Source organism: Mobula hypostoma, chromosome 20 (assembly GCF_963921235.1).
Source record: "Mobula hypostoma chromosome 20, sMobHyp1.1, whole genome shotgun sequence".
Taxonomy (NCBI): Eukaryota; Metazoa; Chordata; class Chondrichthyes; order Myliobatiformes; family Myliobatidae; genus Mobula; species Mobula hypostoma.
Genome location: NC_086116.1, coordinates 56,995,723 through 57,065,447, shown reverse-complemented (window position 1 = coordinate 57,065,447; position 69,725 = coordinate 56,995,723). Strand labels below are relative to the sequence as shown.

General features: G+C 44.4%; 1 protein-coding gene across 1 annotated transcript; it reads left to right on the top strand.

The window, feature by feature from the left end:
* Window positions 1-32,866: 32,866 nt before the first annotated feature.
* On the top strand, window positions 32,867-47,077 carry si:dkey-5i3.5 (uncharacterized protein LOC565091 homolog). The gene is made up of 3 exons (XM_063072972.1): window positions 32,867-32,910; window positions 38,895-39,363; window positions 44,666-47,077. Exons 2-3 carry the CDS (start codon window positions 38,907-38,909, stop codon window positions 45,022-45,024), a joined length of 816 nt encoding a protein of 271 aa, XP_062929042.1. The 5' UTR covers window positions 32,867-32,910; window positions 38,895-38,906; the 3' UTR covers window positions 45,025-47,077.
* Window positions 47,078-69,725: the final 22,648 nt, after the last annotated feature.

The following is a 69,725-nucleotide window of genomic DNA, read 5'->3' as shown; positions in this document are numbered from 1 at the left end:
CGCCCTCTAGGGTGCCCACTGGTCACGGGAGGGATCCTACACATCAGCAGAAACCTGGAAACAAACAATCTTGAAGTCAAGTCAAGTCACTTTTTATTGTCATTCCGACCATAACTGCTGGTACAGTACACAGTAAAAACGAGACAACGTTTTTCAAGACCATGGTGCTACATGAACAATACCAAAACTACACTGAACTACGTAAAACGACACAAAACTACACTAGACTACAGACCTACCCAGGACTGCATAAAGTGCACAAAACAGTGCAGGCTTTACAATAAATAATAAACAAGACAATAGGCACAGTAGAGGGCAGTAGGTTGGTGTCAGTCCGGGCTCTGGGTATTGAGGAGTCTGATGGCTTGGGGGAAGAAACTGTTACATAGTCTGGTCGAGAGAGCCCGAATACTTCAGTGCCTTTTGCCAGATGGCAGGAGGGATATGAGGGGTGCGTGGGGTCCTTCTTAATACTGCTTGCTTTACAGATGCAGCGTGTGGTGTAGGCAGGCAGCGAGGATGTTGAGATTCCTTGATGAAGTTGCCTAACCCCATGAATGGCCTTTGTGACCAGGCTCTTGAGCAGTCCAATGAAAAGGTTCTCAGTCAGCCCCCGCCCTCCACACAGACCAGACATCATCCAGAGGTAAGGATGTATTTAGTCGTGCACGGTCTCTCAGGGATGTCTGCGGGACTGTACCCCAATAATGGGTCCATAGTGACAAAGGAAAGGGAGGAATTGGGATAAATGGTGAAGGTCACGAAAGTACCAGGCAAAGTCTCTGATGATGCGTGAAAATGAGAATGAGTAAAGCAGGAGCAGAACGAATTTCAGCCTGCAGGCAGTGATTAATCTTTCACTGGTGCAGAACAATCACTGCTGTCCTTGGAGTTTTAAACATCAAACTCATCAACATATTAATGAGTTTCCCCACCAGTGGTTTGAATCATGGCAGGGGGTTGCCCATCCCCCTCCACCATCATTTACGCCCTCCCCCCATCTCTCCGCGTTGGAGCAGAGTGTGACCTCTCTCAAAGGCATCACATTGGACTAATCTTTCTGTGAACTAATGACAGGCAGTGACTCAGAAAATCATTACAACACAATGGAAAGACTGTGGATGGAGCAAAGATATGACATCCGCCTTTTCCACTTCCTCGTAGACAGTCCCTCGCAGTCAAGAATGAATTGCTTCCATTCTGGTTTTATTTTTTTATTAAATTGAGCTACAGTGTGGAATAGGTGGGAGGAAACTGGAGCACCCGGAGGAAACCCACGCGGTCACAGGGAGAACATACAGACAGTGGTGGGAACTTAACCCGGTCCAGCTCTGCTGTAAAGCATTGTGCTAACCACCACACTGTCATGTAGGGACAGAAAGTTAAAGAAAAGGTGCAGATGCTTGAAGACACAAAAAAACTGCAGATGAAGGGTCTCGACCCGAAAAGTCAACTGGCTAGTTCTCTCCACAGGTGCTGCCTGACTTACTGAGCAGATGCTTGAAATATGAAATAAAAATGGAAAATACTGGACGTATTCAGCATGTCAAAGAGCATCTGCAGAAAGCGAAACAGGTAACGTTACCACATCCTGATGAAGGGTCTCAACCCGAAACTTTGATTTATTATTCCTTTTCTGTAGATGCTGCCTGACCTTCTGCATTCTGTGTACGTTACTCTGTGTTAATGTTACCGGTAGTTCACCTTACCAGGACAGTGAGAAGCTCGGACGTTACCATGGAGAGGGTAGGAGGTGGCTAAAGAGCAGATTGTGAGGTGCCCCTTGCCTTGTGGCACTTTTGGGACCTGGATCCCAGCGAATTGCACAACTAGGGCTGTGGTTAGGGCTTTAAACTATACAGTAGGGTATCGGTTCAACAGATTGAAGAAATATGGATAAAGTAAGAAAGAAAAGTGTGGATAAAGATAAAGAAAAAGATAAAAAAGAAAAGTACGAGTGGAGTAAAGAAAAGTCAAGTGTAAAAGAGGAAAAGATTACAAGATTTTTAAAAGCACAATGAGTGTAAGGGCACTTTATCTGAATGCCCGTAGTATTTGAAATAAGGTCAGTGACCTTGTGGCACAAATCAGTACAAAGGGGTATGATTTAGTGGCCATTACAGAGACGTGGTTGCAGGGTGGAGAGGATTAGGAATTAAATATCGAAGGATATCAGGTGATATGGAAGGATAGGCAGGAAGGTAAGGGAGGTGGGGTAGCGCTCTTAACTAAAGAGGAGATCAGAGCGATAGTGAGAGACAATATCAGATCTAAGGAGCAGAATGTTGAATCCATCTGGGTTGAGATTAGGAATATTAAAGGGAAAAAATCACTGGTGGGAATTATTTGTTGGCCACTGAGTAGGAACATTACACAGGCACAGGCAATAAACAGAGAAATATCTGAGGCATGTAAGAATGGAACAGCAGTTATCATGGGGGACTTTAACTTGCACATAGATTGGGTGAATCAAGTTGGTCGAGGCAGTCTTGAGGAGGACTTCATAAATGCATCCATGATGGCTTTTTTGAACAGCATGTTACCGAACCTACAAGGGAACGTGCTATCTTAGATCTGGTCATATTCAGTGAGACAGGTAAAATCAGTGATCTTGTAGTTAGGGATCCTCTCTGAAAGAGTGATCACACTATGATTGAGTTTCTCATACAAATAGAGGGTGCAATAGTTCGATCTAAAACCAGTGTGTTAAGCCTAATAATGGAGACGACAATGGGCTCAGGGAGGATTTGGCTAGTGTAGACTGGGAACACGGATTATATGGTGAGACAGTTGAGGAACAGTAGAAGACTTTCAAAGAGATTTTTCGCGGTGCTCAACAAAAGTATATTCCAATTAAAAGCAAGGACAGTAAGGGTGGGTGGAGCCAGTCTTAGATAACTAAGGAAATAAAGGAGGCATTAAACTGAAAGCTCGTGCATAAAAAATTGCCAAGAGTAGTGGGAAACTGGAAGATTGGGAAAACTTTAAAAGCAACAAAGAACCACAAAGTGAGCAATAAAGAAAGAGGAGATAGATTATGAAAATAATCTCGCACACAATGTAAAAACAGATAGTAAAAGTTTTTATAATTATATAAAGCAGATAAGTGTGGCTAAAGTGAATGTAGGTCCCTTGGAGGACGAGAAGGGGGAATTGATATTGGGTAATGAGGAAATGGTAGAGGCTTTGAATGACTATTTGTGTCAGTCTTCATGGTGGAGGACGCATCTAACATGCCAAAGAGAGATGTTATGGATGCAATGGGAGGTGAGGACCTCAATGCAATAGCTATCACTTAAGAGGTAGTGCTGAGTAAACTTGTGGGCCTGAAGATAGACAAGTCCCCTGGTTCTGATGGAATGCGTTCCAGGGTACTGAAGGAAATGGCAGAAGTTATAGTAGAGACTTTGGTGATAATTTACTAAAATTCTCTGGACTCTGGGCAGGTCCCGGCAGATTGGAAGATGGCGAATGTCACACCACTGTTCAAAAAAGGATGTAGGCAAAAGGCAGGTAACTATAGGTCAGTTAGTTTAACATCTGTAGTTGGGAAAATGCTTGAAGCTATCATTAAGTAAGAAATAGCGAACAATATGGAAAGAAGTGGATCCATCAAATGCACCATGGATTCAGCAAAGGCAGGTCCTGTTTGACAAACTTACTGGAGTTCTTTGAGGATATAATGAGTGCAGTGGATAGAGGGAACAGATGGACGATATTTACTTGGATTTCCGGAAGGTGTTTGATAAGGTGCCACATAAAAGACATATCCCTAAGATAAGGATGCATAGAGTTGGGAGTGATGTATTAGCATTGATAGAGGATTGGTTAACTAATAAAAAGCAGAGAATTTGGATGTTTGGGTGTTAATCTGGTTGGCAATCTGTGGTGAGTGGTATGCCACACAGGTTAGTTAGAGCTGGGCCCACAACTGCTCACGATGTACATTAACAATCTGGAAGAGGGACCGAGTGTAGTGTATCTAAGTTTGCTGATGACACTAAATTGAGTGGAAAAACAAATTGTGTAGAAGATACGGAGAGTCTGCAGAGAGATGTAGATAGGTAAAGTGAGTGGGCAAGTGTCTGGCAGATGGAGTACAATGTTGATAAATGTGAGGTCACCCACTTTGGAAGGAAATATGGAAGAGCAGATTATTATTTAAATGGTAAAAAATTGCAGCATGCTGATGTGCAGAGGGACTTGGGAGTGCTTGTGCATGAATCACTGAAGGTTGGTTTGCAGGTGCAGCAGGCCATCAAGAAGGCAAAGGGAATGGTGGCCTTCATTGCTAGAGGGATTGAATTTAAGAGCAGGGAGATTATGCTGCGGTCGCACCTGGAGTACTGTGTGCAGTTCTGGTCTCCTTACCTGAGGAAGAATATACTGGCTTTGGAGGCAGTGCGGAGGAGGTTCACCAGGTTGATTCTAGAGATGAGGGGGTTAGACTATGAGGAGGGATCGACTTGCCTGGGACTGTACTCGCTGGAATTCAGAAGAATGAGAGTAGATCTTACAGAAGCATATAAAATTATGAAAGGGATAGATAAAATAAAGGCAGGAAAGTTGTTTTCACTGGTAGGAGACTCAAACTAAGGGGTCATAGCCTCAAGATTTAGAGTAGTAGATTTAGGACAGAGATGAGGAGGATCTGCTTTTCTCAGAGAGTGGTGAATCTGTGGAATTCTCTGCCCAATGAAGCAGTGGAGGCTACCTCAGTAAATATATTTAAGACAATGTTGGATAGAGTTTTGCATAGTAGGGGAAATAAGAGTTACGGGGAAAAGGCATGTAGGTGGAGATGAGTCCATGGCTAGATCTGCCACAATCTTATTGAATGGTGGAGCAGGTATGGGTCAGGTGGCCTACTCCTGCTCCTATTTTTTTATGTTATGTTCTTTGCTGGAGGTGCTCAGCAGGACAGGCTGCATCTGTCGGAGTAGAAACAGTGAATATTTCAGGTCAGAGACTCATCATCAGAATTGGGAAAGTGACAGAGGAGCCTGTAAACTTACAGGGCTGTACATAAGTCTTAGGTAACTGTGGGGGTAAGTAGTAAACATTCATGCATTCACTTTGTTTTTCTCTGCACAGATGCAGACTGACCTGGTGAGTATTTCTAGCATTTTTTAAAATTTTATTTCAGATTTCCAGCATCTGCAGTTCTCTTTCATTTTCACCTACACAGGGCTTCTGTGTCCTTCCAAGGAGGTCCACAGTAATATCCAACATGCTCCTTCTTCATTTGAGTAGTTATATGCCACAGATTCCAAAGAACCAGTGGGGATGTTGTACGTTTGCAATCCTTGAATCTTTACCTCTGTCTTACTGATGATCTCTTCCCAGAAAGCAGGTTGACTGCAGAAGGACTTAGATGGATGAAATAATAGTGTTGGGAAGTGTATAGTCATGCACTTTGGTAGAAGGAATAAAGGCTTTGACCATTTTCAAAATGGGGAGAAAATTCAGGTGTGCAATGGGACTTGGGAGTCCTTGTGCAGGATTCCCTAAAGGTTAACTTGGAGTTTGAGTGGTGGTAAAGAAGGCAAATGCAATGTTAGTAATTATCTTGAGAGGACTAGAACATCAGAGCAAGGATGTAATGTGGAAACTTTATAAGGCATTGCTCAGACCGCACTTGGCGTGTTGTGAGCGGTTCTGGCCCCCTTATTAAAGTAAAGATGCGCTGGCATTGGAGAGGGTTCAGAGGAGGTTCATGAGAATGACTCTGGGAATGAAAGGGTTAACACACGAGGAACATTTGATGGCTGTGGGCCTGCGCTCACTGGAGTTCAGAAGAATGGGGGGGGGGGATCTCATTGGTCTATTGAATATCAAAAGGCCTAGATGGAGTGGATGTGGAGATGATGTTTCCCATCATAGGGGGTGGGGTTGGTTGGTCTAGCACCAGAGAAGACATCCTCAGAATAGAGGGATGTCCATTTAGAACAGAGGTGAAGAGGAATATCCTTCTCCAGAGAGTAGTGTATTGCCCCAGATAGCTGTGGAGGCCAGGTGGTTACGGGGAGAAGGCAAGAGAATGGGGTTGAGAGAAATGATAATTCAGCCACAATGGAATAGCAGAGCAAACTCTGATGGGTTGAATGGCCTAATTCTGCTCCTAGAGTATTGTCTTATGCCAGAGCTTAGAATAGGGTGCCTTCTTTGGAAATCCAGTGCTGAGCATGCTGGTAATATCCTGCCCAATGCAGATGACTGAGTGTGACCAGACCTGGGGGGCAGCATTCGTATTTATCCACTTACCTTTCCAAGGAAAATGGAGAATTTATGGTGACCATGTATCATTCTAGTACCTTCAGGTGCTTGCTGTAGGTAGTCCAGGTGTCAGAGCACATTAACCAGTCTTTACATGATGGTTCGGGTCATCTCCACCAGACCACAGTTCTGTTTATGGCAGTTTGCGGTGTACTATCACTTCGCCACCAAGCTTTCATCAGAGAGCAGACATAGCTACGTGGCCTATGCAAGGGCCAGTTTGTGACTGCAGCCAGGGCTGGGCATGGGGCATCCGGGTTCAGGAGCTGATGATCAGGTGAGGAGCAAGGAAGGAGGCAGAGGGCATGGGGTCCCGTGTCTGCTTGGTCTAAAGCTGAAATGTGCTACGTAATAGCTTTGAGGAATGTATGAGTTCAAGATCATTCATGGGAGGAGTTGTCTCCTTACAATGAGTTACCTTCACCAACAGGAATGCATCAGTTCAAGATGATGCAAAGCTGTGGCCTAATGAAGATGGTTTGGGCCATCAAATAAAGACTGGCCTGACAGGTCCCTGGAAGGGTGTTCTGAAGGAACAGACGCAAAATGCTGGAGGAACTCAGCTGTTCAAGCAACATCTATAACGAGGAACGAACTGTCGATGTTTCAGGCCGAAACCCTTCATCAAGACCAGAAAGGAAGGGAAAGAAACAAGAATAAGAAGGTAGGAGGAGCGGAAGGGGTACAAACTGGCAAATGATAAGTGAAAGCAGGTGAGGGAAGGGGGGTGAAGGGAGAAGCTGGGAGGTAATAAGTGGAAGAGGTACAAATCTGATAGAAGAGTGGACCATAGAAGAAAGGGAAAGAGGAGGGGACCAGAGGAAGATGAGAAGGGGTAGGAAGGGAGCTGGAATAGGGAATGGAAAAAGAGAGGAGGAGGAGGGGGAGAAATTATTGGAAGTGTGGTATTCTGAAATCTTATACAAACAACTAAAAGTCATTGAAAGCATAATCTTTGTAAACTACTCCAAGGGTGAATGAACCAGCCTTTACTAGGGCAGTTAGAGATGATATTAAATGTTGAAATTGCCAGTAATGCCAGATCCCTAAATATAAACCAGAAAATATTTCCCACACTATCATTTCAGAACTATTACATCTCCTACTCACCACTTTGAGACACTCTGAATCTGCGAACTGCACTGCTTAAATGTACCTTTTATTTCTTTCAAACACAAAGAGGGAAGGAGACTAAATGGGGCTCTTACAAATAATACTGGCTTTACCAGAATAAATCAAAAAGGAAACTGCCTTTTCCTACAATATGAAAAGGACAAAGGATTAAGTTTCAAAGTTTTGCAGTTGATAAAAAGTCATTGAACTGAGATCTGAGTTTCAAATGGTGAGGCAACTTTTAGAGAACCATAGACATTATAAGGACATGGTTTGATTTGGATCATTTGAGGAAGCCTATTCTAAATTTAGAAAGTCAACAACCCTGCTCAGGGAGAGGGAAAGCAGCCAAAAATTCTTCAAGTACAAAAATTCACCACTGGATAACTCCTTCCATGAGTGTTTAATTAGTTCACCTAACCAAAACATAGTTACATATTTTTTAAAAAAGCATCATTCAATTCCTACTGGTTGGCTTGTTGATTTATGATACAAGAGCTGTAGACTTGTGTAAAGGTGACAGTAAAGTAAATATATCAGCTGTACAGCACAGACGCAAGACATTCCAGTCCAACATATTTCTGCAACACAATCCCTCCCCCACCCATCTTCCATCAGCATACCCTTCTGTTTCCTCCTTCTTGATATGTTTAACTGCCACTCAGCCACTTCCACGCATTTTTTTCGATTGCTCTCTGCTGGCCATTGACTATTTTCTGCTCCGTGTATATGGGAAAAAGGTTTCTATCAGATCATTCCTCGGCCTCCTCACTTTTTTTGTCGAGGTGGTGCCGAGTTGCAGTCTCCATCATAGCTCCGTGTATTACGTTCGTAAGGCTGGTTTTGGGCACCGAGGGAGTTATAGGTCAGGTTAGGGTTAAAGGACAGGGAAGAGGAGGAGCAAGAGACCAGGCTAACACTCCACTTTCCACATTCAAAGTCCAGTGATGTGGATGGATGCTGGGCTGTGCCCAGTCACTGAGCCACAGGATCGGATATCCATCTGAGCAGGAAGAACACGGACTGAACGGTCGGTGAGCTCAGAGTTCAGGATTCTGTCACTGGTTTGTCCTGGGGTCAATACCGAAGATCAGAGCCCAAAATTTGATCAGTAGCCCAGAAGTCAAAGGCCAATGGCCAAAGCCTGGAAACTGGCCTGGCCTGGAGTTGGAGGAGGAGGATGGGAGGGGGGGGAGAGGGGCTGTTGCTGTTGCTCTTTTCTTGCTTGTTGTGTTCTGGTTTTTTTGTGGGCTCTGCGTTATTCTGCTGAACACTGAGGGCATGCTATGTTGGCAGCGGAATGTATAATGACACTTGCGGGCTGGACCCCCAGCACATCTCTAGATTCTGTTAGTTGTCAACACAAACTATACATTTCTCTGTATGTTTCAATGTAAATGTGATAAGCAAATCTGAATCTGAGTGAAAAGAGGCTGGTTACAAGGTTATAGAAGCAAGGTTTTGGTCAATTGTGCCTGTTCCAATACCTAGTAAGAGCATGGCTAATCTTTTATTTCACCTCTACTAATACCTCATTCTCTTAACACCCAAAATTCACTTGGTCTGACACACTTCAAGTTCTCCACTGTAAAATACATGTATTCTATGATAACAACAAGATTTGGCTCCATGGTGAAACATCATGCCTTCCTCTAAGACAAGGCTTTATCAGAAGGAATACCGGATCGAGACAGGTCACCTGGTTGACAACTTCTCACCCTATGTCAGTAAAACTGAAGAGCTTGCTGTTGAGTTCAGGCAGGGAAGGTGGCGGAACATATGCCAGTCCATACAGGGGGATCGGCAGTGGAGAGAGTCGGCAGCTTTAAATCCCTGGGTGTTAATATTATTGGAGGGCCTGGGCCTGTCATAGAGATACGATCATAAGGAAGGTGTGACAGTGTCTTTACTTTCTCAGAAAGTTAAATAAGTTTGGCTTGTTGTGGACATTGTAACAAACAATGTCCACAGATGTACCGTTGAAAGTATCCTGACTGGTTGTATCATGGTCCAGTACAGCATTTTGAATGCGCAGGAATGTAAGAAGCGGCAGACCGTAAGGACTCCGCTCAATACATTCTTCGTGGGCAAATCCCTCCCCTCCATCAGTAGTACGAATGAGGGAAGGGGCGTTGCCTCAAGAGGGCAGTGCCTTCTACAGATCAAAGATCCTCACCATCCAGCCCAAGCCATCTTTTTGCAGCTCCCATCCAGCGGAACAAAGAGAAGCCTGAAGTCTCAAAAAGCATGTAAAAGAACAATTAGAAACATAGAAAACCTATAGCACAATACAGGCCCTTTGGCCCACAAAGCTGTGCCAAACAAGTCCTTAACTGAGAAATTACCTAGGGTTACCCATAGCCCTCTATTTTTCTGAGCTCCACGTACCTAGCCACGAGTCTCTTAAAAGACCCCATCGTATCCACCTCCACCACTGTCGCCAGCAGCCCATTCCACATTCTCATCACTCTCTGAGTGAAAAACCTACCCCTGACATCTCCTCTGTACCTACTTCCAAGCACCTTAAAACTGTGCCCTCTTGTGCTTGCCATTTCCGCCCTGGGAAAAAGCCTCTGACTATCCACATGATCAATGCCTGTCACCATCTTGTACACCTCTATCAGGTCACCTGTCATTCTCTGTCACTCCAAGGAGAAAAGGCCGAGTTCACTCAACCTATTCTCATAAGGCATGCTCTCCAATCCAGGCAACATCCTTGTAAGTCTCCTCTGCACCCTTTCTGTGGTTTCCACATCCTTCCTGTAGTGAGGCAACCAGAACTGAGCAGAGTACTCCAAGTGGGGCCTGACCAGGGTCCTGTATAGGTGCAATATTAACTCTCGGCTCTTAAACCCAATCCACGATTGATGAAGGCCAATGGACCGTATGCCTTCTTAACCACAAAGTCAACCTGCGCAGCAGCTTTGAGTGTCCAATGAACGCGAACCCCAAGATCATAAGATCATAAGACCATAAGACAAAGGAGCAGAAGTCAGCCATTCGGCCTGTCGAGTCTGCTTCGCCATTTTATCATGAGCTGCTCCACTCTCCCATTTAGTCCCACTCCTCTGCCTTCTCACCATAACCTTTGATGCCCTGGCTACTCAGATACCTATCAATCTCTACCTTAAATACACCCAATGACTTGGCCTCCACTGCCGCCCGTGGCAACAAATTCCATAGATTCACCACCCTCTGGTCAAAAAAATTTCTTTGCTTCTCTGTTCTGAATGGGTGCCCTTCAATCCTTAAGTCATGCCCTCTCGTACTAGGCTCCCCCATCATGGGAAACAACTTTGCCACATCCACTCTGTCCATGCCTTTCAACATTCGAAATGTTTCTATGAGGTCCCCCGCATTCTTCTAAACTCCAAGGAATACAATCCAAGAGCAGACAAACTTTCCTCATATGTTAACCCTCTCATTCCCAGAATCATTCTAGTGTATCTTCTCTGAACCCTCTCCAACGTCAGCACATCCTTTCTTAAATAAGGAGACCAAAACTGCCCACAATACTCCAAGTGAGGTCTTACCAGTGCCTTATAGAGCCTCAACATCACATCCCTGCTCCTATACTCTATTCCTCTAGAAATGAATGCCAACATTGCATTCGCCTTCTTCACCACTGACTCAACCTGGAGGTTAACCTTAAGGGTATCCTGTACGAGGACTCCCAAGTCCCGTTGCGTCTCAGAACTTTTTATTCTCTCCCCATTTAAATAATAGTCTGCCCGCTTATTTTTTCTGCCAAAGTGCATAACCATACACTTTCCAACATTGTATTTCATTTGCCACTTGTTTGCCCATTCTTCCAATCTATCCAAGTCTCTCTGCAGACTCTCCGTTTCCTCATCACTACCGGCCCCTCCACCTTTACCTAGTTGGTAACGCCCTTCCCACCATTGAGTTTATCTACACAAAGCATTGTCACAGCAAAGCAGTACCCATCATCAGAGACCCCACCACCCAGGGCATGCTGTCTTCTTGCTGCTGCCATCAGGAAGGAGGTACAGGAGCCTCAGGACTCACACTTCCAGGTTCAGGAACAGTTATTACCCCTCAACCATCAGGCTCTGAATCAAAGGGGATAACTTCACTTGCCCCATCACTGAAATATTCTCACAAGCTATGTCTCACTCTCAAGGACTCTTCATCTCATGATCTCGATATTTATTGTTTAAGGTTATTATGGCCGGGGGTGATAGTGGGACAAGCTCGCACTACCTATTAAATGTTCTGAATGGCATACACCTCAAATAGCCTCTGACAACCAAGTCCAGCTCCTGTCTTCATGTGTGGCTTAGCTACTAAGCCCAGTGGAACCTTTGCTACTAACAGGAGAGGGGGCAAAAGTGTGTTACTGGCACCTTAAAATCACTCACTTCGGGCCAACAGGACTCATCAGTTGTGATTGGCATCTCATCCAGGAGAAGGAAAACTCTGATCTCAAACCTCTGCTGCCTTGTGGCTATACCCACTCACGGAGAAGGCTTCGGGAGTAAACCCCAAGGGAAAAATCCAGAGCTGGAGTCCCTAAGGCAGTCCTACGCTGATTTCAACACTGACCGGCAACTACTATGACACTGCTGGACCAAGCTATCGCTGTCTGCCGTTCCTTTGGGTTCATCAGATGTGTGGAGAGGGGGAGCTTGCTCTCCATATCGTACTGCCCTGGCTTGTGTATCTACACAGCTAGGATGCAGAAATCCACGGTCTACTCTATTCGATGGAAGCCTCACGCACAGTTATTACCATTATTATTTCTTCTTTCTTTATGTATTTGCACAGTTTGTATTGTTTGTACACTGGTTGGAGCAGCTTTTCATTGATTCCATTATGGTTATTGGATTTATTGAGTATGCTAGCAAGAAAATGAATTTCAGGGTTGTATATGGTGATAATACTTTTTTGATAATCAATTTACTTTGAACTTTGAAATTAGTGTTAAACTATTTGGAAATGAAATTGGAAAGCAGTTTTCCACCCTAAGGATAGTAGAAATGCAGAATGCTGTGAATGCTGAGGTGCAATTGGAATTGTCAACTGTGAACTTATTTGTTCTTGTAAGTTCAGGGAAATAGATGAGAGACAGGTACGTGGTGTTAAGGTTGATGTCAACCATGATCGATCTGAATGAAAGAACAGTAATAGAGGCTTCTATTGCAAATGCTCCAGTCTATTAGCCTCAGCCATGAGATTGGACTTTGCAAATATTGGGCACTAAAACAAGGCCTGTTCAGGAGTCAGCCCATGCTGGGGATGAATGAGAGGATAGAGGCATCAGAACACAACACTTTGGAAGAGGAGTGGTGTATCAGAGGCAGCGCTGGGCATGATGGACAAGAAGATTCTAGAGCTGAAACATTAACTCAGTCTCTCTTTCTTTTGACAGTGCCTGACTTACAAAGTGTTTCCAGCGTGTTGTGTTTTAGCGGCAAACTTCCAGGAAACTGGGATCCAAAACCAACTGCATTCAGTTGCAAGGCTGCAAAGCTACTTAGATGCAGCATGACTGGAGATTGGAGAGGAGTCCATTAACTCTGGCAGTGGTGGACCCATTCACCTGGCACAGCATCCACGCCACAACCACCAGACCCAAAAACAGTTACATCCCCCAAGCCATCAGGCTGATCAACACCTCCAGCCGTGAACCTAACCCACCACCACCACATCACATCAACCACTCCTCTCCAAACTCCCTCAGCACCCTTCACCCCGCCATGATCTGCCGCTTTACGCTTGCACTCCGCACCTCATACCTGAACTGACACAGCCACTGACCTAGTGTGTTTACTTTATCATTTCCTGACAGTCACTATGTTCGGATCTCCTGCACCTAGTAACACTTCATGTACGTACTGCTTTGACGTATAACAGTCACCAGAGAGACACTGAAGTTTCTGGATATAGAAGTGTTTTATTCAAGAAAACAAGCCACAGGCATCATTGAGACACACACGGAGGAAAAGGCCTCCCACCCCAATACTTTTATATGCTACACACACACAAAATGCTGGAGGAACTCAGCAGATCAGGCAGCATCTATGGAAAAGAGTGAACAATTGACACCTCAGGCTGAGACCCTTTGTCGGGACTTTTAGGGATGCTTACCCTGAAGAAGTTTAAATCTTCTCTTTGATGGGAGTTCAGTGAAACCCTTCCTCACTGCTCCCCCTCTATAGTCTCTGCTGCCCTCTGACTTGTTTACTCTTTTCCATGGATGCTGCCTGGCCTGTTGAGTTCCTCCAGCATTTTGTGTGTGTTGCTTGGATTTCCACCATCTGCAGATTTTCTCTTGTTTGTGATTTTTTATATGTTAAAGATCAAAGGTAACAGCAGGACAATTCGATAGCTACCATGAATCTACAGTGCTTCCTTTGAATTATGTATTGTTTTCCCACACCTTCTTCACTCCCACACTCCAGACACCCAAAATGAATGTTAATCAGCATTGTCTGGTTTGCAATCAGCTCCAGTCCACAGGTCCAGCTCTTCAGGACTGCATTTTAAATTCAATCTACAATCTACATTTATGTCTGAGATTGGTTGCTGGTGAAATTAATATTTGCTATATACTCTAACTCCAGAATACACCCTAACACATACAATCAGTCTATGTATACAAGTTAATTTCATGTATATTGGCCGTGCTCAACAGTTACCTAGAGAAGTACAACACAGAAACAGGCCTTTCAGCCCATCTAGTCCATGCCAATGCAGTTGAACTGCACCCGGACCATAGCCCTCCATATCCCTACTATCCACGTACCTATCCAAACTTCTCTTAAAAGTTGAAATCAAGCTCACATGGACTACTTGTGCAGGCAGCTCATTCTATTCTCTCAGGACCCTGAGTGAAGAAGTTTCCCCTCAAGTTCCCTTTAAACTTCTCACCTTTCACCCTTGAGCCATGACCTCTGGTTGTAGTCCCATCCAACCTCAGAGGAAAAAGCCTGTTTGCATTTACCCTATCTATACCCCTCATAATTTTGTAAACTTCTATCAAACCTCCTCTGAATCTTCTACATTCTAAAGGATACAATCCTAACTGATTCAATCTTTCCTTACAACTTAGGTCCTCCAGACCCGGCAACATCCCAGTAAGTTTTCTCTGTGCTCTTTCAACCTGATTTACATCTCTCCAGTAAGCAGATGAGCAAAACTACACAAATTCTCCAAATTAGGCCTCACCAACGTCTGATACAACTTTAACATAACATCCCTTCTTCTGTGCTCAATGCATTGATTTATGAAGGCCAATGTACTTTCTTTATGACTATCTACCTATGATGCCACTTTCAATGAATTATGGACCTGTATTTCCAGATCCCTTTGTTCTCCTACTCTCCTCAGTGCCCTACCATTCACTGTGTAAGACCTACTCTGGTTGGACCTACCAAAGTCCAAACCTCGCACTTGCCCGCATTAAATTCCATCTGCCATTTTTCAGCCCATTTTTCTAGCTGATGCAGATCTCTCTGCAACCATGACAGCCTTTCTCACTGTCCACTACACCCACAATCTTGCACTGATCCCTGTGGCACTCCACTAGTCACAGGCCTCCAGTTAGAGAGGCAATTATCTACCACCACCCAATGGCTTCTCCCACAGAGTCCATGTCTAATCCAATTTATTACCTCATCCTGAATGCCAAGTGACTAGACATTCTAGACTAGCCTCCCGTGTGGGAACTTGTCTAATGCCCTACTAAAGTCCATGTAGGCGATATCCACTGCCTTGCCTTCATCCACTTTCCTGGTCATTTCCTCAAAAAATTCTATAAGACTGGTTGGACGTGATCTACCATGCACAAAGCCACGCTGACTATCCCTAATCAGTCCATGTCAATCCAAATACTTATATATCGAGTCCTTTAGAATACCTTCCAATAACTTCCCCACTACTGATGTGCTGGCCTATAATTTCCTGGTTTCTGTTTAGAGCCATGTTTAAACAGTGGAACACTATTAGCTATCCTCCAATCCTCTGGTACCTCTCCTATTGCTAAATATCTCTGCTAGGGCCCAGGCTATTTCAGCACTTTCCTCCCACAGGGTGCAAGGGAACACCTTGTCAGGGCCTGGGGATTTATCCCCCTGATTTGCCTCAGGGTAGCAAACACCTCCTCCTCTGTAATTGGTACAGGGTCCATGAGGTTGATGCTGCTTTGCCTCACTTCCATAGACTCTCTATCCATCTCCCAAGAAAATATAGATGTAAAGAATTCCTTTAAGATCTGCCTCATCTGATTTGGCTCCACACATGGACTACCATTCTGATCTCCAGAAGACCACTTTTGTCCCTTGCAATCCTTTTGGTCTTAACTTATCTGTAGAATTCCTTAATTCTCCTTCACCTTGTCGGCTATGGCAACCTCATGCCTTCTTTTAGCCCTCCTGGTTTCTTTCTTAAGTGTTCTCTTGCATTTCTTGTAGCCCATAAGCAGCTCATTTGTTCCCACTTGTCTATACCTGCTGTGCACCTCCTTCTTTTTCTTAACCAGGGCCCCGATATCTATTGAAAACCATTCCCTACACTTGTTAGTCTAACAGGCACATACAAGCTTTGTACTTTCAAAATTTCGCTTTCCTAGATCTTTCACCTTTCCTAGAAAACAGCCTTCCAGATAATTTCTGATACCATCAAAATTGGCCTTTCTCCAATTATTACCTCAGCCCACGGACCAGACATATTTCTTTGCGTATTTACTTTGAAACTAACGACTTTGTGGTCACTGGATGCAAAGTGTTCTCCTACACAAACTTCCGACACCTACCCTGCCTCATTCCTTAATAGCAGATCCAGTATCACACTCTCTCTTGTTGGCACTTCTATGAACTGATGAAGGAAACTTTCTTCAGCACATTTGATAAACTCTATCCAATCTAGTCCTTTTACATTATAGGATTCCCAGTCAATATGTGGAAAGTTAACATCACCTCCTATAACAGCCTTACGTTTCTTGGAACAGTCTGCGACCTCTTTACAAATTTATTCCTCTAAATCTGTAGGACTGTTGGGTGGTCTGTAATATAGCCCTATTAATGTAGTCATACCTTTCTTATTTCTCAGTTCAACCCATAACACCTCACAAGTCGAGTTCTCCAGTCTGTCCTGATGGAACACTGCTGTGACATTTCCCCTGACTAGTAACACCACCCCCTCTTCCTTTAATCCCTTCCACTCTGTCACGTCTGAAACAACAGAAACCCGAAATGTTGACAGGCCAGTTCTACCCCTCCTGCAACCAAGTCTCACTAATGGCTACAACATCATAATTCCATGTGTTGATCCATGCCTTCAGCTCATCCTCCTTTCCTACGATACTGTTTGCTTTGAAATATATGCAGCTCAGAACACTAGCTGAACCGTGCTCATCAGTCTCCACAACCTATCCACTAACTGTTCTGGCACTCTGGTTCCCATCCCCCTGCAACTCTAGCTTAAATCCCACCATGCAGCACTAACAAACCTTTCTGCTAGGGTATTAGTCCCCTTCCAGTTCAGGTGCAAACCGCCCCTTCCGTACAGCCCCACCTTCCCTGGAAGAGAGTCCAATGATCCAAAAATCTTATGCTCTCCCCTCCTACACTAACTCCTTAGCCACATGTTAAACTGTATAATCTTTCTAGTTCTGGCCTCACTAGCACGTGGCATGGGTAGCAATCCTGAGATCACAACCCTGGAGGTCCTGCCCTTCAACTTAGCACCTAACTCCCTGAACTCCCTGTGCAGAACCTTGTCAATGGGTCATTGGTACCTACATGAACCACGACCTCTGGCTGTTCACTGTCCCACTTAAGAATGCTGAGGACTCGATCCGAGATATCCCGGACTCTGGCACCCAGGAGGCAACATACCATCCAGGAATCTTGTTCTCTCCCACAGAACCTCCTGTCCACTCCCCGAACTAATGAATCCCCTATCACCACAGAGTGCCTTTTCTCTCCCCTTCCATTTTGAGTCACAGAGTCAAACTCAGTGGTCGAAACCCAACCACCGTGACTTTCATCTGTTAGATTAACCTCCCCCAAACAGTATCCTGTTGTTGAGGGGGATGGCCACAGGGGTACTCTGCACTGGCTCCTTAACCTCTTTCCCCTTCCCAACTGTCACCCAGTCTCCTGTGTCCTGCACCTTGGGTGTAACTACCTCCCTACATGTCCTATCTATCACCCCTTCAGCTTCCTGAATTATCCAGACTTCATCCAGTTCCGGCTCCAGCTCCTTAACGCAGATTGTTAGAAGCTGCAGCTGGATGCACTTCTCGCTGTTGTAGTTGTCAGAGACACTGGAGGTCTCCCCATTTCCTACATCCTGCAAAAGGAGCATTTCACTACTCTGCCTGGCTTTTCTACTGTCCTAACTGAGCAGATGTAAAGTAGGGCGGTGGGGTGGGGAGGTTAACCGGAGCTTTTCTTTACTTTGCCTTCCCTGGCTGGAGCCTCGAAAGCCTAAAGCTCCAAGGTCACCACTCTGACTCTGTCCACTCAGACAACTGCTGCTGCACGCCCCCACCTTCCTTTAACTTGCTGTTGCTAATCAATCCCAAACACCGATTGGTCACTGGTCAAAGCTCTGTTACGCTGCTGTGACCCTGTGACCCGCTGCTGCTTTTACCTACCCGGGCGGTGGACCCAAGTTAAATCCCCTCCTCTCAAACTTCTGAAGTCTGGAGAGGTTGCTGGTCAAAGCTTCACGCTTGTACATTGTGTTTCATAGCATTGCTTCCATATTTATGCTTACTGTGTGTTTTTTAATGTTGAATTGGATCATCTTGTCCTCTTCTACACGTTACACTCATGTACTGAAAAATTACGATAAGCAATCTTGAAATTGCCAGACATAATCAGAAGAAATCCTGATTTCCCCACCCCCACTCCACCCCCGCTTCACCCTCAGCCCTGTAAAATCTGAGTTTTTTTAAAAATTCATTTTACGGGATGTGGGCATTGCTAGCAAAGCCAGCATTTACTGCCCATCCCTGGTTGCTGCTGAGAAGGTGATGAGCTGCCTTCTCGAACCACGGCTGTCCCAGAGGTGTAGGTACACCCACAGTGCTCTTACTGCTTATTCATATAACGGGTAAAATTTTACACCTTGCAGCAGCCCTCCTCAACCTTTTTGCACTGGAGGAATCCTTGAAATAATTTTCAGGTCTCAGGGAACCCCTGCGAAAAAATGATTATATCTGCAGCTCACGGTATGTTAGCGTGATCAGTAAGTTGAAGATATACTAATCCAAAAATAATTGTCAATGCTATTTTGAGTAGAGAATAACTTGTTAGCCAACCTTTCTTGAAGAAACAGGTAGTTAAGCTTGGCTTACCTTTCTTTAAATTAATCTCTTTCTTTCCCTTTCACAAATTTTTAAAACTCATAAGTCAAACATAATAAAAAGTACTCCATTTTGAGTATGGTTGGGGCGAGGGACAACCTACCTGGGGGAAGCAACAGCAGTCATGCCTCTGGCACCGAGTCTGACCCTGTGGCTCAGAAGGTTGGGGAACTGAAGAGGATGGCAGCAGTAATAGGGGACTCTATAATCAGGGAGTCAGACAGGTGATTCTGTGGATGTGAAAAGAAAACACAGATGGTAGTTTGCCTCCCAGGTGCCAGGATCCACGATGTTTCTGAATGCATCCACAATATCCTGAAAAGGGAAGGAGAGCAGCCAGAAGTTGTGGTGCATATTGGTACCAGTGACATAACTAGAAAAAGGCAGGAGATCCTGAAAAAAAGAATACAGGGAGTTAGGAAGGAAGCTGAGAAGCAGGACCTCAAGGGTAGTAACCTTGGGATTGCTGCCTGTGCCACGAGACAGTGAGGATAGGAACAGAATGAGGTGGCAGATAAATGTGTGGCTGAAGAATTGCAGCAGGGGGAAGAGAATCAGATTTCTGGATCATTGGGACCTCTTCTGGGGTAAGTCTGACCTGTACAAATAGGATGGCTTGCACTTGAATCCAAGGGAGAATCAATATTCTTGCAGGCAGATTTACTAGAACTGTTAGGAGTGGTTTAAACTAATATAACAGTGGGGCAGGAACCAGTACGATAGAGTTGAGGATGAGCCAGCAGGTTTACAAGTAGATGATGGGTGTAACATGAATGTAAGGAAGGACAAGCCAATGATTGTGTACAAATGCAGACAGAGCAAAGAGTTAAATTGTACCACAGAGGCAAAATTCATAAGGGCAAAGAACACAGGACTGAAGGTGCTGTATTTAAATGTGCATAGCATTTGGAATAAGGTGGACAAACTCATGGCACAATTAGAGATTAGTCGGTATGACGTTGTGGGGATCACTGAGTTGTGTCTGAAAGAAGGTCAGAGTTGGGAGCTTAACATCAAAGCATATACTTTGTACGAAAGGACAGGCAGGAAGGCAAAGGGCGTCTTGTGACTTTGTTGGTAAAAGATGGAATTACTTCTTTAGAAAGAGGTGACACAAAGTCAGAAAACGTTGAATCTTTGTAGGTGTAGTTAAGAAACTGCAAAGATAAAATATGGGTTAACATACAAGGAGCATTTGGCAGCTTTGGGCCTGTACTCATTGGAATTTAGAAGAATGCAGGGGGATCTCATTGGAACCTACCAAATGTTGAAAGGACTAGATAGAGTGGATGTGGAGAGGATGTCTCCTATAGTGTGGGGTCTCCAGAACTAGAGGGCACAGCCTCAAATCTGAGGGGCAACCTTTTAGAACAGAGGTAGACTACTAGACAGGTATATGGAGGAATTTAAAGTGGGGGCTTATATGGGAGGCAGGCTTTGAGTGTCGGCACAACATTGTGGGCCGAAGGACCTGTACTTTGCTGTACTATTCTATGTTCTAAAGAGGAATTTTTTCTGCCAGATAGTAATAAATCATTGGAACGCTCTGCCACAAACTGCGGTGGAGACCAAGTACATTTAAGGTGGAAGTTGATAGTTTCCTAAACGATCAAGGCATCAAAGGATATGGCGAGAAGGCAGGTGTGTGGGGTTGAGTGGGATCCAGGATCAGCCATGATGGAACGGCGGAGCAGACTCGATGGCCTGAATGGCCTAATTCTGCTCCTATGTCTTATGGACACAGTTTTATACAAAACTTTGAAAAAAGATTTTCTTACTAAGTAATATGATCATAGAAATTCAGAACTTGTCCAGGGGCAAGTCAGTAAATCTCATCTTGAGTGCATGATCAGAGTGCAGCTCACAAAGTTCTTCCTCTTCTCTCAAAGTCAAGTTCTCAGGTTGAGCAGAAGATTCAGAGAAGAAGTCCCTCACCCAGTCATATGCTTGTGTTGAAAGGGAGGAAAAATATTGTTCAATTTTGTGCTGCAATTCTTTCAAATGGTGTTCAATAAAACTCAAGACTTTCTGATATCCTCCCTCACTCTCAATCCCAAGCAGCAGAGGAAACATTTCAGGATTTTCTTTTGCAACATGATTTTTCCAACAATTCAGTTTCCTGTTAAAATCCAAGAATCTTGTCACTTGAAGTCAAGTTTTCTCCATGACCTTGCAGAGACTTGTTCAACTGGGTCATATGATGAAAAATGTCTGTTAAGTTGGCTAGTTTCTGCGGCCATTCTTCATCTTCAAAGCACTTAGCAAAATCTGGTCTACTATTTTCTGGAAGGTACTCCTGCAATTCACCTTGCAGCTCAAACACCCTATTGAGAACTCTTCCTCTGGTAAGCCACAGGATTTCTGTATGTAGCAGGAGATTGGTGTGCTCTTTGTCCAGGTTTTCACACAGTTGTTTTAAATATTCTCAAGGGAACTGGTCTTTATTTAATAAGGTTAACCATTTTTTGCAGCATCATCCAGAACGTCTTTCATTTCATCTCCAGAAGTTTTTGACATCAGCACCATCTTTAGAATGAAAATCTTTAGAATGAAAATTTCCCTCTAATTTTTTACCACACCTGTAAAGCTTTCTCGCTCCCATAAGTGGCGCGTAAGGGGAAGTTGGGGGAGGTAATTTGGGAGGGAGAGGCTGATGTCGCAGCCCAAATTGGACGAGTCCATTCAGCGCTCGGAAAACACACTTTATCCTCCTCATCAGCCTACCGTCCTCCCCTCCGTGAAAAACAGCGCTCACCAATTATCAACAGCCTCCCCTATCTCACGTCAGAAACAGAATGGACTCAAGCAAATAAACCGTGCACTGTCATAGTGGGCTGAGAGACCTCTGACGAGATTGCTAACGGGGCTGCTCGGTCACTACTCAGCACTGCGAGCGCTAGGATCGTGCGAAGTTCAAAAAACTTTTTTAAATGACGATCTCTCACGGAATCCCGGTTGAGAAATCCTGCCTTACAGTGATTGAATTCATTAGATGTTCACGAAGGTGCTGAATATTTGGCACAAATATCAGCACATCTGGGCAGCCACTTCAACAATTGAGAAGCCTGAAGTCACTAATTAACCAAAAATATAACCCAGGTAACCTCCACTTGAATCAACTGTCCAATGTTAACTTAGTGCTTTATGTCCTGCCTCATTCTGTATTAAAACACTCCTTAAAACATAACGTTGATAGAGTTGTGCAAGAGAGACAGCAGATGGTGCAAACTTGGAACAGCATATACAAAATGCTGGAGGAACTCAGCAGGTCAGGTAGAATCACCGGAGATTCATTCCTTCTCTAGATGCTGCCTGATCTGCTGAGTTCCTCCTGCCTTTTGAATGGGAGTTCTTCATTTTCCTCTTCTGTTTAATGGCGGTTGGCAGACCAACGTAAGGTGCATTATTGCCACCTACTGAGTTGGAGTGTAGACCAAAGAGACAGGAAATCTCTAAATTTCCACGGGGGTGGGCACCTCCCAAATCAAATAATATCAAAAAGTCTAATACTTTTCAGAAAGTCAAATATGCACTTATATACATTCCAATGGTAACGATATCTCAATAAAATTTCCATGTTAATCTCTGTCTGCCCCAAAGATCTCAATTTAGTAATTTTAGTCCCCTTTGTATCTCATAGGATTTGCATTCAAACGAAATGTGCCGCACCATTTCTTGACAGGTACACTTGCTACAAATACCAGTATCATGCATATTAATTCAGAACAGAGAATTATTCAACCTAGTATGTCCAATATGTAAATGTGTAAGTATAACTTCTCTCCTTTCATACCCATCTACCAGTTGCCACAGGGATCAAATAGATTTTTTAATTATGGCTTTCATCTCCCCCTTATGCAAAGGCACTGTTACATTTATATCCTTGATTTTAAGTGATTGCTTGGCAGGAATGTCTGCCCCCTCATTTCCTTCAACCCCGAAATTGGCGGAAACCCATGTGAAATGTATACACAGGCCTAGACCCTGCAGCCTCAATAGATGTTGTCCAATCTCAACAAGAATGTTTAGCCTACAATTTGAAGTACTTGTTTTAATAAATGTAAAGGCCAAGAACCAATTAGAGCACAGGACTACACAATCAAGATGTACTTCTTCGACCCATTCCAAGGCTAAAATGATAGCAACCATCTCAGACATGAATACTGGTAATTTGTCTGATAATCTTTTCTTAATTATCACCTGAAACATTGGAAGATAAACAGAAACACCTGCATGATCTTCACTGAATCTTTTGAACCATCTGTGTGGATATGCAAGAATCCATAATATCTGCCTTGCATATATTATTGAACTTCCTGTGCCATTGACAAACAATCACTCCTCCTCTTGATCTTCTCCTAAAGACTCAAATCAGCTATAGGCAAGGATTGTAACCATGGAGAAGTGACAGATTATGGGACCATAAACCACTTTAAACAACCCTAGATTTTGCGCATTCATTTCCCACCCACCCAAAACTGAAGACTTTACAAATACAGTGCTCCCTACATTCTACTAATGTTGCAATATTGGATAACCACCTTTGTGTCCTCTTACATGAACCCTAGAAACCATTGCTAACTGCATAGATATAAAGGTACTTCAATCATTTCTACCAGTAATTCTGAAAATGGGATGATTTAATAACATTGCAGCATTATCTCAGTGTTTGAGCTTCAACTTTATCTAGAGGCTGGAGAAGCTGATCCATAAGCAACACATCCATAATTAAAGACAGATTTGATTAAAGCAATTTACATTTGTTTAAGTCATCTCCTACTCGCAACCCAATCATACCCAACTCAGCACTAATCACATTAAGGGTTTTTTTTGCACATCTCTAGAATTTTATTCACATACACATTCCATGTTAGGGTTGTGTTCTTCCACATGCTTAGAAACTCAAGCCTTTGCAACAGAAAATTTTAATCCCCACCAATGTGCCCCATTCCTCCACTTCATTAATAGCTGCCGGCATCTTCCAAACCATATAATTTATATTCCTGCCTCTCTTCCGCACTGCACCATCATCAGTATATAATGATTTGAAAATGTCTGAGCCAACATTTAAGAAAATATCATTAATCATCATATTAAAAAGGAGTAAGTCCCATTCTCTATCTCATACTCCTTAGAGAATGTTGTTCCCACCCGATTGTATCTTCCTATCACATAAAACATCTTGAACCCAATGGACGTTCTATTAATTCCCATCTTTTGCAGTTGTGTCCATAACATATCAAAAGCTTTCTCTACAAAGAAAATTGTTACTACCAACTCTGTATTAACTTGGGCCTTACGAATATCACATTCCAAACTTAACCCCAAGTCCATAGTCATTTCCCTTAATGAAATCCAGATTGGTATACACCCATTTTTCCATTAATTTCCACAAAATAATAACCCATTCATTCCATTATCTCACATGTGAATTTAGTGAAATAGGTCTATAACTGGAGCAATACACACAAAATGAGGGAGGAACGACACAGGTCAGGCAGCATCTATGGAAGAGTAAGCTATCGACATTTTGGGGCGAGACCCTTCATCAAGACTGGAGAGAAAGATGAGACATTAGAGCAAGAAGGTGGGGGAGGGGAGATAGAAATACCAGGTGGGAGGGGTGAAGTAAGTAAAGATGGGGAAGAGGGAGGGGGAAAGGGTAAGAGGGAGAGGAAAGGGAGGAGGGAGGGGTAAAGGGGGACAGGAGGAGGGATGGGGTGGAGGGAGGGGGAAGGGGGTAAAGTGGGGAGGAAGGGGCCAGAGGGGGAGTGAAGAAGGAAGGGGAGGAGGGGAGGAGGGTGATGGGAGGGGAGGGGGGAGAAGGGGAGGAGAGAGGTAGAGGAGGGGAGGGAAGGGAAGGGTGGGGGAGGGGAGAGGAATGGGTAGGGGAGGGGGAGGAAAGGAGGTGGGGACAGGAGGGAGAAGTGGGAGGGGGAAAGGGAGGGGAGGTTGAGGGCAGCTTTGATGGTGAAGGAAGCCCCTTTCTTTGAAGAAGGAGAACATCTCCTTAGCTCTAGAATGAAAAGTGTCATCCTGAGAGCAGATGCAGCAGAGATGGAGAAGTTGAGCGAAGAGGATGCTGTTTGTACAGGTAACAGGGTTGGAAGTGGTATAGTCCAGGTAGCTGTGAGAGCCTGTGGGTTTAGAATAGACTTCAGTAGACAACTGTTGTAAGTGGGGTGTTGGTGGCGGACCCAAATGCAAGACACAGACATTGAAGTACTAGTAACAGGACAGGACTAGAGAGCTGGGACAAGAACACAGGCTTGGGGTTCGTCTCCGAGCCAGAGACTGGGCAAGGACCTAGAATCTGGGTCTTGACTCAGGCTCAGTCTCCAGAGCTAGATGAAGACATGACATGGCTACAAGACTGGATGTGGAACTCCTGTACAGGATGAGACACATGGACAGGACGAGGACGCAAACCCTTGACTTGGACAGGACCAGTTTCTTGGACGTGACTTGGACATGACAAGAGACTCCTGGACAGGACGAGGGAACCCCAGCACCAGGCTGGGTGAGGCACATGGACAGGACAAGGACACAAAGCCTTGACTAGGTCGAGGGAGACAGGAACACAGAGCCTTGGTCTTGGGAGAGACAAGAATGCAGAGACATGGAACACAGAGCTGGGACCCCTCCTTGGGAACAGGACTTGGGGCCAGGGCTCTATACAGAGTCAGGACCCCTCCTAAGGAGCAGGACATAGGGCCAAGACTCGTACACAGAACACAGAGACATTTCTCAACACAAGGTAGTGGCAAACAGCCGGACCTACCTAGCGAAGGCGTGGACACAGAGATAGTTCCTAATTCAAGGTAGCAGCAGACGGCTGGACCTACCTAGCGAAGGCGTGGACAGAGACAGATTCCAACACTAGGTAGCGGCAAATGGCCGGACCTACCTAGTGAAGGCGTAGACACAGAGACAGTTCAAAACAATGATAGACAGTTCCTTATCTTGCTCCAGCAGTTGAATTTGACAGCAGTGCAGGCAAAGGTTGCAGGCAAAGGTTCCAGGCGAGGCAAGGGTTCAGACACTGGTTGCAGGGCAAGGCTTCAGGAGGAAGGGGCAGAGAAGGGAGTCAGACAGAGGGTTTGGACAGAAACAATCCAGCAACTGAAGCTTCTTCTTCTTTTTTGTTTTATGGCGGTTGGCAACCAGTTTTCAGTGCATTACCGCCACCTGCTAGACTTGTGATATTCCAACCAAATATGTCCTGGAGTTCTCTACTTTAGACAATCTAGTTCACCCTGCAGTTCTCTATTAGCATCACTCTGTAGTTGCAATTCCTCGTGAATGCTTAATGCGCTCATTAGATAATGCCACAAACTGCTATTCTTCCCTAATTTTGTCACATGCATTCAAGTAGTTGCAATACCTCAATTGCATTGATTTCATCTACGTCACTTGTAAGACTAAAATCATCTTGTTAAAGAATAGTAATTATTGCACGTTATACTTTTAAAATTGCTGTTTTTTCAAGTCTATCTGCTTTTTCAGGTTTTCCTTTTCTTGGATCGTAGTTGTTTACTGAGACCTCGGAGTTCTTCTTCATTTGCTTCCATGCTTTCATTTTATAATTTGAATGTAGATAATTCACTTTGCAATAAATTCCTTTTCCTTTTGTATCCTTGTAATAATTTCCTCCATTTTCCAATCTCTTTCCAACTCGCTGTTGTTCTTGTTGGGTACTTCTATTTGTTGTTGGAGTTCTGCACATTTACCCTGGGCTTCAACCATAAAATCTGAGGATTTTCCTTAAGTTCTGAAACATTTCTTAAACTCTTGATCATTTGCGATAAATATACTGCCATTAAGATTCCATCTCCCCTGCCTGTGAACTGTTGGATCCTCCATTCAGCGTTTCTTTGACTTCTTCCCACCTAGTCCCTTTAATACCAAGATACTTTTCTGCAGACTTGACGATAATTTTAATTTTCTCAGTTCTTTTGCTTATTTGTGCTGAACAGTTAATTGCATCCATCATAAAAAGCACGAAATCCTTTCTACTCATTAATAGTGTATCCTTATTTTTCATATTACAGCTCTCACTATTCACCAGTTTATTATTCCCTGTATTTGTTTGCTTGACAGCCTTTTTTTCATCAAATTCTTTGACTGCCTCTGCATAACTGATTCCTTGAGTTACTTTTACATATTGTATCTCAGCTGCCTTCTTGCTATAAATGCACCCTCGATAAGCTGCACTGTGTTCCTCGCCACAATTGCAGCATTTCAGCCTAGCTCCCACTTCACATTTCCCATATTCATGTTCTCCAGCGCATCTCCCACATCTTTGTTTTCCTCTGCCGACCGTCACAATGTGCCCGAATTTCTGACGTTTATAGCATCTTAAAGGCGGTGGTATATATATTCTAACTGCATAACACATATACCCTAAGTAAACGTTAGTCGGCAATCTCTCTTCATCAAAGTTAATCATTACTGATAAACTATCACACTTTTTCCTGTTTCAGTTAGTCCTGACGAAGCATCTCAGCCTGAAACGTCGACTGTACCTCTTCCTAGAGATGCTGCCTGGCCTTCTGCGTTCACCAGCAACTTTGCTGTATGTTGCTTGAATTTCCAGCATTTGCAGAATTCCTCGTGTTTGTGTTTTCCCGTTTCTTGTAACTTTCAAATGTTTGGCCTCAATAATTTTTGCTCCTTTTATGTTCTGTTTAATCTCATCCATAGAAACTTTTGTTGGTATCCCCAAAATAACTCCTCTAGTCCACTTTCTATTGTTGGGTATTGAGCATTGTATTTCTTTGCCATCTATTTTACAAAATCTTACCACTTTGCCTTGCTGAGCACTATCCCAACAAATCACTAATAGCGATCCATTTCGTAAAATCTTTGCTCTTTTAATCTCGCCTATAATTTTGTTGAGCATCTTCGTCAAACGAATCGGGTTCCAATCACCAAATGACACCCCATCTTCACTTAGTTTTATAATTGCTTTAATCTCATCTTCTTTCCATTGTTTTGCTGTCCTGTTTTGATCATCCACTGACTCCTCAGAGTTTGATATCCCGTACCTCTGCTTTCTTTTCTTCCTCTTTCCCACCGACCTCCATCTCTAGTTCACTTCCACTCTTGCCAAAAACTTCCTTCAACGCCTTGGCTCTTTCCTTGATGTTCTCTCTCCGCCATTTTCCAGTCACAACTACGCGCCCACCTTCAGCAACTGAAGCTGAACCAAGGAGCTACTTATGTAGCCAGCCCAAAATGTGAATCAGCTGCCTCAATTAGAGCACCCAAAAGAAAAAGGGAAAACTGGAAAACCTGGAATAAGGAGCAATGGACCGGACTGTGAACCGGAATCCAGACTTCACGGACCGGACCATGACAATAAGCTGTCTCCATAGATCGAATAAGGGGAGGGAGGTGTCAGAAACAGACCAGGTAAATTTGAGCAACACTCACAAAATGTTGGAGGAACTCAGCAGGCCAGGCATCTATGGACAAGAGTACAGTCGACGTTTTGGGCGGGAAGTAACACCAACAAGAGAAAATCTGCTGATTGGTCGTTGGTTGTAGACGCAAACGACACATTTCATTGTCTTTGGCTGTACCTGTGACAAATCAGCTATTCTCACTCGCTAATCTTCTTTAAACAGTGGAGTATGTTGCTACTTTTTCAGGTTTAACGAATGTTTTTGGAATTCCTAATGTCCTGGGGGTGATTACGTGTGCCTGATATACAGGAAATAAGTGATTCTCTAATATACTTGTATTTATCCTGGTAACTCTAATCCCCTCTGCTCTTGTAGCCCTTCAAGAATCCTCCAATTCTGTCTCCTTGATTATCCCAGGATATAGTCACAACCAGGGTTTCTCTCCACAGACTTTTTGCCATCTCAGTAAAGCAGCATTAAAAATAGGAAACGCTTGGGAGACCGCTTCACTGAGCATCTACGCTCCGTCCGCCAGGACATAAGAGATCTCCCAGTGGCCACCCATTTTGATTCCACTTCGCATTCTGATATGTCCATCCATGGCCTCCTCCACTGACGGGTTATGGCCACTCTTAGGTTGGAGGAACAACACCTTATATTCTGTTCGGGTAGCCTCCAACCTGATGGCATGAACATCGATTTCTCAAACTTCCAGCAATGCCTCCATCCCCCCACATCACCATTTCCCATCCCCTTGTCCCTCTCTCATGTTATCTCCTTGCCCACCCATCCCCTCCCTCTGGTGCGTCTCCCCCCACCATTTCTTCTTTCTTCCATGGCCTTCTGTCTCTTTCACCCATCAACTTCCTAGCTCTTTGCTTCATCCCTCCCCCTCCGAGTTTCACTTTTTGCCTCGTGTTTCTCTCTCCCCTCCACCTACCTTTCAAATCAGCTCCTCAGCTTTTTTTCCTCCAGTCCTGCCGAAGAGTTTCAGCCCAAAGCATCGACTTAATTAGAATCAGAATCAGGTTTATTATCACCGGCATGTGACGTGAAACTTGTTAACTTAGCAGCAGCAGTTCAATGCAGTACATAATCTAGAAGGGAAAAAAAACACAGGATAAAATAATAATAAATAAATAAATTACTGTATGCGTATATTAAATAGATTAAAAATTGTGCAAAAACAGAAATACTATGTATTAAAACAAGTGAGGTAATGTCCAGGGGTTCAATGTCCATTTCGGAATCGGATGGTAGAGGGGAAGAAGCTGTTCCTGAATCGCTGAGTGTGTGCCTTCAGCCTTCTGTATCTCCTTCCTGATGGTAACAGTGAGAAGTGAGAAAAGGGTATGCCCTGGGTGCTGGAGGTCCTTGATAATGGATGCTGCCTTTCTGAGACACAGCTTCCTGAAGATGTCCTGGGTACTTTGTCGGCTAGTACTCAAGATGGAGCTGACTAGACTTACAACCCTCTGCAGCTTCTTTCGGTCCTGTGCAGTAGCCCCCCCCCGCCCCCGCCCCCATAACAGACAGTCAGACAGTGATGCAGCCTGTCAAAATGCTCTCCACGGTACATCTATAGAAGTTTTTGAGTGTATTTGTTGGCATACCAAATCTGTTCGAATGAAGTATAGGCACTGTCTTTATAGCTGCATTAATACGTTGGGACCAGGTTAGATCCCCAGAGATCTTGATGCCCAGGAACTTGAAACTGCTCACTCTCTCCACTTCTGATCCCTCTGAGGATTGGTATGTTTTCCTTCATCTTACCCTTCCTGAAGTCCACAATCAGCTCTTTCGTCTTACTGACATTGAGTGCCAGGTTGTTGCTGTGGCACCATTCCACTAGTTGGCATATCTCACTCCTGTACACCCTCTCATCACCACCTGAGATTCTACCAACAATGGTTGTATTGTCAGCAAACTTATAGATGGTATTTGAGCTGTGCCTAGCCATACAGTCATGTGTATATAGAGAGTAGAGCAATGGGCTAAGCACACACCCGTGAGGTGTGCCAGTGTTGATCGTCAGCGAGGAGGATATGTTATCACCAATCCATACAGATTGTGGTCTTCCGGTTAGGAAGTCGAGGATCCAATTGCAGAGGGAGGTACAGAGGCCCAGGTTCTGCAACTTCTCGATCAGGACTGTGTGAATGATGGTATTAAATGCTGAGCTATAGTCAATGAACAGCATCCTGATGTAAGTGTTTGTGTTGTCCAGGTTGTCTCAGGCTGTGTGAGGAGCCATTGAGATTGTGTCTGCCATTGACCTATTGTGGCGATAGGCAAATTGCAATGGGTCCAGGTCCTTGCTGAGGCAGTCTAGTCATGACCAACCTCTCGAAACATTTCATTACTGTCGATGTGAGTGCTATGGGGCGATAGTCATTAAGGCAGCTCACATTATTCTTCTTAGGCACTGGTGTATAATTATTGCCTTTTTGAAGCAAGTGGGAACTTCCAATCATAGCAATGATAGGTTGAAAATATCCTTGAATGCTCCCGCTCGTTGGTTGGCACAGGTTTTCACAGCCTTACCAGGTACTCCATCAGGACCTTCCACCTTGCGAGTGTTCACTCTCTTTAAAGACAGCCTAACATCGACCTCTGAGACAGAGATCACAGGGTCATCAGGTGCAGCAGGGATCTTCACAGCTGTAGTTGTGTTCTCCCTTTCAAAGTGGGCATAGAAGGCGCTGAGTTCTTCTTCTGGTAATGAAGCATCGCTCCCATTCATGCTATTAGGTTTCACTTTATGGGAAGTAATGTCTTGCAGACCCTGCCAGAGTTGTCATGCATCCGATGTCGTCACCAACCTTGTTCGAAATTTTCTCTTCACCCTTGAAATAGCCCTCCGCAAATCATACCTGGTTCTCTGGTACAGGCCTGGGTTGCCAGACTTGAATGCCACAGATCTAGCTTTCAGCAGACGATGTACCTCCTGGTTCATTCAAGGCTTTTGGTTGGGGAATGTACAATAAGTCTTTGCAAGCACACACTCATCCACACAGGTTTTAATGAAGTCGGTAACAACTGCAGCAGGTTCAAAGATGAATCCCTGAACACAGTCCAGTCCACCAATTCAAGGCAGTCCTGTAAGCGCTCCTGTGCTTCCCTTGTCCAAACCTTCTTGGTCCTCATTGCTGGTGCTGCAGTCTTCAGTCTCTGCCGACACTCAGGGAGTAGAAGTACAGCCAGGTGATCAGACTTCCCGAAATGAGGGCGTGGAATAGCACGGTAGGCGTTCTTGATGATGGTGTAGCAATGGTACCGTGTGTTCTTTCCTTTAGTATTGCAAGTGGTCTGTTGATGGTAATTGCTTAGTGATTTTTTCAGTCTGGCCTGGTTAAAATCTCCCAAAACAATGATGAAGACGTTAGGATGCACTGTTTCTTTTTTCAGGACGACCGCTTTTTTCCATAGATGCTGCCTGGCCTGCTGAGTTCCTCCAGCATTTTGTGTGTGTTACTCGGAAACAACACCAATGCAGTCATCGATGTAGCATAGGAAAGTTGGGGTGCGATACCAGTATTTTTTTTTATTTTTGGAACATAGACTGTTCCATGTAGCCGACAACCAGCAAGCATAGGTGGAACCCATGAGTGCCCATTGCTGCACCTTTTGTTTGAAGGAAGTGGGGGGAGCCGAAGGAGAAATCACTAAGAGCGAGGGCAAGTTCTGCCAGGCAGAGGAGAGGAACTTGGGTCTGGTGTCTGGAAAGAAACAGAGCTTTGATGCCTTCCCAGACATCCCACCTCTCCCGGTAGTTCCGGGAGTCTCTCGCATATTGATAGCGGCTCCCTGACGCCCAGATATTATATACAATATGCGGAAATCGATTTTTTGAGAGGGCAATGGAGAGCGAGCATCCTGATTGGTCTCTCTTTGTGCTAAGTAGACCTATCAGTTTTCTCTGTGGGCGGGCTTTACAGTCAGAATCAAAAATAATAACAGTGTTGCTCGCTGCACTGTTTGCAACAGTGACTTTTCTATTGCTCATGGTGGGTTAAAATGTAAAAGACATGTTGAGGTGAGTTTAACAGGTGTTCATTAGCATAGCTAATGTTATTTAAATTAGCTGGCTGGCTGTTAAGGAGCTACTCTGTTGATGTCCCAGGTGATAAGGCGAAACTCCCTGTAGACTTGCTTAAAGTTGTAATAGAATAAACATGATAATATATTTTAATGTCACATTTTCTGCATATACCCAACTTGGTTTACAGATTAGACAAAATCACTAAACAATGTGTTAGACTAAACAGAGACTCACTCCACCGAGATGCAACACAGAGTGTCATAGGAAGTCATTCCTGCCTGTGGCCATCAAACTTTACAACTCTTCCCTTGGAGGGTCAGACACTCTGAGCCAATAGGCTGGTCCTGGACTTATTTCCTGGCATAATTTACATATTATTATTTAATTATTTATGGTGCAACTGTAACGAAAACCAATTTCTCCGGGGATCGATAAAGAATGACTATAACTATGACTATTACATACACACTTGGAGGTAGACCGGGAGGGGATATGGGGTTGCGGGGGGGGGGGGTTGCTACTTCCCTGAAATGAGTTTTTGCAGGGTGGGAAGCCTGTCTTCCTGCTGGTGCGGGCTGCAGTATATGGACTGGACATCGATGGTGAAAATAGTTAAATTCTTTGGAGACGCTCCCTAATGTATTGGCTTTCGTTCCCGCCCTCTATTGCATGGACAGTAACTCTATTAAACCCAACATCCTCTTCTCGGCAGTGGTGTAGCTTTGAAATTGGACGTAAGTGTCTCTGTTTAATTGCTTCCTACTGCCAGTTAAACCTATCTGCAAGCACCCTCTTGTTTCCTCATGCTGATGTTCTCTGGTTGAAAACTGCTGAGCTCTCTGAGTGAGCTGGGTGTTGTTTCACTCGCTGCATTTGGTATTTCCTTTCTCATTTTTAACGTTTTCTTGCCCGGGTGTTGTCTGGCGTCAGAGTAACATGACGCCATTGGACTTGTATGGTCTAAGGGAGTTTTGTAACAGCGGGATCGAAGCTACCTTTGAAACGAGTCTGTAAATGCTGGAAATCTTGAGCGACATGCACGCAAAATGCTGGAGGAATCCAGCAATTCAGGCAACATTTATGGAAGGAAATAAACAGTCAACACTTCGGTCCGAGGTTTGGAGAGGAGGGGGGAAGAAGCCCGAATAGGCAGGTGGAGGAGGGGGAGGAGTCTTCGGTTGTCCATCGAAATCCGATGACCACGTCCATTCATTTAGCGGTGAGATCTTTGATGACTATACAGTCCTATCCTGGACCCACAAGCTCTATTGCGGGTGGGATATGTATATGTGGTAGTGGTGGTACTGGAAACATAGAAACATAGAAAATAGGTGCAGGAGTAGGCCATTCGGCCCTTCGAGCCTGCACCGCCATTTATTATGATCATGGCTGATCATCCAACTCAGAACCCCGCCCCAGCCTTCCCTCCATACCCTCTGACCCCCGTAGCCACAAGGGCCATATCTAACTCCCTCTTAAATATAGCCAATGAACTGGCCTCAACTGTTTCCTGTGGCAGAGAATTCCACAGATTCACCACTCTCTGTGTGAAGAAGTTTTTCCTAATCTCGGTCCTAAAAGGCTTCCCCTCTATCCTCAAACTGTGACCCCTCGTTCTGGACTTCCCCAACATCGTGAACAATCTTCCTGCATCTAGCCTGTCCAATCCCTTTAGGATTTTATACGTTTCAATCAGATCCCCCCTCAATCTTCTAAATTCCAACGAGTACAAGCCCAGTTCATCCAGTCTTTCTTCATATGAAAGTCCTGCCATCCCAGGAATCAATCTGGTGAACCTTCTTTGTACTCCCTCTATGGCAAGGATGTCTTTCCTCAGATTAGGGGACCAAAACTGCACACAATACTCCAGGTGTGGTCTCACCAAGGCCTTGTACAACTGCAGTAGTACCTCCCTGCTCCTGTACTCGAATCCTCTCGCTATAAATGCCAGCATACCATTCGCCTTTTTCACCGCCTGCTGTACCTGCATGCCCACTTTCAATGACTGGTGTATAAATGACACCCAGGTCTCGTTGCACCTCCCCTTTTCCTAATCGGCCACCATTCAGATAATAATCTGTTTTCCTATTTTTGCCACCAAAGTGGATAACTTCACATTTATCCACATTAAATTGCATCTGCCATGAATTTGCCCACTCACCCAACCTATCCAAGTCACCCTGCATCCTCTTAGCATCCTCCTCACTGCTAACACTGCCACCCAGCTTCGTGTCATCCGCAAACTTGGAGATGCTGCATTTAATTCCCTCATCCAAGTCATTAATATATATTGTAAACAACTGGGGTCCCAGCACTGAGCCTTGCGGTACCCCACTAGTCACCGCCTGCCATTCTGAAAAGGTCCCGTTTATTCCCACTCTTTGCTTCCTGTCTGCTAACCAATTCTCCACCCACACCAATACCTTACCCCCAATACCGTGTGCTTTAAGTTTGCACACTAATCTCCTGTGTGGGACCTTGTCAAAAGCCTTTTGAAAATCCAAATATACCACATCCACTGGTTCTCCCCTATCCACTCTACTAGTTACATCCTCAAAAAATTCGATGAGATTCGTCAGACATGATTTTCCTTTCACAAATCCATGCTGACTTTGTCCGATCATTTCACCGCTTTCCAAATGTGCTGTTATCACATCCTTGATAACTGACTCCAGCAGTTTCCCCACCACCGACATTAGGCTAACATGGTGGCAACCATGGCTGCATTTCTCCTGGCTCTCTTCTGCTGTCTTCTGGTTGTTCTTTCCATCTCCAGAATATGAATCCCGTCCCTACACAGCTGTCACCAAGTGGTACGGTCAGCAGCAACATCCTCCAGGTCCTCGGGTCTGATCTTGCACTTCCTTAAAGCATTCTTCATCTGACCCTTATAGCGCTTCTTCGGCCCTCCAGCTGAGTGTCGACCATGATGTTGCTGGCCGTATAACACTCTGTTGGGTAGCCAACATGGGGGCATCCTTATCACGTGCCCCAGCCACTGCAGCTGGCACTGGGTGACCATGGCCTCAATACTCCTGCAGTTGGTCTTTGCAAGTATTTCAGTGTGAGGCACCCGCTCACGCCAGGTAGGGGAAGGAATACAGGCTAGCAGATGGGTGAGAGCAAGTGGTCGGAAAGTTGAAGGGTTGCAGGGATCATGGAGGAGAAGCTGTCTGATCGGGAGGGGAAGAAGACTGAATATTCAGGGTGGGTGGGTTCCTTCCTTCATTGTGTTGGCTGCTTTACTGAGATGGCAAAAAGTCTGTGGAGAGAAACCCAGGCTGTAACTATATCTTGGGATAATCAAAGAGACAGAGTTGGAGGATTAGAAACATCTTGAAGGGCTACAAGATCAGAGGGTTTAGAGTTACCAGGAGAAATACATTAGAGAATCACTTATTTCCTGTATACAAGGCACACGGGGTCACCCCCAGGACATTAGGAATTACGAAAACGTTAATCAAACCTGAAAGAGTAACAACATATTCCACTGTTTAGCTTGATTTGTCACCTGTACAGCCAAACACAGTGAAATGTGTCGTTTGCGTCAACGACCAACACAGTCCGAGTGTGGGTGTGAGTTTGGCGCCAACATAACCTGTTCACAATTTACTGACCTTAATGGGACGTTATTGGGTGTGGGTTAAAACCCACGCGGTCAGCGGGAGAGTACCAACATAAAAACCCACGCGGTCAGCGGGAGAGTACCAACATAAAAACCCACGCGGTCACCGGCAGAGTACCTACTCTTGTCAGACTGCGGCCGGGTTTGAACTGGGCTCGGTGATCGCTGATGATGTAAAGCGGTTGACGTAATCACAACTTTGCCGCGCCACCCACAAGAACAGGAACAGGCAGTTTGTGTAATATACGATGCAGAGGAAATGAACATTAAATATCTAAATAAGATTAGTAAATTTGAAGATTGACAAATGAATTATATTTGAGAAATTATTACACCCTCACTATTTCAATCTGCTGGAGAAACTCAGCAGGCCGGGGTGAGGGTGGGGGGAATGGTTGATGTTTCAGAATGAAATCCCCACATCAGGACTGAAAAATGTATTGAAAAGAGTAGATAAGTGGATATGTGGTGTTGGAAACTTTGAAGTACTTTTATAAAATACGATCTAAGAAGTTAGAATATAGAACGTAGAATAGTACAGCACAGTACAGGCCCTTCGGCCCACAATGTTGTGCTGACCCTCAAACCCTGCCTCCCATATAAGCCCCCACCTTAGATTCCTCCATATATTAATGGACTTTGTGGGTAATATAGTGGTGTAGAATTTTAAGAAAAGAAGAGGAAACATTGATTGCAAATAAATGGTCTCTGCATTGGCAGGCAGCAGAGACCAGTAAGGGTCAGTGCTTGAGCTGCGGGTACATACAACCTGCATCAATGGTTTGGATAAATAAACCAAATCTCATAATGTTAATTCACTCATGATGGTAAAGTGGGTGGGATTGAGTTGTGAGGAAAGTACATAGAAGCTTCAATTCATACAAGTTGAATAAGATGGCGATAGCCGCAGATTAACATGGATAAACCTGAAATTATTCACTTCGTTTGCAAAAATGGTGCACAAAGATTATATTATTTAACTAGAGCTGGATTTGAGAAATGGGATCTTGTTGTCCTTGTGCACCAGCCATTGAAGGAATATGAAGGCCCAGCAAGCTGTTAAGAAGGCAATCAGATACGGTAATCAGCTTTGCAGATCAAAAGGAATAAATAACCAATCCACAGTTAGATGCTCATCACATGATGTAATGCCCAAGGAATTAGTCTATTTTGTTCCAGGATAGTCATCGTTAGTCACAGGCAGCCAAGGCCAGGCTGGAATCTCACTAAAGTAAGACTATACTATTCTTCAGCACTCCAACCCAATCTCCAACCACATGGCCCAGTCCTCAAATGCCCCATTCTCCGATTTTCCCTATTGTGTCCTGTGTTCAGAGCCAGTTTCTCCCCCCCCCCATTCTCCCTCATCACTGATACCCTGATTGCACTCCCTAGCCTGATAGTTGGTCCTTCCCATCTGCACCTTCCCCTTCATTCTCACAGCCTAATCCTCACTGTGGCCTGAGCTACTGAAGATCTTGTTGCATTGATGTGTCCCTGAAATAATTTTTGTCCACTCTACTCATTGAAATGGTTGCATTTTTGTAATCAAGGCTTGTTCTTTATCAGGGACAGGAATAAAGTACAAAGTAAATTTATTATCAAAGTACATATATGTCACCATATACAACCCTAGGATTCATTTTCTTGTGGGCATACTCAATTATTCCAATTACCATAATAGAGTCAATGAAAGACTGCAGCAACAGGACAGACAGCCAGTGTGCAAAAGATACCAAACTGTGTAAATGCAGAAGAAGAAAAACAAGAAATGATAATAATTAACTAAGCAGTAAATATTGAGAACATGAAATGAAGAGTCCTTGAAAGTGAGTCCATAGGTTGTGGAACAGTTCAGTGATGGAGCAAGTGATGTTAACTGATGTTATCCTCTCTGGTTCACGAGCCTGATGGCTGAGGGGTGATGACTGTTCCTGAACTTGGTGGTGTGAGTCCTGAGGCTCCTGTACTTTCTTCCTGATGGCAGCAGCGAGAAGAAAGCATGTTCTGGGTGGTGGGGGGTCCCTGACAATGGATGCTGCTTTTCTGCGACAGTGCTCCGTGTCGAGGTGCTCAATGGGTGGCAAGGGATTTACTGGGACTGGACTGGGCCTTATCCATTACAGTTTGCAGGATTTTCCACTCAAGGGCATTGTTGTTTTCATATCAGTCAGTATACTCTCCAACACAAAGCTATAGAACTTCGTTAGAGGTATAGTAGTCACCCTGAATCTTTGCAAACTGAAGGAAGTAGAGGTGTTGCGTGCTTTCTCTGTATTTGCACTTGCATGCTGGGACCAGGACGGGTTCTCTGAAATAGTAACACCGAGGGGTTAAAGTCGCTGACCATCTCCACCTCTGATCCCCTGATGAGAACTGGCTTATGGACCTCCTGAAGTCACTAGTCAGTTTCTTGGTCTTAATGATGTATCAGGTGAGCTTGGCAAGGGGATGTCAGATGGGGAGGAGATGACAATGTGAAATGGCATAGGGCGCAGGAATGTTGGTTGGGCACAGGGACTGGAAAACCAGGATTCGCTCTGGGAAAGGGTGTCAGATATTTGTTGCTGTCAATTCGTCGCAACCCTATCCATAGATTGCCAGGACTTTCTTCCTCATACAAACTGCTGCTGCAGGGTTAGGACTTGGCTGGATTCAAACTCAGAACCATCTGCCTTGAGGTCCAGTTATGATGCCACCATGCAGTGGCCAGCCCAGGTTTATACTGAAACAGAAATATTGAATGTACGTGAGGACTGGAATGATGGATATGCAAGGGAAACGGGATGTTGAACACACACCATGTGCAGAGGCAGAGAATAGATTGGTAAGTGAAGTTTCTAGAGAAATGTATGAAAATCTGGAATTTTAGGGATGTGGTTTGGATGACAGGAACTGAGGTCCAAACCACTGGAAAGCCAAATGAATACAGTGTTATTCAGTGTGTATAGTTTTGGGTGAAATAAATAGTTGACTGGCTGCTGGTTATCTTTGAAATCTCCAAGGAGTGGATTGGAGGAAGCGATGTGCATGCAGGTGCCTTTGTACATTAATATTATCTTTTTTTTCCCTCCATCACCACTCTCCCTTTAGCTGGCTGATTTAATGTCTGTACTTGAACCTACTGCTCAGACCTTTGTGATGAAAAGGCTGTCAAGTACCATCACACTGTACCAAATTAGTGGCAAATGCCTGACTGGTGGCCCCAGGCCTCTACTCCTCATGCTTCCCTGGTTCCGAGCCAGGTCTCCTGCCGTGGAACGGTACCGGCAGCTTCATCACCCATACGGCTTTGATATCCTGGTCGTGGAAACCAACGTCCTGCATTTCCTCTGGCCACGTTTAGGCTTGACCTATGCACAGCAAGTGGTAGACCTTCTCCATAAGGGGTCCTTCGCCTCCAGTCCCATCATCGTTCATGCATTCTCCATTGGAGTTTTCCTCTTTGCCAACATGATTGTGGTTTCAAGAAATATTCCATTGTACTCAAACTTCAAGGCCAGGGTTGTAGGCCAGATCTTCGACAGCTTGGTAATAGGAAATACGGACAGAATAGCAGAAGGTGAGACACGCTTATCTTTCAAAGAGAAAAGGTACAGTGGCAGTGAGTTTCTCCAGGTTTCTTTTTTCTGTAATTTATTTTTTATTGAAGTTCATCATCAGACAAAACTTTCCATAAGATGTATTTCTGATACTGTACGTATATATCATGTAGTCATATTCGTCACAAATCTCCACATAATATTTATCTGAGGTATACATTTACAGAAAGGAGAGGAAAGAAAGAACAATCAAAAGAAGAAAAGTATGAGTTTCTCCAGGTTTCGTTGATGTAACTGCAGGTAGAATTGGTTGAGCTGGAGCAAAAGTGTCAGAGAACTTAGTGCCCATGATTTGTCATATGGAAACATAGAAACCCTACAGCATAATACAGGCCCTTCGGCCTACAAAGCTGTGCCGAACATGTCCTTACCTGTGAAATTACCTAGGGTTACCCATAGCCCTCTATTTTTCTGAGCTCCATATACCTGCCCAAGAGTTTCTTAAAAGACCCTATTGTATCCACATCCACCACTGTCGCCGGCAGCCCAATCCACGCACTCACCAATCTCTGCGTAAAAAAATTACCCCTGATGTCTCCTTTGTACCTACTTCCAAGCACCTTAAAACTGTGCCCTCTCGTGCTAGCCATTCCAGCCCTGGGGAAAAGCCTCTGACTATCCACATGATCAAAGCCTCTCATCATCTTATACACCTCTATCAGGTCACTTCTCATCCTCCGTCGCTCCAAGGAGAAAAGGCTGAGTTCACTCAACCTGTTTTCATAAGGCATGCTCCCCAATCCAGGCAACATCCTTGTAAATCTCCTCCGCACCCTTTCTATGGTTTCCACATCCTTCCTGCAGTGAGGTGACCAGAACTGAGCACAGTACTCCAAGTGGGGTCTGACCAGGGTCCTTTATAGCTGCAACATTACCTCTCGACTCTTAACCTCAATCCCACGATTGATGATATACTGTATAAAAATAATTTGGAAGAAAGCAACTTACAGTATACCTAAATTTTTTTTTAGGTGATTGTAAATGAAATTAGTCCCTGCTGGCATAATGAGCAGTATTTTACTGATTTATTTGATTTTCTCAGAGCTGTGTTGATAAAACTGCTTCACCTTCAGTTAGGTCATACTTAATGACAAAATAAATGGTTTCATGGTGTGCAGTTGCATGTCCTATGGGATATTGTGTTTGTGAACGCAGGCCAGTATGATCTTCGAGCAAGCCCTTTGATTCGGTTTAATCATCTTCTCCTGCAGTTGCAGAGTCCAGAGTGCACCAGACTTTAACCATTTTCCCTACTCCTTCCCCAAAACTGCTCCATGTCAAAGCCCAGAGAAGCAAGTGTAATTTCAAGTTCAAGTTTATCGTCATTCAACCTTGCATATGTATACAGCTAAATGAAACATCATTTCTCTGGGTCCAAGGTGCAAAACACATTATGTATAGTTACACAAAGCATGTACAGTTACATTTGTATATACAGTCACAAAACTCAAGTGGCATGGCCTGAAGATTGATAGGTTGACATAAAGGGTGAGGTGCATGTTTATGTATGACAGTATAATGTCACTGACACTGTTATAATAAAAAAGCAGTCGTATAAATATGTAAACAACAATAATATTAGATGGAAAGTGACCAGTACAGGATGAGAGTGTCTGTGATTTGGGGAGTGGGCATTCAGAGAGGCTAGGAATGTGTGCTGGGTGCAACAGGGTGTTAACAAGCTGCTATAACCTTGAAAGCAGAAAGCATTTTACAAATTTAAGATGCACAAAGTGGATCAGTTAAGTTACCTCAAAACAGCAATGGAAGAATGACCAGGAAATTCCATTGTTTATTATTGATGTTGGCTGGAGGTAAAATCTAAACCAAGACCAGAAAGTCTTTATTGGTGAATGATATTTAACATTGTGTAATCACTGGTGAAAACCACATTTCTAATTGCATGTTAAAAGAAAGCCAGTTGTAGAACTCTGGAGGGATGTCATGACATGAGGGTAGTCGACCACCAACAATCATAGCTTTGGATGAGGTACAATTCCAAATACCAGAGTATTTTCACTTTGCCCTCAATTTTACCAGGATGACACACTTGGTCAAACACTGCCTCGATGATAAGGACAATTACTTTCAATGACCTCTGCAATTCGGCTTGTTGACTCATCTTTGTATGAAGGCTGGAGCTGAGATGTTGCCCAGTCTCATAGTCTGCTATATCAAGAGCTCTCAGGCCTTTTTTTAAAAATAATATCAATGGATTGAATTGAATTGGCTGGAGACTAGATTCTCTGGTGCTGGGGTTCTCAATGAAACTCAGGATAGTTAACCTGTACCTCATTCCTGAATATGGTTGTGAATGCTTGTGGGATCCTGCCACAACTGAGAATGGGGATGTTTTTGGAGCCACCTCCTATTAGCTGTTTAATTGTTGACAACTATTCACAATTAAACATGATAGGTGTGCAGAGCTTGAGTCTGATTGGTTGGGGTCATTTGGCAATGTCTTGTGTCACACCAGTAGTCCTGCAGTTTCACTAAGCTGGAACTTCATTTTAGACACCCCTGATGCTGCCCCTGGAGTGTCTACCTGCTCTCCTCAATGAACCAGGGTTACCTCCTGGTGATATCATAAAGTTGGAGTGGGGAATATGCCTGCCCCTGAGATTGCAGAGTGAGGTAATGTACTTGTCTGATGCTAATGGCTCATAATGCCTGGTTTTGTTCTGCCAGATCTATACTGAGTCAGTCCCAGTCGGCACATGTTGGTGTTCTTGGAGTGAAGATGGGGAATTGTCTCCACAATGATGGTGTGGTGGTTACTTCTACCAGTGCTGTCATGGACAGGTGACCTCTGCCATTGGTAAATTGCTAATGATAATGTCAATTGCATTTATCCCTCCATGTTGATTCACCCAGTGCCTGCCACAGACCAAGTCTAGTGACTAGTTTCTTCAGGAATCAGTCATTTTCATCCTTAGTGAAGGACACTGAACCCTTCCTCCCAAAATACAGTCTAGGAAAGATTGCGTAGGGTAGAATTGTATTCTTTAGAACTTAGAAGATTGTGAGGAGGTCTGACAGAGGTATACATAATTATGAGGGTAAATACAAACAGGCTTTTTCCACTGCGGTTGAGTGGGACTACAACCAGAGGTCACGTGTTAAGGGTGAAAGGTGAAAAGTTTAAGCAGAACATGAGGTAAAACCTCTTCACTTAGAGGGCCATGAGAGTGTGGAATGAGCGGCTAGCACAAATGGTGCATGGGAGCTTGATTTTAATGTTTAAGAGAAGTTTGGATGGGTATATGGATAGTAGAGGTATGGAGGGTTGTGGTCCTTGAGCAGGTCAACAGGAGTAGGCAGTTTAAATGGTTTTTGCAGGGACTAGATGGGCCAAAGGGCCTGTTTCTGTGCTGTACTCCTCTGTGACTCTATTGATCCATATGGGGGAGCATTGATTCATCAGCTGGCAGGGAGAGTAGTGTTAACTAGGAGAAGGTTCCCTTGTAAATTGATGCCATGAGACTACATGAAGTCCAGTGTTAACACTGAGGATTCCAGGAGCAATTCCCACCCAGTTAACTCTCACTGTACTGGATGTAGCCATGGATTGTGTTGGGATGTGGCTGTCACATTGTGTGTAAGACAGATTTGATATATATATGACTGTCACACCGTAGCTTGATTAAACCTGTAGGACAGTTCAACCAACTGAGACACAAGTACCCAGATACTTCAGAGGAAGGATTTGTAAGGTACTTATGAGCACTGGTCAAATCCTTTGTCATCAGGGCTCTTTTCAGAAATGTTCTGTTCACACAGAGTGGTGGAAATGTAAAACTTTCTCTGAAAGATTTGTTGAAGTACAACGTTGTTAAAACAAAATCAATCGAGAAATGTGTTGGGTAATTATAAGGTGAGTAAATGGACAGGACCATGAAGCAAAAAGTATTTTCCAGCGGATTAAGAAAGAGCCAACAGGTACTTACTTACTTGAGCCCATCCAGCTCTACGGGGGCAAAGACTGCCGACAGCCGCTCACCAGAGTGCTCTACCCTGAGCCAGTCTTTCACATTGTCCCCAGGTGTGGCCCGCCCATTTTCTTAGATCCTTCCTCTCCCAGGGATGAGGTCTTTGGAGCTTCTGTTAGCGCCGGATTTTTACAGGATGGGGTTGCTAGCTCCTCCTCTCACAGCCGGGCTTGGGGACATCCTTGCACAGTTCCAGCAAGTATACTGTGATATAAATAATGAAATTGCAAAGACGGGTTCACCCAAACAACCTTGCTCATCAGCTTCATATAACTCAATCAGATCTGTGTTAGTATCTTCAGTGGAGGAGTTTACAGGAATGAAAATACTGAAAAACTAAAAATATTCCATAGGGGATCTCTGCATGAGAAATATTCCATAGGGGACCTCTGCACAAATGTCTGGCTGTGAGGCAGGCCATTTAACACACTGACTCTGGCAGCTTTATTTCACCCAAACCTGCTCCTGGACAATATTATCTAACCTGATCAGCAAAACATTTGATTCTCTCTCCATTATTTCATTCAGCATTCCTGTGTATATCACTGCTGATTGGGTTCTTGCAAATGTAATAGTCTTAGATTGATATAGCACATATCGCAACCCTTCAGCCAACTGGGTCTACACCAGCTGTCTAAACATGTTTTACACTTCAAAGTTCAAAGCATGTATACATTATACAACCTTGAGATTCATCTCCTTACAGGCAGCTGCTAAACAAGAAATCTGAAAGAACCCATTTAAAGAAAGACCAACACACATCCAACACTCAGAGAGAGAGAGAGAGAGAGAGAGAGAGAGAAGTGGCAAGTTGTGCAAACAATAAAAGCAAGCAACAGCATTCAGAATGAAAGTGACTGCATAGACATGAGGTCCGTAGCAGCCCCAGCCTCAGTCCATTGCACAACTTGTCTATTTTATTCTGCCCACGTGCTCATCAGCCATGCCCCCCCCCGCAGATATTACAATGCAGCTACACACTAGGGAAAATTTCCAGTAGCCGATTAACCTGTCATTCAGAACATCTTTGGGATATGGGAGGAAGCTAGGAGAACATGCAGACTCCATTCAGACAGCAGCAGAGTTCAGGTTTGAACTTGGGTTGCCGAGCTGTGAGTCAATAAGTTTACCAGATCTGTATTGTCCGTTCTACTGGTGAGGGTGTCTTGTTTTTGCCTTTAGTTCAAGCTTTGCCTCGATGGTACAACCTCATATTTGCTGATCAGCAATAATGAGCGTAAATCTGAGATGTCTATTTTTGTACACTTTCCAGGTGTTTCACAGATCTTGGCTCCCCCCTTCCTTCAGCCTGTTCTCAAAAGGATGACACTTTTCTGGCTCATGAGAAGTTACATCAACAGCTACCACCAAACTGCAATCAAGCTGTTTTGGGATCATCCGTACCCTGCACCCATTTTGGTTTTCTCCAGCAGGAATGACCCACTGAGTGACTGGGTGGAGTTGGAAGCTTTGCTGCAAAGTTGGCAGAAGAAAGGCATTCCCGTAACTGGGAAAAGCTGGGATATATCCCATCATGCTGGACACTTGCGGCAGCATCCTCAGGAATATCAAGAAGTCCTGAAAAGCTTCCTTAATTCACTTAGCTCTTTCTGTCTACCTTCCAAATTGTGAGGAGAGTGAAAGAGCAGGGAGCCCAGGATCTTGCTGATTTGCACAACACTGGTTTGTCCCTGAATCAGAATCAGGTTTATTATCACTGGCATGTGACATGAGATTTGTTAACTTAGCAGCAGCAGTTCATTGCAATACAAAATATAGAAGAAGAAAAAACAAACAAAATAAAATAATAATAAATAAATAAAATACAGTATACAGGAATAGATTAAAAATTGTGCAAAAAAAAACAAAAATACTATATATTTTAAAAAGTGAGGTAGTGTTCAAGGGATCAATGTCCATTTAGGAATTGGATGGCAGAGGGGAAGAAGCTGTTCCTGAATCACTGAGTGTGTGCCTTCAGGCTTCTGTACCTCCCACCTGATGGTAACAGTGAGAAAAGGGCATGCCCTGGGTGCTGAAGGTCTTTAATAATGGACTCTGACTTTCTGAGACATTGCTCCATGAAAATGTCCTGGGTACCTTGTAAGCTAGTACCCAAGATGGAGCTGACTAGATTTACAACCTTCTGCAGCTTCTCTCAGTCCTGTGCAGTAGCTCCCCCCCCCCCCATACCAGACAGTGATGCAGCCTGTCAGAATGCTCTCCGCAATACATCTATCAAAGTTTCTGAGTGTATTTGTTGACATGCCAAATCTCTTCAAACTCTGAATGAAGTATAGCCACTGTCTTGCCTTCTTTATAACTGCATTGTATGTTGGGACCAGGTTAGATCCTCAGAGATCTTGACACCCAGGAACTTGAAGCTGCTCACTCTCTCCACTTCTGATCCCTCAATGAGGATTGGTATGTGTTCCTTCATCTTACCCTTCCTGAAGTCCACAATCAGCTCTTTCCTGTTACTGACGTTGAGTGCCAGGTTGTTGCTGTGGCACCATTCCACTAGTTGGCATATTTCACTCCTGTGTGCCCCCTTGTCACCACCTGAGATTCTGTCAACAATGGTTGTATCGTCATCAAATTTATAGGTGGTATTTTTTGAGCTATGCCTAGCCACACAGCCATGTGTATATAGAGAGTAGAGCAGTGGGCTAAGCACACAGTCCTGAAGTGCGCCAGTGTTGATTGTCAGCGAGGAGGAAATGTTATCACCAATCCGCACAGTGTGGTCTTCTGGTTAGGAAGTAGAGGATCCAATTGTAGAGGGAGGTACAGAGGCCCAGGTTCTGCAACTTCTCAATCAGGATTGTGGAAATGATGGTATTAATTCTGAGCTATAGTCAATGAACAGCATCCTGACATAGGTGTTTGTGTTGTCCAGGTGGCCTGAAGCCGTGTGGAGAGCCATCGAGATTGCATCTATAGTGGCGATAGGGCAGATGGAACCAGATGGGGGAGGATATGGGTAGATGGAATCAAATGGAAGGAGAAGATGGGCACATGGAATCAGATAGGGGAGGAGATGATGGGCAGATGGAACCAAATGGGAGGAGAAGATGGGCAGATGGAACCAGATGGGGAGGAGATGATGGGCAGATGGGAGGAGAAGATGGGCAGATGGAACCAGATGGGGAGGAGATGATGGGCAGATGGAACCAGGTGGGGGAGGAGAAGATGGGCGGTTGGGGGAGGAGATGGGCAGATGGAACCAGAAGGGGACGAGAAGATGGACAGATGGAATCAGATGGGAAAGGGCATAGCAGAAGTTAAAAAAAAATGGAGAAATGAACTGTGTGGATGGGTGTTTAGGTTGTGGGGTGGTGGAAAAATCTCACCAGAGCTGAGGGTGATCTTAAATTGGAAATAGTGTTCATACCAAAGAGTTGTATTTTACCAAGTGATATCATGTGCTTGGGTTCTGCACTCAGGCTTGGGAATGAGTGTATTACTGAGCAATTGAATATATTAATTTATTATGCCTATGTACTTTCGTAATTATTTGTTTTCATATTTTCACTTCGTGGAGATATTGATGGTTGTTCAGTTCCTGCTGTACATTTGAATGTTTGACAGTGGAACAGATGAGCAATGTAATCCATGTGCAATGACTTGCAACGCAATGTACAACTGTATCGTAGATCTCTAAAGTGCATGATTTCAATAAAGATCAGAGATGAATCAATTTGTTGAAGGCTACAACAGCAGGTGGGTGCCAGCAGTAATAGAAAAGGATCCTGCACATAACAGACAACAATGGGTGCCGTCATAAGTCTCCCAACTATTGAACTCTAGCAGTAAATTGAAATGTCCCTTATCTCAGTCAGCCTTGGCAATGTGAATTTATGTGACGTGTTTAACATGATTAAATATTCCCGGGTGCTTCAAATCAACATTAACAAACAAATTTAACAATGTGCTGCAATTAAAAGCTCCAATTAGCTCCATTGGGCAACTTGGTCAGCATCACACACAATATGCTGGAGGAACTCAGCAGGCCAGGCAGCATCCATGGAAAGGAGTTAAACAGTCGACATTTCGGGCTGAGAGCCTTCATTGGGACTGGAAAGGAAAGGGGAAGGAGACAGAATCAGAAGGTTGGAGGAGGAAGGGAAGAAGTACAAGTTGGGATGTGATAGGTGAAAGTGGGAGAGGGGGATGAGGTGAAGTAAAGGGCTGGGAAATTGATTGGTGAAGGAGATAAAGAGCTGGAGAAGGAGGAATCTGTTAGGAGAGAATTGAAGACCATGGAGAAAAGGGAAGGGGGAGGAGAACTAGAGGAAGGTGATGGGCAGGCAAGGAGATAAGGTGAGAGAGGCAATGGGGAATGGTGAAGTTGGGAGGCAATTACTGGAAGTTTGAGAAATTGTTGTTCACGTCATCAGGTTGGAAGCTAACCAGACGGAATATAAGGTGTTGCTCCTCCAACCTAAGTGTGGCTCCATTGTGGCAACAGAGGAGGCCATGGACATGGGAAATAGAATTGAAATGGGTGGCCACCAGGAGATCCCATCTTTTGTGACAGATGTGCTCGGCATAGTAGTTTCCCAGTCTACGTCAGGTCTCCCCGATGTACAGGAGGCCACACCAGGAGCACCAGTAGATGGCCCCAACAGACTCACAGGTGAAGTGTTGCCTCACCTAGAAGGACCGTTTGGGGCCCTGAATGGTAGTGAGGGGGAGGTGTAGTACTTGTTCTGCTTGCAAGGATAAGTACCAGGAGGGAGGTCAGTGGGGAGGGATGAGGGACAAAGGAGTACTGTGGGGAGCGATCCCTGTGGAAAGTGGGGAGGAGAGAGAAATGTGCTTGGTGGCAGGATGCAGAAGTTATGGAGAATTATATGCTGGATGTGGAGGCTAGTGGGTTGGTAGGTGAGGGCAGCGTGGAGGGACATGGGAAATAGAATCTCTTCCACATGCTGATGGAAAGGCAGGCATCGCTGGGACCCATGTGAGATTGTGGAAGAGATTACGTTGGCAATCCGGACTGACTAAATGTACTAGTGGCACAGAGCTACACAGCCTGGAACTTGGTTGGTATATCCAGGTTGGGCCTAGGGCCTGTTTTCCAGATTGTGTAGCTCTGTGTTGCTAATGCTTTTAGTCAGTTCAGATTGCCAACAACATCTCCTCCACAATCTCCATCAGTAGAGTGCACCACAAGGCTGGGCTGGCTGGTGGCACAATGGCATCAGCGCCGGACTCTGGAGCGAAGGCTCCCAAGTTCGAATCCAATTTGGGCCACCCCCCGAGCACACTTTCCATCCGTGCCGGGTTGAGCGTCGAGCTAGCCACTCGGCCTCGTAAAAAAATACAAGGGTCGAGTCAGGAACGTTCATATCGTGACCCGGTTAATCTGAAAGGAGACCAATCCTGACACCACGCGCCAGACAAGAATGATTGACTGGTGCGACACGCTAAAAAAAAACCACAAAACCACCTGCTCTACTCACTTTACACTGATCACTGTCTGGCTAAGCACAGCTCCAATGCCGTATTCAAGTTTGCCGATAACACCACTGTCATGGGTCCAGTCAAAGATGGTGATAAATCAGTATATAGGAGGGAGATCGAAAGTTTGGCTGAGTGGTGTCATAAGAACAACCTCTTACTCAATGTCAGCAAGACCAAGGAGCTGATTATTGACTTCAGGAGGAGGAAATTCGAGGTCCATGAGCCAGTCCTCATCAGAGGTGGAAGGGTCAGCAACTTTAAATTCCTTGGTGTTATCATTTCGGAGGACCTGGCCTGGGCCTGGCAAACAATGCACAACAGTGCTTCTACATACTTAGGAGGAGAGTATGTGAAGATTTGGTCTGACATCTAAAACTTTGTCAAACTTCAATAGATATGTGGTGAAGAGTATATTGACTGGCTGCATCACAGCCTAGTATGGAAACATCAAAGTTCAAAGTAAATGTTATTATCAAAGTCCATGTACGTCCCCATATACAACACTGAGATTCATTTAGTGGGCATATTCAATAAATCTATAGAATAGTAACTATAACAGGATCAGTGAAAGATCAGCCAGAGTGCAGAAGACAACAAACTGTGCAAATATAAATAAATATAAATATAAATATAAATAAATAACAATAAATAATGAGAACATGAAACGACAAGATAAAGAGTCCTTAAAGTGAGATCATTGGTTGGTGGAACATCTCAGTGGGTGGGCAAGTGAGTGTAGTTATCCCCTTTTGTTCAAGAATCTGATGGTTGAGGGGTAGTAACTGTTCTTGAACCTGGTTGTGCGAGTCCTGAGGTTCCTGTACCTTCTACCTGATGGCAGCAGCGAGGAATGGCCTGGGTGGCGGCGGCCGCTGATGATGGCGCTGCCTTCCTACGACAGTGTTTCGTCTCGATGTGCACAATGGTTGGAAGGGCTATACCCAGGATGTACAGGGTCAAATCCATTGCCTTTTGTAGGGTTTTCCATTCAAATGCATTGGTGTTTCCTTACCAGGCTCTGATGCAGCCAGTCAATATTCTCCACTACACACCTATAGAACTTTATCAAAGTTTTAGATGTTGTGCCAAATCTCTGCAACTCCTAAAGAGATAGAGGTGCTGCCATGCTTTCTTCGCAATTGCACTTAATGTGCTGGGGCTAGGACAGGTCCCCTGAAATAGTAACGCACAGGAATTTAAACTTGCTGACCCTCTCCACCTCTGATCCTCCAATGAGGACTGGCGTGAAAACCTCTGGTTTCCCTCTCCTGGTCTATAATCGGTTCCTTGGTCTTGATGACATTGAGTAAGAGGTTGTTGCTATGACACCATCCAGCCAAGTTTTCAATCTGCCTCCTGTATGCTGATTCATCACCACCTTTGATTCAGCCCACAACAGTGGTGTCATCAGCAAACTTGAATATGGTGTTGAAGCTGAGCTTAACAACACAATTATAGGTGTAGCCAGTAGAGCGGGGGGCTAAGCACATAGCCCTCTTGTGCATTTGTGTTGATGGAGATCGTGGAGGAGAAGCCAATCCAAACTGACTGGGATCTGCAAGTGAGCAAATCCAGGATACAGTTGCACGAGGTCTTGATCCTTACTGGTTAGTTTGAAGGGATGATGGTATTGAATGCTGAGCTGCAGTCATAAAGAGCATCCTGATCTCTGCATCTTTGCTGTCCAGATGTTCCAGGGTTGAATGAAGAGCCAGTGAGATGGCATCTGCTGTGAACCTGTTGCTCCGGTAAGCAAATTGGAGCAGATCCAAGTCATTTCTCAGGCAGGAGCTGATGAGTATCATCACCAGCCTTTCAAAACACTTCATCGCTGTGGATGTAAGTTCTACTGAATGATAGTCTTTGAGGCAAATCACCACGCTCTTCTTGGGCACTGGTATTATTGAAGCCTGCTTGAAACAGGTGAGTACCACACTCTTCTGAAGGGTTGAAGATCCCAGTGAGCACACCAATTGGTCTTTAGGGCATAGCCAGGTTCCTCATCCAAGCTGGAGGCTTTCTGTGGATTCACCCTCCTGAAGGCAGCCCGCATGTGAGCTTCAGATACTGACATCCTTGGGATATGTGGGGGTCACGATGGTTCCTCCGTGTCCTGAAGGTCAAAGTGAGCATAGAAAGCATTGAACTCATCTGGAAGGTAAGCCCTGCTGTCTCCCATGTTGTTTGATTTAACTTTGTAGGAGGAAGGCAGCATTCAATCCGTGCCACAGCTGCCGAGCATCCTTCATTGATTCAAGTTTGGTCGAGAATATCTACTTTGCCCGTGAGATGGCTTTCTGGAGATCATACCTGCATCTCTTGTAGCTTTCCTGTTCTCCAGGCTTGAATGCCTCTGATCTGCCCCTCAGCAAATTTGGGATCTCACCGTTCATCTGACTGGGGAAGACTCTGAGTGATTTAATGGGGACACACTCATCAACAGCTGTTTTAATAAATTCCATTCTAGCCATGGTATATTCATTTAAATCTCTCGATGAGCGCTTGAACACAGCCCAGTCCAATGACACTAAGCGATCCTGTAATCGTTCCTCTGCCTCCCCCTACACCCTCTTAGATGTCCCAGTCTCTGAGGCCTTGCTTTTTAGGCTCTGCCTGTATGCCGGTAGGAGAAGAACAGCCTAGTGACTGATTTACCAAAATGCAGTCTGAGCAAGAAACGGAAGGCATTCCTTACCTTAGTATATCAGTGGTCTAGGATGTTGGTATACACTGCTGATAATTGAGCAGGGTTTTATTCAAACAAGTCTGGCTGAAGTCTCCAACTATAATCTGAAATGTATCGCGTTGGGCAGTATCTTGTTTACAGAGGATATCATGAAGCACTGCGAGTGCTTGCTCACACCCGGCCGCTGGTGGTATATTAGCTGCCATCAGGATCACAGGTGAGAACTCGTGAGGCAAATATTTGACCATCAGGTGTTCCAAATCGAGGGAACACGAGTTCAGCAGAACCACCACGTTGGAGCACCAAGCAGAAGTTAACCATAAAACACACACCTCTTCCCTTTGCCTTACCTGAGTCCACAGTTCAGTCCATCCTGTAAGTTGTGAATCCTGGTCTGACTGCTGCATCTGGTGTGTCCGTAGATAACCAAGTTTCGAAATAGCAAACAATGGAGATGTTTCTCATCTGTCTCTGATGCAGCAGTCTTGCCCTCAGATCTTCAGTGTTATTCTCCAGTGACTGTACATTTGCCAGCAAGATGCTGTGCAGAGGTGCAGAAGGTGCAGCATTTCAGCCTGGCCTGGACCCCCTCTCCTGCCACCTGCTCGGCCATGTTGATCGTCATTAAAGGCACGGCTGGACTGGTCTAGGTTCCACAGTTTGTCATGAAATCTGAAGATCATTAAGGTGGTTTAAAAGTCCATTGTTAAGAGGAAAATTACATGCTGCAGGTTGCAGTAAAAGTAATTTAAAAGAAGTAATTTAAGAGGAATTTTGGAACAATTTGCTGCAAATCACAGAAAGTTGCCAATGATCGCCAGCATCATTTTGGTGCAGTCCAATGCCTTTGAATGAAAATCCTACAAAAAGTAGTGATAACAGCCCAGTCCATCGTCTGTAGAGCCCTTCCGACCATTGAGCACATCTACACAAAACATTGTCACAGGAAAGCAGCATCTATCATCAGGGACCCCCACCACCCGGGTCGTACTCTCTTCTCACTGCTGTCATCAGGAAGAAAGTACAGGACCCTCAGGACTCACAGCACCAGGTTCAGGAACAGTTACTACCCCTCAACCATCAGGCTCCTGAACCAGAGGGGTAACTTCATTCAACTTCACTTGCCATGTCAGTGAAATATCATTACAACCTATGGACTCACTTTCAAAGACTCTTCATTTCATGTTCTCAAGATTGATTGTTTATTTATTTTTATTATTATTTCTTTCATTTCATATTTGAACAGTTTATTGTTTTGCAACTGGTTAGTGTGGTTTTTCATTGATTCTATTATGGTGGTTATTCTATAATTCAAAGCAAGAAGGTTGCGAGTGGAGAGAAGGCATTTTACTACTCGGGGTAAAGAGAGGCAAGACTGTGCAGGCGCGTGACGTCAGCCAGAAGAGAGCGGGAAGAGTTTAAAAAGAAGACCGCCATATACAGCGGGCAGCAGAGTGAGAGGGCTTTGGCGCAAACGGGGCTTCAGTAAGGAAGGGTCAAGGCGAAGAACTGATTCGCAGAGACTCATAGATAACAGCCTTGGACTTCCCCAGTGGGCTCTTCCCTTTCTCCCGTGGTCCTCTTCTGCTAACATCGGTTGCTCTGTCATGGCAGGTGAGTTCAGACCCATGCCATGCTCCTCCTGTGCCATGTGGGAACTCAGGGAGGCTGACAGTGTCCCTGAAGACTACGTGTGCAGGAAGTGTGTCCAGCTGCAGCTCCTGACAGACCGCATGGCGGCACTGGATCTGCGCATGGACTCACTTTGGAACATCCGAGATGCTGAGAATGTTGTGGAAAGAACATTTAGTGAGTTGGTCACACCGCAGTTTAAGGATCTAAGGAAAGATAGGGAATAGGTGACCAACAGGAAGAGTACTAGTAGGATAGTCTCCTGTGGTCATCTCCCTCCAAAACAGATATACCACTTTGTAGTCTGTTGGGGGAGATGGCTCATCAGGTGAGAGCAGCAGTAGCCAGGATCATGGCACCGTGGGTGGCTCTGCTGCGCATGAGGGCAAGAAAAAGAGTGGCGGAGCTGTGTGGTAGCAGATTCCATGGTAACGGGAATAGAGAGGAGCTTCTGTGGCCGCAAACGTGACTCCCTTATGGTGTGTTGCCTCCCAGGTGCAAGGGTCAGAGATGTCTCGGAGAGGCTGCAGGGCATTCTGAAAGGGGAGGGTGAGAAGCCAGCTGTCGTGGTGCATGTAGGTATTAACGATATAGGAGGAAAGCAGGATGAGGTCCTACAAGCTGAATTTAGGGAGCTAGGAGATAAATTAAAGAGTAGGACCTCAAAGGTAATCATCTCAGGATTATTACTGGTGCCACGAGCTAGCCAGAATTGGAATAGCAGGACAGCTAGAATGAATATGTGGCTTGAGCAGTGGTGCAGGAGGGAGGGTTTCAGATTCTTGGGGCCTCGGAAACACTTCTGGGGGAGGTGGGACAAGTACCGTCTGGACAGTCTACATCTGGGCAGGGCCGGGATCAATGTCCCAGGGAGATTGTTTGCTAGTGCTGTTGGGGAGGCTAAACTAATATGGCAGGGGGATGGGAACCCACACAGAAAAGAAGAGGGAAGTGATGCAGAGACCAAAGCTAGAGTTAGTGAAGAAAAAAGTAAGAGTAGAGTGCATAAAAGTAAAATGCAAAAATCGCATAGGTCACTAGATTCTAAAAGGACAATAAGTCTAAGGGCACTTTATCTAAATGCCCGTAGTATTAGAAACAAGGTTAGTGAACTTGTGGCATGGATCAGTACCAAGGCATATGATTTAGTGGCCATTACAGAGACCTGGTTGCAAGGTGGAGATGACTTGGAATTAAATATCCAAGGGTATCAGGTAAAACGGAAAGATAGGTAGGAAGGCAGAGGAGGTGGGGTGGTGCTCTTGATTAGGGATGAGATCAGGGCGATTGTGAGAAACGATATATGATCTACGGAGCAGAAAGTTGAGTCCATCTGGGTAGGAATTAAGAATAGTAAAGGGAAAAAATCACTGGTTGGTGTTGTCTACAGGCCACCTAATAAAAATATTGCAGTGGCAGAGGCGATTAACCAAGAAATAACTGAGGCTTGTAAGAATGGAACAGCAGTTGACATGGGGGATTTTAACTTCCACGTAGATTGGGTGAATCAGGTTGGTCAAGGAAGTCTTGAGGAGGACTTCATAGAATGCATCCCTGATGGCTTGCTTGAGCAGCATGTTAGTGAACCTACAAGGGAAAATACTATCTTAGATCTCGTCCTGTGCAATGAGACAGGTAAGATTAACGATCTTGTAGTCAGGGATCCTCTTGGAAAGAGTGATCATAGTATGATTGAATTTTGCGTACAGATGGAGGATGAAATAGTTAGATCTAAAACTAGTGTATTATGCTTGAACAAGGGAGACTACAACGGGATGAGGGAGGAGTTGGCTAATGTGGACTGGGAACATAGGCTATTTGGTAGGACAGTTGAGGAACAGTGGATCACTTTCAAAGAGATTTCTCACAATGCTAAACAAAAGTATATTCCAGTCAAAAGTAAGGACAGTAAGTGTGGGGAGAGCCAGCCTTGGATAACTAAGGAAATAAAAGATAGTATCAAATTAAAAGCTCATGTGTATAAAGTCGCAAAGAGTAGTGGGAGACTGGAGGATTGGGAAAACTTTAAAAAGCAATAGAGAACAACTAAACAAGAAATAAGGAAATGGAAGATAGAGTATGAAAGTAAATTAGCACAAAATATAAAAACAGATAGCAGAAGTTTTTATAAATATATAAAGCGGAAGGGGGTGGATAAAGTCAACGTAGGTCCCTTGGAAGACGAGAAGGGGAAATTGATATTGGGTGATAAGGAAATGGCTGAGGCATTGAACGACTATTTTGTTTCGGTCTTCACAGTGGAGAACACATCTAATATGCCAAAGAATGATGTTATGGACGAAATGGGAGGTGAGGACCTCAATAAAGTCACTGTCACTAAAGAGATAGTGATGAGCAAACTAGAGGGCCTGAAGGTAGATAAGTCCCCTGGTCTCTGATGGGATGCATCCCAGGGTGCTGAAGGAATTGGCAGAGGTTATAGTAGATGAGTTGGTAATTATTTATCAAAATTCTCTAGACTCTGGGCAGATCCCAGCGGATTGGAAGACAGCAAATGTCACGCCACTTTTTAAAAAAGGATGTAGACAAAAGACGGGCAACTATAGGCCAGTTAGCTCAACATCTGTAGTCGGGAAAATGCTTGAAGTTGTCATTAAGGAAGAAATAGCGAAACATTTAGAAAGGAGTGGTTCCATTAGACAGACGCAGCATGGATTCAGAAAGGGCAGGTCCTGTTTGACAAACTTACCAGAGTTCTTTGAGGACATAATGAGTGCAGTGGATAGAGGAGAACAGGTGGATGTCGTATACTTGAATTTCCAGAAGGCGTTCAATAAGGTGCCGCACAAGAGACTTATAAATAAGATACAGATGCATGGAGTCGGAGGAAGTGTATTGGCATGGATAGTGGATTGGTTAACCAATAGAAGGCAGAGAGTTGGTATAAATGGGTGTTTCTCCGGTTGGCAGTCAGTGGTGAGTGGAGTGCTGCAGGGGTCGGTGCTGGGCCCGCAGCTGTTTACCGTTTACACTGATGATTTGGAAGAGGGGACTGAGTGTAGCATAGTAAAATTTGCTGATGACACTACACTGAGTGGAAAAGCAAATTGTACAGAGGATGTGGAGAGTCTGCAGAGGGAAATAGATAAGTTAAGTGAGTGGGCCAAGATCTGGCAGATGGAATACAACATTGGTAAATGTGAGATCATCCACTTTGGAAGGAATAATAGAAGAACAGATTATTATTTAAATGGTGAAAGATTGCAGCATGCTGTTGTGCAGAGGGACTTGGGAGTGCTAGTGCATGAATCGCAAAAAGTTGGCTTTCAGGTACAACAGGTTATTAAGTATGCAAACGGAATGTTGACCTTCAGTTACTAGGTTAATTGGTCATTGTAATTTGTCCTGTGGGGCTAAATAGATGTGGGGCTGGCAGGGCCTGTTCCACACTGCATCTGTAAATAATTAAGCGAAATGTAAAAGTTGGTGTGTGACCATCCATCAGGGACAGTCGATGAGCATGCATCTCTTTCCTGCTGTAGTTATCACTCCAATATTCTCAGTGTATTCAGGGTCACAGGAAGCCATAATAATTTCGGCAGAATATTATGGACCTTTTATTGGTTAAGTCCCTCTGACAGCAGCAGTACTAAGGAAGGAGCAATAGATTCTGGAAAAAGATCATTGGCTTTCTCGCTCTTGCTCTCGCTCTCTCTCTCCTGGTTGCTCACTCGTGCTCGCTCTCTTGCGCTTGCTTTCTTGAATTGTAGCTGTTGGAGTCCGCAGATATGCAATGATCTGGAGGTGATAAGAAAGCTTAAGGTTAAGGAACCCTTAGGGAACAATGATCACAATATGATCAAGTTCACTTTGAAATTTGAGAAGGAGAAACTAAATTCCAATGTGTCAATATTTCAGTGGAATAAAGGAAATTACAATGGCATGAGAAAGGAACTGGCCAAGGTTGACTGGAAAGGGACACTAGCAGGAAGGACAGCAGAGCAGCAATGGCTGGAGTTTCTGTGAAAAATGAGGGAAGTGCAAGACAGATATACAGGTGTCCCCTGCTTTTCGAACGTTCGCTTTACGAAACCTCACTGTTACGAAGGACCTACATTAGTTCCCTGTTTTCGCTAACAGAAGGTGTTTTCACTTACGAAAAAAATCAGCGCACGATAAAATATCAGCGCGTGAAAAAATCAGCGCGTGCCCCGAGCAGCCGCACTTCCCCGGATTCGGAACGACATTGCTTAAACACGTTGCATTGAGCAGCCGTTAGCAAGATGAGTTCTATGGTATCGGAAAAGCCTGAAAGAGCTCGTAAGGGTGTTACACTTAGCGTAAAACTAGACATAATTAAGCGTTTCGATCATGGTGAACGAAGTAAGGACAACGTGAGTTTGGTTTGTGGAAGTTGACGAAGATGATGTTGAAGAGGTTTTGGCATCCCATGACCAAGAACTGATAGACGAAGAGCTGATGCAATTGGAAGAAGAAAGGATAACAATCGAAACCGAATTCATTAGCGAAATGAACGTGAAGCAACTACATGAGATTTTCACTGCAATGATAAATTACGACATTAATTTTGAAAAGGTACGTCGGTTTAGGGGATATTTGCAAGATGGTTTGAGTCCTTACAAAGAACTGTATGATAGAAAAATGCACAAGGCTCAGCAGTCAAGCAAGCCTTCCACATCAGCCACAGCAGACGACGAACCTCGACCTTCGACATCGAGGCGGGCAGACATAGAAGAAGATGAGCTGCCTGCTCTAATGGAAACAGACGACAAGATGACACCCCAGTGTCCCAGCACCCCAACCCCCGGGCCACAGACAGATACCGATTTGCGGAGAATGCAGTAGTAGCCGGGAGACACACAGCACATCTTTAAGAAAAAAGCCGAAATAAACATGCTAATTAATTAGGTGCCGCCCGACACATAATTGTCAGCCCAGAATTAGAGACAATGCAATCGGAAATCGGCACTGATCTGGGCTGATAACTACGTGCCGGGTGGCACCTAATTAATTAGCATGTTTATTTCAGCTTTTTTCTTAAAGATGTGCTGGATGCCTCCCGGCTACCACTGTACCGCTGCATGCTTCGCGGATCGATATCTGTCGGCGGCCCGGAGGGTGGGGGCCACTGCACCACCCAGACTCCGACGACTCAATCTAACACACCATCATCAGTGTGCTCGGCGCTGTCCTGATTCCGGTAAGTGATACTACACTGTACATACATTATATAGGCTGTGTATTTTTACGTGTTAGTTGGTATGATTTGGTCGCTTCATAGCTTAAAGGTTACTAGGGAGAGTGTTTTTGCCAGCAGTGCTTGTGTGAGATTTTCTGCCGAGAGCGCTTGTGTGAGACTTTCGCTACGGAGAACAGTGCCAGCAATGATTGTGGAAAAGTATTTCTACTTTATATAGACTGTGTATTTATCATATCATTCCTGCTTTTACTATATGTTACTGTTATCTTAGATTTTATGTGTTATTTGGCATGATTTAGTAGGTTATTTTTGGGTCTGTGAATGCTCACAAGATTTTCCCGTATAAATAAATGGTAATTGCTTCTTTGCTTTACGACATTTCGGCTTACGAACTATTTCATAGGAACGCTCTACCTTCGGATGGCGGGGGAAACCTGTATTCCAAATAAGAAGAAATTTTGTAATGGAAGAAGGACACTACTGTGGCTGACAAGTGAAGTCAGAGCCAAAGTAAAAGCAAAAGAGAGGGCATACAAGGAAGCCAGAGTTAGTGGGAAGGTAGAGGATTGGGAAGCTTTTAAAAACTTGCAGAAGGAAACTAAGAAGGTAATTAGGAAGGAAAAGATGAATTATGAAAAGAAGCTGGTGACTAATATCAAAGAAGATACTAAAAGCTTTTCTAAGTATATAAAGGGTAAAAGAGAGTTGAGGGTAGATATAGGACCAATAGAAAATGACGGAACTGAATGTGTGTTTTGTACCAGTCTTCACAGTGGAAGACATCTGCAATATACCGGATATTCAAGAGTGTCAGGGAAGTGATTTTGTGCAGTGAAAATTATGACTGAAAAGGTGCTCAGGAAGCTTAATGGTCTGAGGGTGGATAAATCTCCTGGACCTGATGGAATGCACCCTTGGGTTCTGAAGGAAGTAGCTGGAGAGATTGCGGAGGCATTAGCGATGATCTTTCAAGAATTGGTAGATTCTGGCATTGTACCGGATGAATAGAAAATTGCAAAGTTACACCGCTATTTAAGAAGGGTGGGAGGCAGCAGAAAGGAAACTATGGACCTGTTACCTGACATCAGTGGTTGGGAAGTTGTTGGAATCGATTGTTAGGGATGAAATTATGGAGTACCTGGAGGTACATGACAAGATAGGCCAAAGCCAGCATGGTTTCCTGAAAGGAAAATCCTGCTTGACAAACCTACTGCAATTTTTTGAGGAAATTACAAGCAGGGTAGAGAAAGGAGATGCAGTGGATGTGGTGTACTTGGATTTTCAGAAGGCCTTTGACAAGGTGCCGCACATGAGGCTGCTTAGCAAGACAAGGGCCCATGGAATTATGGGGGAGTTGCTAGCATGGGAAGAGCATTAGTTGATTGGAAGAAAACAGAGAGTGGGAATAAAGGGGTCCTATTCTGGCTGGCTGCTGGTTACCAGTGGAGTTCCACAGGGGTCGGTGTTGGGACCGCTGCTTTTTACAATGTATGTCAATGATTTGGACTATGGGATTGACGGATTTGTGGCTAAATTTGCCGATGATACAAAGATAGGTAGAGGAGTGTGTGATGTTGAGGAAACTGAGAGCCTGCAGAGAGATTTAGATAGTTTAGGGTAATGGGCAAAGAAGTGACAAATGAAATACAATATTGGAAAGTGTATGGTCATGCACTTCAGTGGAAGAAAGAAACGGGCAGACTATTATTTCGGTCAGGAGAGAATTCAAAATGCAGAGATGCAAAGGGACTTGGGAGTCCTTGTGCAGGATACCCTAAAAGTTAACCTCCAGGCTGAGTCGGTGGTGAAGAAAGTGAATGCAATGTTGGCATTCATTTCTAGGGTATAGAATATAGGAGCAGGGATGTGATGTTGAGGCTCTCTAAGGTACTCGTGAGACCATACAGAGTATTGTGCGCAGTTTTGGGCTCCTTATTTTAGAAAGGATATACTGACATTGGAGAGGGTCCAGGAAGATTCACGAGAATGATTCTAGGAATGAAAGGGCGACTGAATGAGAAACGTCTGGCAGCTCTTGGGCTGTATTCCCTGAAGTTCATAGGAATGAGGAGGAAATCTCACAGAAACATTCTGAACGTTAAAAGGCCTGAACGGATTAGATATGGCAAAGTTATTTTCCATGGTAGGGGAGTCTAGGACAAGAGGGCACGACTTCGGGAATGAAGGACATCCATTTAGAACAGAGATGCGGAGAAATTACTTTAGTTAGAGGGTGGTAAATCTGTGGAATTTGTTGCCATGTCGGTTGTGGAGGCAAAGTCATTGGGTGCATTTAAGGCAGAGATAGATAGGTTCTTGATTGGGTACGATGACGAACTCTCCACTTCTCCCTCTCCCTCATCAGTGTGTTCATAGAAACATAGAAAATAGGTGCAGGAGTAGGCCATTCGGCCCTTCGAGCCTACACCGCCATTCAGTACGATCATGGCTGATCATCCAACTCAGAACCCTGTACCTGCCTTCTCTCCATACCCCCTGATCCCTTTAGCCACAAGGGCCATATCTAACTCTCTCTTAAATATAGCCAATGAACTGGCCTCAACTGTTTCCTGTGGCAGAGAATTCCACAGATTCACCATTCTCTGTGTGAAGAAGTTTTTCCTCATCTCGGTCCTAATCCTTTATCCTTTATCCCCTTTATCCTCAAACTGTGACCTCTCGTTCTGGACTTCCCCAACATCGGGAACAATCTTCCTGCATCTAGCCTGTCCAATCCCTTTAGAATTTTATATGTTTCAATCAGATACCCTCTCAATCTTCTAAATTCCAAAGAGTACAAGCCTCGTCGATCCAGTCTTTCATCATATGAAAGTCCTGCCATCCCAGGAATCAATCTGGTGAACCTTTTTTGTACTCACTCTATGGCAAGGATGTCTTTCCTCAGATTAGGGGACCAAAACTGCACACAATACTCCAGGTGTGGTCTCACCAAGGCCTTGTACAATTGCAGTAGTACCTCCCTGCTCCTGTACTCCAATCCTCTTGCTATAAATGCCAGCATACCATTCGCCTTTTTCACCACCTGCTGTACCTGCATGCCCACTTTCAATGACTGGTGTACAATGACACCCAGGTCTCGTTGCACCTCCCCTTTTCCTAATCAGGCACCATTCAGATAATAATCTGTTTTCCTGTTCTTGCCACCAAAGTGGATAACCTCACATTTATCCACATTAAATTGCATCTGCCATGAATTTGCCCACTCACCCAACCTATCCAAGTCACCCTGCATCCTCTTAGCATCCTCCTCACAGCTAATACTGCTGCCCAGCTTCGTGTCATCCGCAAACTTGGAGATGCTGCATTTAATTCCCTCGTCTAAGTCATGAATATATATTGTAAGCAACTGGGGTCCCAGCACTGAGCCTTGCGGTACCCCACTAGTCACCGCCCGCCATTCTGAAAAGGTCCCGTTTATTCCCACTCTTTGCTTCCTGTCTGCCAACCAATTCAGTTAATCTACATTAGCCGTGCCACTGTCTTCTAGGAGCACGTTGACCATAGTCTTGGGAGGGCGCCCAGGGTTCACCCTCCCATGCTTGGGCTCCCACATGATGACTAGGCTGGCAGGTAGCTCGGGGTGGTGTAGACTGTGCCCCCACTAGTTGCAGTCTTCTTGCCTCGATTTTAGTGGTGAGCATCGGTAGGTTGTTATAGAGCTTGACGTTCGTCATGTGCTGTTGCCAACTCATGTCAAGAGCCATCCGGAGCTTTCGTGTATAGCAACCATCTAGAGACTTTCGCATAGTGTTGGTGAGCGTCCACGTCTCGCATCCGTACATGAGAATGGACTCTATGACTGCTATGAAAATCCTCTTTTTAAGCCCCCTGGTCAGGTTCGACTTCCAGATTTCCTTCACGTCGTTCATAGCCATCCACGCCAGTGCCTTCCGTATCTTTATGTCCTTCTCCGAACTCATCATTCTTGACCGGAGGTACTTGTAGTCAAAGACTTTCTTAATGGTATCATTCTTTACAGTCTTGAGAGTACCTTCGTCGCAGTTAAACGCCATGTACTCTGTCTTTTTAGCGTTTAAGTGAAGTCCAACTTTATTGCACTCAATTTCCATTTTTTGTCAGTAGCTGCTGTGCTTCCTCCATCTGGTCAGACAGCAGGACTATGTCATCTGCAAAATCGAGATCTGTGAGCGTAACTGGTCTGACCCTTTTGGTTCGTCCTGGTTTTATGGTAAAACCAAGCTTGTCATGATCTTTGGTAGCTTGACACAGAGCGTAATCTAGGACGATTATAAAGATGTAGGGTGCCAGAGTGTCTCCTTGCAGCATACCAGCTAGGAGCTCGAACACTGCTGTTTCTCCATCTGGTGATACAACTTTCGCCATGGTTTTGGTATAGCCTTGTCTGCAAGGAGTTTGCACAGTCTCCCCATGACCGTGAGAGTTTGCTGCCAGTGTTCAGTTTCCTCCCATGTTCCAAAGACGGACAGTCCGGTTAGAGTCAGTGAACTGTGGGTATGCTACATCGATGCTGACCATGAAACCTACTCCCGAAACTGCTTAGTATTTCCCTACCACATAGCCCTCTTTTTTTCTAAGCCCCATGTACCAATTGTATCTGCCTCCACCACCGTCACTGGCAGTGCGTTCCACGCACCCACCACTCTCTGTGTGATAAACTTCCCTCTGATGTACCCTTGCACCTGCTTCCAAGCACCTTAAAACTATGCCCACTCATGCTAGCCATTTCAGCCCTGGGAAACAGCCTCCGGCTATCCACGCGATCAATGCCTCCCATCATCTTATACATCTCCACCAGGTCACCTGTCATCTTCTGTCACCCCAAGGAGAAATCTTTAATGTTCAACTTTCTCTAATGCATCCTTTCTGATGATATTTCCAGTTGTCCATTTTACTTGTTCACCCCAAGTATATCTATCTGATGAGGTGTTAACGGAAACACTTCCACATCCGCACATATCATCAGGAGTCCTGAGGAGAGAGTTTGGCCTGAAATATCGACTGTTCATTTTTTTCCATAGATGCGGAGTTCCTTCAGCATGTTGTGTATGTTGCTTTGGATTACCAGCATCTGCGGAATCTCTTGCGCTTGTGATTTACACTTCCACACCTCATTCCTTAGAGTTACCCGTTCAAGTTGAGTCTTCACCCGATCACATAACTTCCTTCTCTTCTCCTCCACTCTACAGCTTCAAACAGACTTTCTAGTTTTAAGGAAGGGTCGCTGACCTTATATTTTCATCCTGTTTCTTTTTCCACAGATGCTGCTTGGCCTTTTGGATATGTCAAATATTTTCTATTTTTGTTTCAGTTTTCCAGCATCTGTTGCTTTGTACTCAAGATTTCTTTTATGTATGGTGCATGGTCTAAAAGCAGAGATGGTTTTTGTAATGACAGCTGATCCTGAGTTCAGAACCTATCCAAGTAACCTGGCTGGGCCAAGCCTGCTGTAGCATCAACAACCGTGCAAAGTATTTGGAAGTTTGTTTGATTGCTGCGCTTGACAAAATGTTTGCAGGTGTTTTGGCTCCAGTCGAGAAGCAATCATCAGTGCCCCACTGAAGGTGTTGTCTCCTCAGAATTCTGGCTTACATATTTCCCTGGGTCCGAATGAACATTGATCGGGTTGAGTTGTTCAAAACACTGTGAACAGTTTAGCAGTAGAAGATTCTGATTGGCTAGCTTCGAGGGCGGACCATTGGAAGTGTTTGATTCTGATTGGCTAGCTTCGAAGGAGGACCACCGGGTGTGTTTGATTCTGATTGGCTAGCTTCGAAGGAGGCCCACCGGGAGTGTTTGATTCTGATTGGCTAGCTTCGAGGGAGGACCACCGGGAGTGTTTGATTCTGATTGGCTAGCTTCAAGGGAGGACCACTGGGAGTGTTTGATTCTGATTGGCTAGCTTCGAGGGAGGACTACTGGGAGTGTTTGATTCTGATTGGCTAGCTTCAAGGGAGGACGACTGGGAGTGTTTGATTCTGATTGGCTAGCTTCAAGGGAGGACCACTGGGAGTGTTTGATTCTGATTGGCTAGCTTCGAGGGAGGACCACTGGGAGTGTTTGATTCTGATTGGCTAGCTTCAAGGGAGGACCACTGGGAGTGTTTGCTTCACTGTCCAGATCCCAAGATTACTGGCCATTCGTCAATTGTTGATGTTGTTTCTCTTTTCTCTGTAAAGGGTTCATATATCGGATCTATGATGATGTATTTGTTGCATTCTAGGGAGGCAACACTCTCAACTACGCACTGATGATGGCTTCTCGATTGGAGCCGAAATGTCTGCAAACCATTTGCCAAGCTGAGCAATCAGCCGAGCTTCCAAACAGCCAACCCGAGCTACCGATATTCTGCAATATTACAAAATATCTCAGAAGCTTAATGTTAGCATGCCAAACAGTTCCCCACCTGTCCCTGTGTTCTGTAATACCTTACTTTGTTTTGTCAATAAGGGGTAAGATGTGCAGAGATCAAATCCTTGAAATTCCAGTTGCACACGCTCTAGCTCCACCCACACCGGGATGTTTTTCTCTAAAACACCAGCAGAGTAATTAATCTCAACCTCTTACTATTGAATGATGGAACACAAAAGAGGTCATTCAGGTTTGTACTAGTCATAGTCATACTTTATTGATCCCGGGGGAAATTGGTTTTCGTTACAGTTGCACCATAAATAATGAATAGTAATAGAACCATAAATAGTTAAATAGTAATATGTAAATTATGCCAGTAAATTATGAAACAAGTCCAGGACCAGCCTATTGGCTCAGGGTGTCTGACCCTCCAAGGGAGGAGTTGTAAAGTTTGATGGCCACAGGCAGGAATGACTTCCTATGACGCTCTGTGCTGCATCTCGGTGGAATGAGTCTCTGGCTGAATGTACTCCTGTGCCCAACCAGTACATTATGTAGTGGATGGGAGACATGTCCACCATGTCCACCCTGACCCCCTGGATGGAAACAAGGGTTACCGGTACCTTAGCTCTCCTCAGGTCTACCACCAGCTCCTTAGTCTTTTTCACATTAAGCTGCAGATAATTCTGCTCACACCATGTGACAAAGTTACTAGAACCGTATTTAGTCCCAGACCACTACTTTTCAGCCTTGAGTGGCATGGTACAGTAGTGCAGGGGTCCCCAACCTTTTTTGGACCGCGGACCAGTTTAATATTGACAATATTCTTGCGGACCGGCCGACTGGGTGAGGCGGGGTGGGTGTTAATCACGACTGAAATATAAGTGATAAATCACTTATAAGTGGCTAATACACTCAATTTCATTTCTAAAGGGGTTTATCTAACGAATCTAATATTAAACACACAGCACATATTTTCCTCATATGAATGTAGTGATAAGTCAATTTTAACAGTCGTCCCAAACCTCCGGGCCACGGACTGATACATTGCCGTGAAGAATGCAGCGGTACAGCGGTAGTCCGAACGCACCCAGCACATCTTTAAGAAAAAAGCCGAAATAAACAAGCTAATTGATTAGGTGCCACTTGGCACGTAAATGTCGGCCCTGATCAGAGGCGATGCAATCGGATCTGGGCCGACATTTACATGCCGGGCGGCACCTAATCAATTAGCTTGTTTATTTTGGGATTTTTCTTAAAGACGTGCTGGATGCGTTCCGGCTACTGCTGTACCCCTGCATTCTTCGCAGCCCGGAGGTTGGGGACCACTGAATTATAAGTCAATAGCATCATAACATTATAAGTAACGTTTGGATATTAAACACACAGCACATATTTTCCTCATATGAACATATAAAATCATTGCACACACTAATATCGCTGAATCAGTGGAAGTCCTGCAACAAGATGGTCCCTTTGAGGGGTGATGGGAGACAGCGATACCCGAAGGAGGTTCCTTATGTCCAGTCTATCGGCAATTTAGTTTTCATTGCATTCATCACCGAAAACTCCGCTTCACAGCGATAAGATGTTGGAAATGGAAGCAACGTTTTCAGTGCTTTCGTGGCTATCTCAGGATATTCAGCCTTGACTTTGATCCAGAATGCTCCTTTTAAATTCCTCCAATAAAATTAACTCTTTTAATTTATTATACTCCCCATTCACATTTTTAGAGGCAATCCATCTCTCAAAACACACAGATTTCTCGTAGGCAAATTCCACATAAGTTTTTTTCCATGGATTTCTTCAAATTTCTGAATCTTTCTCTATAAGATCTGGAACCAGTTCATATACTTTCAGTATATGCTGCTTCACAATATCATAATCAAGTGCTTGGTCAGCAGTTAAAGCTGTATAAACTTTTGTGCCTTACCTCTAATTACACTTTGTAACATCACTGGCCATTGATCTTTCGGCCACCCTGAACTCAAAGCAACAATTTCAAAATGTTGGAAATATTTGTCCACTTCTGTTTCATTAAATGGAGGAGTCAAAATAACTTCTTGACCAGCAACAAACTGTTTCCTAGAACCAGAGGACTTATTTTCCATCCTTAATTTCTCCATCTCTAGCTCAAATTTCCTCTGGTTATCAGCTTCTTTTTCTTTAAATTCCCTTTGTTTATTTGCCTCTCTTTATTTGCCTCTCTTTCGGCCATTTCTGCTTTAGATTGTTCAAACTTTATCTGTTCAATATGCAACTGCATTTCCAGTTTTCTCATTGGAAACCTCCCTAACACCTCATCATCAAACTTTCCCGAACTTATATAATGTTCAGCTATATTCCTCTGAATTACTGGTTTTGTTGTAACCTTCATAATGCCTTTAAGGTCCAACCTTCTAGCAATCTCGGACACCTCACCCTTTTTCGCCTTTGCTAATACCTCTGGGTCTGGCGAATCCATAAACTCGTCAATATTCATTGCTGTCGAATACCACCCACAGACCAATCAGACAAAGGAATTGGGTATTTCCCTTTTTCAAATCAGATCGATAAATAAACAAGCACTTAAACTCAAAATTGGAACAATCCCGGATGAGCCCCCAATTTATGTCATGTGATTGGCAACAATGAATTATCAATTGAGACAGCTTTTATAAAAGCAAACAAACATTTATTAAAGTCTTCTCAACAGTAGCGAAAAATACTCAAACGACTAACTTAACCAGAAGTTAACTGCTATACGGCAACTCTGGAACTGTTCTTAAAAGGGTAAATGCGAAAACAGTTCTTAAAGTGGTAAATTCGAACCCAGTCTTAAAATGGGAAATTTGAAAGTCCGAGTGATTTACACAGTCAATAAGGAGAGACTTCTCTGGAAACGGATTTCTTCGAAGACGTGACGTTACTGCTGATTCTCCAAAGGATTCACGACGAAGGAAATAATACAGCTTAAAGGAACTGACCTTTTCCTAGCGAGGGGACACTACACAAACTTCCCTGCTCTTGCAGGAGTTATCTCAGATACAAGTCACCACTTCTGAAACGAATCCTCAATAAGCTCGATCCTTTATTAAACCGCCAAAGGACTCCAACTTTATTCGATCCTTCAGGTTCCCGTCCTTTAATAAGGTCTTCACTCTCCAATACTACTGTAAAGGTAAATCAAAGATACACCAACAAAGCTGGCAGCGACTGGTGAAACTGCTGGCACAACTATTTTAGCTTACAATAGAAAGTAAAACTCCGTTTTAAGACTAAACTGTGTCATGAGACGAATACGCAGCATAACGGAGTAACTAACGAAGCAAACAACAACTCAACTGAAACTAACTACGTCACATCCAGGGGTCTCCTTTATACCTGTTGAGAACAGGTCATCATGTGACCTCACTCTGGTGGGAAAATTACATCATGCTCATAAGACAGTCACAAGATACCCACGGGGTATGTAATTAAAGTGCCAAGGAAGATTGAAACATCGAGGCGAGGGTGTGTTCAGCACCTCTCACTCGCTGCTCCCGAGGGAAGGTGTCTGTGTGGGATGGTCACTCACTCGCTGCTCCCGAGGGAAGGTGTCTGTGTGGGATGGTCTCTCACTCGCTGCTCCCGGGTGAAGGTGTCCGCGTGAGGGGGGGAGGGGGGTTGATGTTCTTGGTGCCGTTTTCGCATGGGGATGTTTGTTGTTCTTGTTGCCACTTGCACAAGTTGTTTTTTTGTGCGTGAGGAAGGTTGATGTTTTTCTTTTGAATGGCTTTCATGGTTTTCTTTGTTTCATGGCTATCTGGACAAGACGAATCTCACAGTTGTATACTGATAGTAAATGTACCTTGAACCTTGGGTCACATGTGGACTCAGCTGCAAATCGCTGTACTTAATTCCTCAGCCTTCCCCAATTCAGTAGCTTAATTTCCAGTTTATTCTTGTTGTTTCCTTGAACTACTCGAACCTAAGCAGGACAGTAGCTCCACTTCAATCAGACTTGGGGTGCTGCGGTTAGTGCAACACTATTAAAGCTCGAGGTATCGGAGTTTGGAGTTCAATTCTGGCATCCTGTGTAAAAAAAGTTTTTATGTTCTTCCCATGTGTGTGGGTTTCCTCTGGTTAATTGATCATTGTAAATTGTCCTGTGATTAGGCTGGGGTTAAGTTGGTGGTTTGTCTCTCTAAATAAATAAAATTTAAATGTTGGTGTGTGACCATCCCCCAGGGACAGTCGATGAGCATGCATCTCTTTCCTGCTGTAGTTATCACTCCAATATTCTCAGTGTATTCAGGGTCACAGGGAGCCATAATAATTCCAGCAGAATATTATGGACCTTTTATTGGTTAAGTCCCTCTGACAACAGCAGTACTAAGGAAGGAGCAATAGATTCTGGAAAAAGATCATTGGGGATTTGTTTCTTGATCTGTAGCAGTGGGAGTCCAAAGAAGTACTGATTAGTAGGTTAATTGGTTATTGTAAATTGTCCAGTGAAAGAGGGTGAGAGCCTCTGGTGATCAGGGTTGACCATAGATATTGTGTCCTAGCTGTCTAGATATGCAAGCCTGGGTAGTACAATATGGAGGGCAAGCTGTTGGCCACATAACAAGCTCCCCCTCTCCACGCATCTGATGAACCCAAAGGAATGTCAGAGACTGACACAGTTTGGTACCAGCAGTGTTGCAGGAGTTGCCAGTCAGCGTTGACTCAATGTAGGACTGCCTTAGGGACTCCAGCTCCGGATTTTTCCCTCAGGGTTTACTCCTAAAGCCTTCCCCATGAGTGGGTATAGCCGCAAGGCAGCGGAGGTTTGAGATCAGAGATTTCCTTCCAGATGAGCTACCAACCGTGGCTGATGAGCCCCATCTGCCTGAAGCGATTCACTTTAAGGTCCCAGTAAACTACCTTTGCCCCTTCTCCTGTCAGTAGAAATGGTTCCACCGGGCTTAGTAACAAAGCCACATCTGATGGCCAGGAGCTGAGGTTCAGAGGCTATTTGAGGTGCACATCATTGGGAGCACTTAATAGGTA

Excerpts from the sequence above, each read along its gene's own strand:
- si:dkey-5i3.5 (XM_063072972.1), top strand. The coding sequence starts at position 38,907 with ATGTCTGTACTTGAACCTACTGCTCAGACCTTTGTGATGAAAAGGCTG. Across the intron at positions 39,364-44,665 it reads TACGGACAGAATAGCAGAAG|GTGTTTCACAGATCTTGGCT; the intron begins GTGAGACACGCT and ends TACACTTTCCAG.